The 70,379-nt window shown below is 51.6% G+C and overlaps 1 protein-coding gene across 1 annotated transcript; it reads left to right on the top strand.

Annotated features, from left to right (window-relative positions):
- The first annotated feature begins 26,689 nt into the window (after window positions 1-26,689).
- LRRC20 (leucine rich repeat containing 20) lies at window positions 26,690-69,425 on the top strand. Its single transcript, XM_047072883.1, has 3 exons — window positions 26,690-26,832; window positions 46,698-46,865; window positions 69,182-69,425. The coding sequence occupies exons 1-3, from the start codon at window positions 26,808-26,810 to the stop codon at window positions 69,334-69,336; spliced, it is 348 nt and encodes a 115-aa protein (XP_046928839.1). The 5' UTR covers window positions 26,690-26,807; the 3' UTR covers window positions 69,337-69,425.
- Window positions 69,426-70,379: the final 954 nt, after the last annotated feature.

Raw genomic sequence — 70,379 nt, 5'->3', positions numbered from 1 at the left:
GTGTCACCTAAAGTAGTTTCTACAGTGGAGTCCTGTTGAGGCAAAATGAACAAACCTTTAGAAACTCTAAAAATAAGAGAGAGGGGGCGCCTAGGTGGCTCAGTCGGTTGAGCGTTGAGTGTCCGACTTCGGCTCAGGTCATGATCTCGCAGCTCGTGGGTTCAAGCCCTGCGTCGGGCTCTGTGCTGACAGCTCGGAGCCTGGAGCCTGCCTGCCTCAGATTCTGTCTCCCTCTCTCTCTGCCCCTCCCTGCTCATGCTCTCTCTCTCTCTCTCTCAAAAATAAGTAAACATTCAAAAAAAAATGATGCGGGGCTCGAACTTACAAACCATGAGATAATGACCTGAGCCAAAGTCGGACGCTTAACACCCAGGCATTCCAATAAGAATGTGACTCTTGATCTCGGGCTTATGAGTTCAAGCTCCATATTGGGCATAGAGATTACTTAAAAATAAAATCTGAAAAGAAAACTGTCTTAAGCCTAGTTGTCCGTAAGTTTGGGCACTGAGACAGTAGTTGAACGTTTATATAAGTTACAGGAATCTTTGGTAATTTTCCACAGATTGGGAGAGCTGTACATTCTGGGTTTCTGCAGTTAGTAAAGAAGACCATTGATTCATAGTTACCTCAGAATCTTCTGGATTATATGGCAAAGTTAGATTTGGGAGGTGGCTAAATCCACCAAGTCACTCCTAAATTAGAGTCACTGGTATATAACCCCCCCCCCTTTTTTTTTTTTTATTTTGTCTTGAGCCATTCCATCCACTAAAATGTGGTTTGTGAGCACGTTGGATGTTTTGGCATGTTGGACAAGCTAACCTAAGTTCCTCCTGTTGTATGTAGCCGGGAGCTTTCATTGGCAATTGATAAATTGCCACCTAAGTTTATAGAAATGCAAGGGTCTATCCATTGAGTGTTATATATAATGCAGGTTACATTTGAGTCAGATGGTACTTCTGGAGAGGTTTTTCCTAATGGAGGCCCCTCATAATGTATAAACACCAGAAAGAAAAAGAATATTAGAACCTGTCCAAGAGGTCGTGAACATTTTAGCCAAGTTCCCGTCGGAATGAGGTACCAGGGACGTATTTGACATTATGTTAGTTACATTAGCGAGTAACCAGGATGTAATAAAGGCAGAGATGAAAGCCAACAAGTGGGTTTACTCTCTTCTAATACTACAGTGTAAAAGGAAAGAAGCATAGAAACACAGGCCTGGTCCTGAATCTTGGGAGAGCAGTCTACCCTGATGCCATCTACTTCTGATCCTGGCTTGTGGTTCGGACGGCTCTGATGATCTTTGCGTGGCCCACTGGGCAATGGGCACAATGATTGCCTACGCATGAGCTATTGTAGCAATCTTTACCTCCGGTTCAGTTTGCAGGGCTTCAGGAAAAAAGGGCAGTTTTAGTTCTCAAATGATTCCGGGTCAGAAAGACCCGTGGGAGAAAAATCAAAATGTTAGCTTGGAGAGGAGGATGTTAGCCAGGCATTGGAGGACACTAGAAGAAATCAGGATCTAGTGTAGTTTATAACGAGTAGTATTGAAATCTAATATCTAACACAAAGATGTGTTACTGAAACGTCTTTTTTCTACAGTCACCCTGATTTTTACCAAAAATAGCCTTAAGACGAATTTGTTTGTAAAGCAAGTCTAGTTTTAACACATTTGGCCTCATTATGTTCATAAGCACTATTGATTAGTCATATAAGTTTTTTTAAAGTTTGTTTAGAGAGAAAGAGAGAGTGTGTGCACGAGGGAGGGGCAGAGAGAGAGGAAGAGTAAAAGAATCCCAAGCGCTGATAGCGCCCGATCCCATGAACCGTAAGGTCATGACCTGGGCCGAAATCAAGAGTCAGACACTTAACCTACTGAGCCACCCACTTGCCTCGGTCATATAAGTTCACTGTAATCCGCTTTGTGCAACTTTTTCTAAGGAATTTTAGATTGGACTTTTAATAGCGTCTCAAGGCCAGAAGCCAAATCAAATACTTGCTGTCAGATTTTCCTGCAGTACCTATAGATTTGAGTATATTCCTCTTCTCAAGGTCCCCCAAATCTTCTGAGGTTCCTGCACCTGCCAGGAAGTGACATTCTTTACTTACCTGGTAAGGCTGCTGGGAACACTGTAAGCAAGTATCAGGCCAACATTTCCAAGGGGCTCCATTGGCTTCATAAAGTCCACCTTAGTTCCTTCAAGCTGTCCTTTTTGTTCATATTTTGTTCTAAGCCTTCTCTCTAAATAGCCAGTCTCATTTTAGGACAGATTTTTTTTTTTCCTTCATGAAAATGTATTCCCATTCCTCACACCTTTCTTATCAACAACACATCTCACGTTCCTTGCATTCCGAGTTGCTTTCCTTATCATTTCCCAGCAGTCCTAATTGCATTTATCAGAACTTTCACCTTTAGAAACCTCAGACTCCAGTGAAAGCTAAGTGGTGACTGATGGTGAACTGTCTGTTCCACCAGAAGTCTTCAGATTGGAAATCTGTGGACACATTTCATAATTTCTAGAAACGTGTGTTGTTTTTCTCAGAGGGCAACTTTCAGTAAAGCACAGAGCACATTTACCAACAGATCCAAGTATCTTGAGTTTCTCTGCAGTCAGAAGCCCAAAGCAGGCAAACCTACATTCAGGAATCAGTGCTTTAGTGTTCTGTCTTATTTGGAAAAGACTTAGATATCCAGTGAATTCAACCCAGCTTATCATTTAACTTAGCAACACTTCGAAGTTTCAGGTTACCAAAGATTTTGAAAGCTATAAGCCTTTTTATTTATGCAACTTATTTTTAAAATTAATTAATTTATTTGTCAGTGCTCTCTATACCCAACGCGTGGCTCAAACTCATGACCCTGAGCTCAAGAGCTCAAGAGTCATATGCTCTTCCAACTGAGCCAGCCAGGCACCCCTCAACCTGTTTATTTTTAACAGTTACCCATGAAAACTTCATGAGACAGACGAAATTAACCATCATTTTAAGTCATTTTTGCTGACTGATTGCAACAGATAAAACATGAAGGTAACCAGTAAACTCAGCTAGAATAGGAGTTGATTATCTGTATTGTATTCGATGTTGGTAACTCCAAAAGACATATGTATTTTAGTTGAACCTACAAACTGAAGCTAGTTTTAATACTGAATCTTTTTCCAGATACGATGAATTTGAAAAACATTTGCATCAGTCTCCATCTTTCTGAGTTTTAGAATGCCCCGTTCTTATAAGCGCTTGCCTTTTAACCAATTAGATAGAGCCCTTTTACCAATTAATTTTAGCAATGCCATCTGAAGGTAGAAAAAAATCTCTCACTTTATAACACACACGCACAAACAAGATGCGAACAAAATGTAGCCTTTGTTTCATTAATATTTGTGGAGAGGACATCAAAGGCCCGATTTCCAGATTCCTCCCTTTTATGAAAACAAATCTCATTGCAAGATAGCATTATCATTTATATAGATCCATTAGTTAGTTATTTCTCTTTTTTCAGTGAGAACACGACCAGTTCTGTCCAAAGATGCCAAGAGCTGCACCAACAAACAGCCAGATGAAGCCCAGAGGGCCTCAATGGGCATTGGTTCCCCCCCCAAAAGCCAGGAGCTTCACCGAGTGACCTGAACGCCTTTCGTTTTGGGTTGCTTAGTCTTAACAGCCGGCTCCCTCTAATTGTGCTTGCTAGAAAACTAGTTTAGACATGTCAGAAGAACCTTGTTTGGACCATCTGAACCTCAGGTTATCCAAAGTTACATTTTCCCATTTAAGTAAGCACTTGCATGTGGAGGCTCCCTAAGTGTTGTACCTACAGCCTGCTGGGGTTCCTGTGAGTGGTGGTTGGTTTTCCGGGAGCTGTTCCGCTTTTGAAGCGTGACTCCCCCATTCACTTTAGTTTCAGTTTGGGAATAAGGCTTGAGAAAAATCTAAGGATATTAAGTGTGGTGGATGGAGAGGGTGGTGCTTGTGAACGTCACTTTCAAAGGGGCATGATACTCTCTATTATGTGTCTCAGTCTCTCCCAGCAAGGCCTAAGACCACCGAGGGGGCTCAAAGCGTTGGATGATCAATCCTTATGTGTGTGTCCCCGGACAAGCCAATTGTTAATTACTTTATGCGATGGGGAATTCCTATAGAACTGCTACACATCTCAAAGAATATCCTCAGACACTTTCCCCTAGGCTTTCAGTCACTGGAAAGCAGCATTTGGCCAGAAGGAGCAAGGGTCCCGTCTCTTCAGAGCTGAGTGGTTCAGTCTCTCGTATTTCTAGCCAGAAAATTGACTCAAGCCTTACATTAATAACATCAATTAGAACAATGGCAATTTAAAACAACCACCCCATCCACTCCAGCCACTCTAGGTTATTCCCACCTAAAGAACATTACCAGTAACCCTCAACAGCTCAAATGAAAGTCAGGACCATTAACGTGAGGAGGTCTGGATACCAGGAGAACTCACAGATTCCCCTGTGAGGTGCCCTGAAGTCAGAGGGGCGCAAGGGGCCCTTGCTGGCGCTGAGCGCACAATTCCACGGCACCCCCAGGTGACCTTGGGCACCTCGCTCTGCTATCCCGCCGTCTACGCCAGGAAATGTGGACACAAAATGAACAAGCCTTTAGAATCTCTAAAAGTAAGAGAGAGGGTTTTATTCCAGCCAAGTTAGGACAGCTGCCCGGGAAACATGCTCTTTACAGGGAAGAAAGTGCTCTGGAGAATGAACAGTTTCTACGGGGTCATGTAGTTTTTACATCTTGGAAAAGCTCCAAAGATTACAGATTAGCATATAGGCAGGGATTACGAGTTTTAAAGGAATGCAGGGAGTAGAGGTACTGATCACTATCTCAAGGTCAGGGTGGTTTTTCTTTTTAGGCTACTCATTTACAAAGCAGATGTACAGTGCACGCGTGGTGGGCAATGAATCAAGCTTTTCAACAAAGTTTATATACAGTCGTGTTGACTGAGAAAGAAAGCTAAAGTGGCTTCCCTTGTACATCAGACCTTTAGACCGTTTTTCCCTCATCACTAGCTATGCAGGGGTTAGGTTCTCAAGACAGCCTAAGAATGAAAGTCACCTAGAGTCAAAATGATGCACGAATAACGATGAGCCCACACTCACTTAATGCCCACGGTGTGCTAGACTGTCTCTGATGTATGTCTTGTCCAGTCCTCCCTGTGAGCCTGTGATCTGTTCACCACTCAGCCTTGTGAGGTGGCTGCTGTTATCCCCGATATTCAGAGAAAGAAACTGGCACAGAAGGGCTAAGCAGCAGCTCCACGGGAGGGGATTTGAACCCAAGCTCTCCAACTGCCGAGTTCACGTTCTTACCCCTGTGTTAACCAACAGCATGGGATAGACTGTTTTGACGGCTGGGAATCCGGGGAAGTCACCGGCTGTGGACAGCAGACCCATGTTGTACGGAGACACGTGCCTTCAGATGCGAGAGTCACGCTCGGCATCTGCGGTCAGTACGTTAAATGGGACCTGAGTGCCTCTGCTGTACTTGATCTGGTAGTCTCTGAGCAGGGAGTCACATGGTCCAGGTAAGGTTCGGGAGGGTCACCGCTGGGTCCAAGACAGATGTGTGAGCAGCAGGAGGGAAACCAGGGAACGGCACCTTCCGTGTGCCGGGCCTGTGCTGGTGTGGCTTTGTCCTGAGTGGGACCGGGGGGCAGGAGACCTGCACGGAAGGCTGTGGAAGGGGGGGTGCGCAGCTGATTGGTTGTGGGAGCGTGCAGTTTGAGGCCTGGTCATGCCTTAACAGAAATAGGGAGGTCTAGGCTGTTTGGAGGTGGATAAAGGGTTTCTGATGAGTTTGGGGGTCCCCCACCCCTGAAGAGGTGCACAGCAAGGGGACTGGAAATATTAGCACGACCATCTAGAAATGGAGATTTCTGTGGAGCCTGGGAGCAACCCTGTCTGTCTCAGCCCCCACCCTAATTCTGGGGTCCCTCGCAGCCCTCAGAGCATCCTTCACCTCTCCCTCCAGCGTAGAGCCACCCACACCTGACTGCCCTAGTGTCACTGGTGCTTGAAGTAGGCCTTTTTTTTGAAGGTGAAGAGAAATATCAAAGTCACTTGGATAATATGCGACTTCAAAAAATACCTGTTGGCAGAAGACTTAAAAAGTTCTGCTTCGGGGCACCTGGGTGGCTCAGTCGGTTGAGCGTCCGACTTCAGCTCAGGTCACGATCTCACGGTCCGGGAGTTCGAGCCCCGCGTCGGGCTCTGGGCTGATGGCTCAGAGCCTGGAGCCTGCTTCCGATTCTGTGTCTCCCTCTCTCTCTGCCCTTCCCCCGTTCATGATCTGTCTCTCTGTCTCAAAAATAAATAAACGTTAAAAAAAAAAAAAAGAAAGCTCTGCCTCAGAGAGATAACCAGATAGAACCTTCTGTGGCATCAAGAGCTTGTGTCGCTCAAGTAGGAAAGCGTTAGCGCCCTGGTAGTTCAGCGAGACTGAGGAGTTTATGGAAATCAAATGTTTCCAGAAACGCGGCCGTGGCTCTGGCTGATGAGGCAGCCAGGGACACAGCATACCCTGGAGGGGCCTGGCCCTGGAGCTCCGACAAACCCCGGGCTGCAAATGTGGTGACTGGCTGAAACGAGTGATCTCTGCCTTCCTTTACAGGTTAGGAAATTGTGGTTTATTCCGAGAGACCAGTGTGGCAGAAGGTCATTATCTTTGGGGGTGAGGTTGAATTCAATAGCCTTTTCACCGGCATCCGCCTCATCCTGGTTGAATGTGTTTTGCTAAGACACACGTTTTTGTCGTGCGCCAATTTATCCCCAGGATTCCTTATTCTGTCAGGTCGGTTTCGGCACACCTTTACTCACTGTGTGCTGTGCCTGTCTATGTAACACGCTGCAGAGGAGGGAAGGTGAGGGAGGAGGAGGGAGCTAATGACTGAGCTCTGGCAGGTGTCCCATCAGACCGTGCCCCTGCCTGTGTTTCTGCCAGGCTGTCCTTTGCCCAGATCTTTGCATCATGCCCTGCTCCTTCTTATTCTCGTCTCCGCTGAGCGCCGCCTCCTCTGAGAAGCCCTCCCTGACCACCCTAGGAAGTGGTCTTTGCCTCAATTACCTGGTCTGCCATTACACCATTTTCTTTTCCTGAGAGCAGTATACCTGCTTGACATGGTCGCAGGTATCTGTATTTACTGCTCCTCTCCCCACACAAGAGTGTAAGCTCGGCGCAGTCAGGGACTCCGTCTTGCTCACCACCATATCCTCAGACCGTGTGAGCGTGTACCAGATACTGAGGAGGTATTTGTCAAATGACTGACTGCATCTGATCTCCTCAACGGCTCTGGCCAGGCTGTGTTTTCACGTCACTCATAGAAGGGGAAAGTGAGGCTCTGTGAGCAGCACTGGTTTGCCTGGAGTTTCACAGCCAGCAAGTCTTGTCCTGGAGTGTGCACTTGAGTCTGTTGGCCTCCCAGGCCCTCTGTAATATGCCACCCCGCCTCTGTGGGACCCGATCCCTGCCCTCAGGGAGCTCTCCGCCTCGCCAGAAAGGGTGAGACAAATGGGTTACTAACTCTCACGTAAGACACAGACACGCAGAGCAGGCATTTGGACGGAGGGGCAGACACGTGATGGACAGGGGCTGGGGTGGGCTCGAGGCCAGAAGCTGAAGCTCACTTGAAGACATGAGCAGAGGTTTCGTGGAAAGGCAGCCTGCAAACAAAGCCTTGTAATAGGGTATTAGTGAGAGAGGTTTTTGAGGCTAAGGGAATAGGGCCAGGAAAAACACAGAGGTGGGAAAGTAAAGAGAGTTTGTAGGGAACAGTGAGCAGTCTGGCTTGGCTAGAGGGTGGGAACTTCGAGGAGTTGTATGAGGAGCTTCTGGAAAGGGAGGTCGGACCCAGATCCTTCGGTGGGAACGCCAGGTGGCAGAGGGTGGGTTCCACTTGTGGGGCATGGGGGTCCTGAAGGTTCTTGACTGGGAAGAGGTATTTGGGTGATGGGGATGGAAGCCTGGGGCAGGGCGCAGAGCCAGGGAAAGGGGCTCCTTAGCAAAGGAACAGCCGTGGTCATCGTCAAGGTGGATTCCAGGGTTCAAGGCTGATTTCAGGTAACAGTAAGACCTTATTAGTTGGACTCATTACATATTGGCCGCAGAGGGCATGGTTCTTGCTGTGAACTCAAATATTAGGACAGATACTAGCTCACCATTTACTGCATTCCCCAAAAGGGCCTCGGACCCCCATTTTACAAAGGGAGAATCCCAAGGCAAAGCTTTCTCGGTGGTGAAGGTATAGTTAAGTTCGGAAGTGTTTGCCCAGCTCAGTGCCAGGCCCGAGGGGTTGTCAACATACCTCTCCTGTCAAGTTCACCTCACATGGGTCCCAGATGCAAGTCTGCAGATGTTTACCAGTTGGGAGAGGATGATCCAGGACAAGCACTAAGGCAGGTGTCCTAAAGTTAGAGGTGAGGCATCCTTCCTGGGGGAGGTAGGGCTGGCCAGCCCAAGGATTTGTGGGGGCGGAGGAGAGAGGGAAGGGTGTTCCGGACTGTGGGAATGGCACGAATGAAGCCCAGGTAGTGAGCGAGCTCCACGACTGGCAGGTGGGTGAGGCAGGGTGTGCAGGCTGGAGGTCAGGCACTGGTGTTTGACGGAGTCAGATGCTGAGCACAGATGCTGTTTCGAGGTGTTTGCTGCCCTTCCCTGAGTCCATTCATCCAGCCTGTGACTTCAAGAAGCCCAGTTACCGCTCAGAGAACTCATTCCTTACAGGGTGGATTCCTCATCGTCTCAAACCCTGAGCGATTGTTTGGGGAGGAAAGGTGAAAACTCAAGTTAGTCAGTAACCATGCAGCTCTATTGTCGTGCAGTCCTATTGTGCCCTGGGCCCTGCCTTTGTGGGTAAGTGCAGTCTCCCCACTGTCCACCACAGCCCCCTCACCATCTGCCCTGCTCAGAAGTGGGCTCCAGGCGAGCCGAGTTGTCTGGAGTCTCACCACCCCCAGAGATGTCCACCTGTACGTGTGTGCTCCTGCCCCGTGGCCAGCGCCTCAGCTGTGGCAGGGGTACCACTGTGTCGGATCCAAGGCTTCTGTGCCCAGCAAGTCAGACCAGGGAAATGTCTTCTGGGACGTGCACTGGCCCCTACTGTGGATGAGGCACTGGGCTGGGCGCTGCGGGTGTTGGGGATGATGGGAGGGCGCTAAGGACACTATTTTTGCCAGCAAGAAACAAGCGTGCACCTCCCTTCGACCATGTTGCAGGTGACCTTCACAGTTCTTGCCATGTCGGAGGGCCAGCTGTCCTCTTCCGTAGGTGGAATAACGTGGTCGACTCTGAAGTTGGGCTGCCCTGATTGGAAACCTCGCTCTGCCACTTGTGTGACCTTGGGCAAGTTACTTGATCTCTGTGATCAAGTTAAGTCTGATCTCAGTTAAGTTTCAGTGTTCTCGTCTCTAAAAGGTCCTCACTTTGTAGAGTTGTAAGGATGAAAATTATGTCATCCCGGTACACGTTGGAATGGAGGCCAGCATATACTCAGTGCTATAAAAGTATTAGTCATGATTATATTACTTAACGTTTTCCTTTAAAGGAAATTAGCTTAATACAATTTAAAAAGGCCTTTATATCATTACTACAAATGGAAAATCAATATAATTTTTCATAAATAGTTGATAACCATAAAAATAAATATGAAAACAAAATGCCATTACGAAATCTTAGGTATATGTGTTGGCTCACATCTGCTCCTTCGTTGAAAAGGGGGTAAAGCAGGGCTGCCTGGGTGGCTCAGTCGGTTGGATCCGCGTCTGACTCGATTTCGGCTCAGGTCGTGATCTCACAGTTCGTGAGATCAAGCCCCACGTCGGGTTCTACGCTGACAGTGTGGAGCCTGCTTGGGATTCTCTCCCTCTCTCCCTGCCCCTCCCCCCCCAATAAAATTTTAAATAAGTTCTAAATAAAGTTAAAAAAAATAAATAAATAAAAACAAATAAAATGAAAAAGGGGGAAAGCAAAGATGAAAGGGGTGATGAGCAGCTCTGGACTGAGAGTTTGAAATAGGAAATTTCACCACCTGGCTCATTGTCATTTGTATTGTGATTACCATCCAAGTCCTGGTTCTCAAAGAAACAATATCAGCATCGCCAAGAAGTTCATTAGAAATGCAGATTCCTAGGGCCCACCCCAGACCCACAGATTCAGGACAAGACCTCCAGGTGATTCATGGGTACACTGTGTTCAGAAGTCTGGTCTGTTGTCACCAATTTTATGTGTTCCACACATGGAGAGAAACGAGCCAAGTTCATTCTTTGTATTTTACACGTGAGGAGCTTAAGGTTTGAGTGACCTGCCCGAGGTGACTTGATAAGTTAAGGGCAGGGGCATATCAGAATCCAGGTCTCCAGACTCACTCTGCAGGGCAACATCCTCAGAAGAAGTCAAGCTCCACCCCATCTTTACTTACTGTGTGACCTTGAACAAATTCTTAACCTCTCTGAGCCTTAGTTTCCTTATCTGCAAAAGGAAACTGATAACAACGCCCTCCCTCAGAGGTGGTTCTCGGGATTGTCCAGAGAGGGTGCTCAGTAGGTGTTGGCCGCTGCTATCTTTGCAGAAGACTTCAGGGCCTGTCCAGCCTTCTCCAGGGCCTGGCTCAGCGTGTGGCCTCTGCTTGGGCCGGGTATGGTTGCTTCAGAGGTGTTGGTGACCACACCGTAGGCATCATTGTGACTGCTGTTTCTATTCCCTTTTGTCCCAACATGTTGGCAGTGAGTTATCTATTAAATTAAAACACAATTTAATATCTCAGACGGTTACTGTGTGTCATTTGGTTGTATTCTGCGTGGGATTTATTTGCTTCTGATTTTAATTAAATATAGGTCTTTGTTGATTGGCTCGCTTGCCAGGAAGACGAGGGGTTGTTTTGGCAAGTCCCAGGCCCTGCAGCACCGTGCACGGTTGTCTCCTTGTTGTGAGGCTGTTCCAGCAGGGGACGGCCAGGCCCCCCTCCTGCGGCCAGGCACGGGGCTGAAGCCCATGCTTGTAACGGATTCCCACATAGAAGCGGTGTCTGCATGCCCGCGGCAGCGCCTCCTGTCCCTTGAGCGAGGCCACCTGCCGCCCTCCGCGCTGAGCCCCTCGAGGACATTTTATTTCCTGCTCAGAACAACCCTATTAGTTGGGTTGTCTTGTTCTCATTTTTTCTTAACTAGGAATAATTCGTATTCGTCAAACCCTCCATTTTAAAGTGCAACATTCTGTGGTTTTGATCAGATTCACCATCACCACCGTCAATTTCAGAACGTTGTCATCACCCCCGAAAGAAACCCTGTACCCGTTAAGTGGTCATTCCCTGTTTTTCCCCTCTCCCCGCCAGCCCCTGACGGTCTACTTCCTGTCTCGATGGATTTGCATATTCTCGACATTTTACAGCAATGGAATGATACAGTATGTGGCCTTTTGTGACTGGTTTCTTTTACGCAGCCTGCCGTTTTCAAGGTTCATCTGTGTCCTATCAGTACTTTGTGCCTTTTTAGGGCCAAGTGATGTTGCGTTGTATGGAGATAGCACATCTTGTCCATCCTTTGCTCCATTGATAGACGTTTGAGCTATTTCTGCTTTCTGGCTACTGCGAATAATGCTGCTGTGAATGTGCACATACAGGTTTTTGCATGAATTTTGTTCTCATTTTATTGAAGGGGAAACTGAGGCAGGGGTTAAGTAACTTGCCTGAGATCTCATGGCAGAAAAGACCCAGTAGCGGAAAGCCTCATTTTGGATCCTGAGGAAGAGTGAGCTCTCAGGCCTCCCCTGTGGCCACCTCTTCCTTTTTAGGCTCTCGTGGGGCTAGAGCGTGTTGTGACGGTTGGTGTGATGGCTTCTGGCGGCGGGGGGGGGGGGGGGGGGAACCAGAGGTTCAAACTAGTTCTCCGAGGTGGACACCCTGCACTCGTGTTATTTCCCACTGGGGAAAGGCTGGGGCTTCTGCAGTCGTCGGTGAGGAAGTACCTCTGAGATCCGGGTTCCCGTGTGTGCAGCGTCTTGCAGCCCCCGTCCCCTGGTCCCCCTCAGGACCATCTCCACTGACCCAGCATTCTTAGTACTTGAGGGAAAACGTTCCCATGGGTAGCTGGATGCTAAGGATGTCACTCTCTTTAAATTGAGGATATTAGTAAGAAGTAATGAGTGCTTGCTATAAAAATATCACGCAACGTGGAGATCTATAAAGTAGGAAATAAAAGAAACAACTCCCCCAAACCCATAGCCACGTTCAAATTAAATGGTTTGCCCACGTCCCAGAAGATGCCATGCCTGCTTCCCCCTTATCCTGAAGTGCCTTTCTGCTCTTCTCTGGCTACCGGCCAGGGCCCAGCATAAATGCTGTTGTGCTGGAACTTTCTGGACTTCTGCGGTCCTCTGTGGTCTCCTCCTCCTGTGACCTTTTCTCTCCAAGGGACATGACACAGGGAAAGACTAGAGATCAGGAGTTGAACAGCAGCAGAATCCCTGCACCTGAGAGTAGTCTGTGGAGAAGGGGGTTTGTGAAGAGAGAGTAGTGCCAGGCCTCCTTTCTCAAACCTTCCAGAGCTAGTTAGCTCGGTAAACACCATGCACAGGTAACTGTTAAAATCCCGGCAGATTGTGTGCAGTGGGGCGTCGGTGCCTGTCCTTGATGACTGGTGTGTTTTGCTGGCCCTTGGTGTCCCGCATCTCCCAGCTCTGGAGACCAAGTGGCATTTCAGGGACCGGCAGCCGAGTCACGGAGGCCCGGCCGTCTGTGGTTTTGCTTCTTGTTCCAGTATGCCGGCCCCACCCCTGGCTCCTGAGCATACCTGGAGGTGCTGAGAGTTGGGTCTTCTGGAAGGGGTGCAGGCACCGGTCTACTTTTTCATTTTCATGTTCCAGAAAAATCTTTTTTTCTCCATCAGCCTCTTGGACGAGAGCCCCATGCCGCACCGGGCCTCTGTTCTGATGCCCTCACACGATCCCACGTCTTGTGCTGTTAAACTGAACTCTCTCAGGGCAGGGGAGCTGGACAGCCTGGCTTTGAGCTGTGGTTCTTCTCTTTATGCATTGTGCGTCAGTTTCCATGATGATAAAATGGGGATGAGCATAAGAATACCTATCTCGCGGGTTTTTAAATTAGAGTATGTCAGGTGCTTAGAAAAGTCTCAGGCTTAGGTGCACGGGTACATATGGTACATGGGAAGTACCATATAAGACAAGCTGTGATTAATAGGGCTCTTTGTTTCCAGGACTGTCTTCTGACCATGGTAGGGAGAGTAAGCATAATATCGTAGTATAGCGTATAGTAATGTGTCGTGGAAAGACCGTGAGCTTCGGGGTTGGGTTACTCTGGATTCTAATTCCGGCTCTGTACTCGTGGGCATGGGTAACCAACTTCAGCAAGCCTCAGTTCTCCCCACTGCAGTGCACATTCTAGCATGTTCTAAGGCAGACAGTTCAGAAACATTTGATTGCAGCTTGCAGCCTGTCCTTTTTGACAGGAGCATTGGCCCAAGAGCCACTGTTTAGTAAAATCGTGGAGCCACAGAATGTCCAGCCTGGCTGAAATGCCCCAAATCTCATAGTTCCAACTCTCCTTTTACAGAGAGGAGACAGGGCCCTTGGAGAAGCTGTTTCTCTCAGACTCCGTGGCTGAAAGCAGAGGGGCTGGGGCGAGAACGGGGGCCTCCTGAGTCTAGCCCATGACTTCTTCCTCACCAAGGGTTGCCTGTGCCTCTTTCAGAGCTGGAAACATGAACAAGGCCAGAGAGAAGAATGAAGACAGTGGCTGTGTTTTGAAATAGCCTGGTCTAGGGGAAGCAGGAGGCACACAGGGCAAACCTCAGCTCCCTACACAAGCCCCGGACCGGCCAGCTCTCACTAACCGTGAGTGACTGTCACTATTGCTACCACATTGTCCTTAGTCAGGGCCAGTAACCGCTGCTGGTGGGAGGCCTAGGCCCTCTGTGCCAGCAATTCTCGGACAGGAGCGGGCATCGGAGTTGGAGGGCTTGTTCAACCACAGGTAGCTGGGACCTGCTCCTAGAGCTTCTGATTCTATAGGTCTGGGCTGGGATTTGAGAATGTGCCTTTCTAACAAGTTCTGGGGTGATGCTGTTTCCATAGGTCCAGGGATCCCACTCTGAGAACCACTGTGTTGACCTGGCCCTTGCTACTGAGAGTGGTCCTTGGACATGCCTGGTAGAAATGCAGAATTCCAGGCCCCATCCCAGACCCGCAGCAACAGCAGCCTTGCCTTAGCAGGTGCCCAGTAGTCTGTGGGCACATTGTGGTTTGAGAGGCAGTGGTATAGTGTGGAGTTCCCCACTGTGGCTGCAGAGTGGAATCACCAGGAGAGCTTTGGAACCCGCGGATTCCCAAGCCCCAGCTCATACGAATTAGGTCAGAGTCTCTGGGAGTGAGACTCGCACATCAAGAGTCTATAAAGCTCCCCAGGTGACTCCTGTATCGCCACGTCTGAAAACCACCAGCTAGAATCCACAGTGGCAGCCACGAGGGGTCTCAGGGATGATGGGTTCCAAAGGTGGCATTGGATGCAAACCAAAGGCGTGAGAGCGAGCCAGAGCAGCCTGCCTGCGGTCCCACGGCCGATAGTGACACATCCAGGCTCTGGATGTCAGATAATTCTTCTACTAGCTCTTTCAATTCTAAGTCCCCTTAGCACAGTTCATGTAGCTGCAGTGTACCAGTGTCCACAGGAATCCACCAGACCTTGGAAGATCGGTGTGCTCATTGGAAATACAGCCTCCGGTTGTATTTCAGAGCAGCCTTCTGTACTGAGAGTTCTCTGTTCTAGGCAGGCAGTGTGCGCGGTGGTCAGGGTCACGCACTGAAAGCCGGCTCTGCCACTTACTAGCCAAGACCTGTGGCTCTGCGCCCCAGACTCTTCCCCTAAAAACAGGGATGGTAATGATAGTGGCCACCATGGAGCTGATTTGGAGATTAAGGGTTAATGTGACAATGCTGAGGTCAATGATTTGCACACAGGAAGCACTTTATAAATGTTAATTATTATCTCAGTAACTGGGTGACCTTGGGTAAATCACATGACCTTGACCAATCCAGGCTTTTAACTTCTCTGTGACTCGGTGTCCTCCTCTGTTAAATAGAGGTAAGCAGAGAACTGACCTTACAGGGTGATTATGAGGAGTAGATGAAATTGTGAATCTAAAGCCGCAAGCACAGTTTCCTGCACACGGTTGGCATCAATGAATAGTGGCTCCAGTCGTGTGTTACAGACTAAAACGCTGCGCAGGAGTAAGTAAGTTCTGGTTGGGGCAGGCTCTGAGTTGGGCCAGTCCTGACTCTCTAGAGGGAGCATCTAAGGCCATAGGGATTGAAGGCTTCTGGGATATTTTTGCCTGGAGAAAAGCTTATAATGCCCTTTATCCTCCTTGATGTAAAGGATTGTCATGCCAAGGCAGATCGACTATGTGTGATCCAAGAGGACAGAGTAGCAGTTATCATGTAGTTCATGAGAGAACTTTCTGATAGTTAAAACTATTCTGTAGAAGGGAGAGTGAGCTCTCCATCACCAGAGGTATTCAAGGAGAACTTTAAGTCCTCTGGTGGAAACATAATGAGAATTTCAAGTCTGTGATTAGAAGCTACATTAGTGTTTCCCAGGTTTGCTTATTGGTAAGAATCATCTGGGAGCATTTATTAAAAACACAGATTCCCTGGGGCACCTGGGTGGTTCAGTCGGTTGAGTGTCCAACTTTGGCTCAGGTCATGAACTTGCAGTTCGTGAGTTTAAGCCCCACATCGGGTTCTGTGCTGACAGCTCGGAGCCTGGAGCCTGCTTCGGATTCTGTGTCTCCCTCTGTTCCTCCCCGGCTTGCACTCTGTCTCTCTGTCTCTCTGCCTCTCAAAAATAAATAAAGATTTAAAAATACACACACACACACACACACACACACACACACACACACACACACACACACAGATTCCCTGCTGGTCATCCCAGACGAATTAAGCAGGCTAGTCCAGGACTAGCCCCTCCACATGATTCCTACTGGGAAGTTTGGAAAACATGGGCTAAATGACCTCCAGTCTCCTTCCAACTCTGAGATTCTTTGCAAAAGATTATGGGGAAACACATTCTGGGCGGGAATAGGTCACACTGGCCCCAGGTCTCCTCCTGTAGCTTTGGGAGTCCTGCTTCTTGGCCAGGCCACGGAGCCCATGGGCACACCAGCTTGAGTCCCTGACACTTGTTCCTTTGGGCCTGTACCTGGGTTGGCAGGGAGCGCCACCACCCTCTCTGCTCCCGCCCCCCTCCCACCCCCCCCCCACCCCCCCCCACCCCTGCAGAGACCTGTCACCAGGCCCTGCTCTCAGCCCAGACTGAGCAGCAGACTCAGCCCAGACTGAGCAGCCCAGTCAGAATCCTGTGTTTCTGAGAAACAACACGAATTTGTCCCAGCCCCCCTGGCTTCCTGCAGTAGGTTTTGTTTACTTGGATTTTGCTTCTTTTGCCCTGCTTCTGCCTACAGTTACTTTTCATAGGCATTCATTAGAATTAACAAGATAACCATTAAAGGTTAAACCACAGAAAGACCTGTGCCTTGTGACTGAAAGTTGCTTTATTAACACAAAGCACTGTCCTAATTAGAAGTTTAGGGAGATGCAGTTTGGCCTCTTTGCAATAATAATTACAATTATGAAGATAATTTTGTCTCGTGTTTATTACAGTGCCTTTCTGCAAGCTTCCCTATTCTCTGCTGCAGCTCAGGTATCAGCACTGGGGGAGGGCACTGGGGAAAGGCATGCTTGAACCCAGCTGCTGTCCAGATGCTGGTGTTGTCTTCTGTTGTTAGTCCCCCTGAGCTCCCGGTTGAGGTCTGTGGGCATGCACTCACCACCAAGTAGCATGAAGTGCTCCTATGCCAGAGCCTTCCCCTCTGAGGACTCGCTGAGCAAGAGTGAGGCTCCAGGAAGGTATAGAACAAGGCAGGGCTCAAAGATGGAGTCCCAGAGAATAAAAGGCCTCTGGGCCTTTGCTCATGCCTTGGCCCACACCTGGGTTGCCTTCCCTCTTTCCTCTCTGGCTCTCATAATCTCTCATCCATTAGCATCCAGCCTGAATCAAGGGTGACCAACTCTCCTGAATGGCCCGGACTGCAGAACGATCCCCCAGCATGCAGGGCTTTCAGTGCCAACATTGGAAATGTTCTGGGCAAACCAGGACAAGTTGGTCACCCTACTGGAATCTTCGCATTCACATTCTTTGTCCTTCAGTACCTTGCCAAAATGACCTTGGGCAATTTACTGTCAACACGGGCCTCAATTTCCACCTGTGAGGATAGCTCATGGTTGTTACGAGAATTTAATGAGTTCATATATGAAAAGTGCCTATTACGTTTCTGGCACATACTAAACACTCAGTGATGTTAGCTATGTTTGTTTGGTTGAGTTGAGTGAAAATGAGATCTGTGAGATCCCCTGGCCTCCATGTGGTTCACGAATCCTCTGTGCGGTGAGTGCTTGATCATACCCCAGCATGTGGCACTCACTTCCTCACGTGGGAGCCTTTTCTTTACGACTGGTGCACTATTCCTGTACTGTCAGCTCTGAGGATTCATAGAGGATGGGACCCCCTTCTTGAAGACATCCCATGGCTTCCTGAGGATTACTCACCTGTCTCTAGTCTGGGTCTTCCCTTTCCTGGGTGGGGTACCCCCTCCCTTAGGTGAGACCTGACTCCTAGCCGTATGCTTGCTGTGTCCTCTGGGCCAGCTAAGGACGCTATTCTCTACTGTAGACATGTGTAACGGGGATAGATGGTGCCCATCCTCTGAATTAGACCTGAGATGAATTTCCTGAGAACAAAAGACGACTGGCCTCTGTCCCCAGAATCACAGGCTCTGAACTACAAAGATCTGTAGGATTTCTTTTAGGGAAGGCCCCGGTTTCCCTTTGAGATGCTCTGCATAGACTCCCCTTTCTTTGGCTCGGCCTACAGGCAGGTACCTAGATACTTCTTAACTCAAGGGGGTAGGATAGTAGATTGGTTAGGACCCAGGGCTTCTGGAACAGCCTAACTATCCAAATCTTACTCCCCTGGGGTTCCTGGGTGGCTCAGTAGGTTGAACATCCAAGTCTTGATTTAGGCTCAGGTCATGATCTCACGGTTCATGAGATCGAGCCCCGTATCGGGCCCTGCACTGACAGCATGGAGTCTGCGTGGGATTCTCTCTCTCCTCTCCCTCTGCCCCTCCCCACTCGCTCTCTCTGTCTCTCTCAAAATAAATAAATAAACTTAAATCTTACTTCCCTTTTAGCTGTATGACCTTGGCCAAGTCACTTAATTGCAGTTTCCTCATGTGTATAGAGAGGAGATAGTTCTTAGAGCCTAGCATGTGTGAAATAGTAAGCGGTACTATCTATGGTTATTGTTAGCCCCACCCCCAAGGAACGAACATGAAGTATATTGCTCCTTGTGCACAGATAGGAAGATGACTGGGCAAGGCTGAGATCTGCTTCAGCATGTCTGGGACCTGGATCTCCGTATGTTTTCCCCAGGGACCACAAAGAACTGTTCCCGAGATCGTGGACCTGTCCTCTCAGCAGGGATTAGAGTCCCCATGCAGTGTTAGTGGCTGGTGATGTGGCCTGGATGGGCGGGCATGTTTGCACCAGCCACTGGTGGGCAGTTCTGCGGTCAGAGGATGGATGGAACATCTCTGAGAACGAAAAAGATCCTAGGGAAGTCACTAGGTACAGTGCAGAGCACTGCCTGGCACACAGTAGGGCTATTTGGGAGAGTAAATGAAAGCAGCAGGTGTGGATATATTCCAGGCCCCCTTGGCACCCTTAAGATGTGGTGGCCATATGCTTCTGTGACTTTGGCTGGTTGTCCAGAGGAGGCTGCACAGGCCCGTGTTACTTGAATTGGAGACTGGAAAGGGGGTGTGAGGTTGGAATGGTGTGTGGGTAGCCCAGGTGGGAGGAAGGAGGTTGTGGGACTGGACATTTCTGGGCTGATGTACTTGGGGAAGACAACTGCTATGAGGACCCTTGGAAGTAACTTGAATGACCTTGTGGCTTTATGTTTCTTCCGCATGCATCGTAAACACTCTCTCACCACTGTGGGGAGCGGGGGTGCATTGCACAATTGATTCTCGGTGCCTGAGACCCGAAAGTTCCATCTCATATCCAGTACAGTTCCATCTCCAATCCAGTAAAATCCAGTACAGAATTTCTTTCTTTTATGGAGCTTTCTTGTTTCTCTTACTGATGAGGAGCTGGCTGCCCTCAGTTTATACTTGAATTTGCCAAGTTTTTTTTTTTTCCAATAAAAGGTATTTTTATAATAAATAAATTTTCTGTTTTAAAAGTAAATTATCACTATATATACTTGAAAAATATTTCTATTTAAATATATAGTGGTACTTTGCTTATTTTAGCTAAAATAAGCAGCAGGACTATAAGTAGTAATAAATTGCTCCAATCCTTTGTCATTGCTGTTGAACATTCTGGTTATTTTCCTTTTGATCTTATTTCCCAGGCATATGTACCTTTTTTTTTTTTTTTTACCTAGTTTTACACGTATTACAGTGCACATATAATTTTTTTTATTCTGCTTTTGAAAATGGTATAACTTGAGGGGCACCTAGGTGGCTCAGTCGGTTGAGTGTCTGACTTCGGCTCAGGTCATGATCTCATGATTTGTGAGATCAAGCCCACATCTGGCTCTGTGCTGACAGTGCGGAGCCTTTTTGGGATTCTCTCTCTCTCCCCACCCCTCCCCCACTCATGCTCTAAATAAATAAATAAATAAATAGCTGTTTTTTTATATGCCATAACTTGAACCATTAAACAAGAAAAACCATGAATGAACATAGGTTGATAATACTCTTTAAGAAGCGTGGGGCGCCTGGGTGGCTCAGTCGGTTAGGCGTCTGACTTCGGCTCAGGTTATGATCTCACGGTGTGTGAGTTTGAGCCCTGCGCCGGGCTCTGTGCTGACAGCTCAGAGCCTGGAACCTGCTTCCGATTCTGTGCCTCCTTCTCTCTGCCCCTCCCCCACTTGTGCTCCGTCTCTATCAAAAATAAATAAATGTAAAAAAAAAAATTTTTTTTTTTTTTAAAAACTCTAGCAACATTTTGGGAGGTAGGGGTTGGAATGCAAGAACTCCAAATAGAAAAATAGCAAGAGACGTGAGCAAGCCTTGCCACAAGGGAGATAGGAATGGTTAATTAACCATGAATGATAATCAGTCTCATTATTGAAAGAGTTGATTAAAGCAAGGGATGTCATGTCCCCTGTTAATATTAGCAAAGATTTTTTTTTAATGATCCATTTACTTATTGGGCAGAATGTGTATTAATTGGCGTAAATACTCTGGAAAGCAGTTTGGCAATACATTTCAAAAGCCATAGGTTTATCCATTTACTAATTATATTCCCCTCGCCCCCCTCACCCCTTGTTAACATCTTATATTCTTTTCTTATCTCTCTCTTTGGTGGTCTTAATTTTTTAAATTGAATTACATTGAGAATTTTAAATAATATAACTTTTTTTTTAAAAGAAATAATTTATAGATAGATCATTATCTTTTTAATAAAGATAAATTTATTTAAATAAAGATAAATTTTTTTTGAGAGAGAGAAATGGCGTGAGCGGGGAAGGACAGAGACAGAGAGAGACACAGGATCCGAAGCAGGCTCCAGGCTCTGAGCTGTCAGCACAGAGCCCAACGAGGGGCTCGAACCCACGAACCATGAGATTATGCATGGCCTGAGTTGAAGTCAGACACTTAACCTAACCGCTCAACCGGCTGAGCTGGCTGAGCCACCCAGGCTTCTCTAAAGTTTTTTTTATTTATTTACATAATCTCTACACCCAGCGTGGTGGGGCTTGAACTCATGACCTTAAGATCAAGAGTCATGTTCTCTTTCAACTGAGCCACCCAGACGCCCCTAAAGATAAATCTTTATTCTACTTATAGATCCTTTTCACAGTCTGTCTTATTTTTTTAAGTATCCGGCCGTTCTGTATGTTTTATACAGTTAGATTTGTTGATCTTTGTGACTCTTTTATGGCTCCTAGGTTTAGAAAATCATCTCCACTTCAGAGGTTGTATAAATATTAAGTTCTGTTTACTTCTGATTGTTTTTGTTGTTTGATTTCAAAAAATATTTCAAGTGTAATTCTCTGTAGAGTTTACTTTGATTCTTAGGTTAATCGAGAGTCTCTATTTTGTTTTCCCAGAACTATTTTTTTTGTAAGTTTTTTTTTTTTTTTTACTTTTTAAATTTTTAAATAAATTATTTTTGAGAGAGAGACAGAGTCTGAGTGGGGGAGGAGGCAGAGTGAGAGAGGGAGACACAGAATCCGAAGCAGGCTCCAAGCTCTGAGCTGTCAGCACAGAGCTGGACTCAGGGCTCGAACTCATGAACCGTGAGATCATGACCTGAACTGAAGTCGGACGCTTAACCAACTGAGCCACCCAGGTGCCCCTTCCCAGAACTATTAACTGGTTATTCTGATATCAGTTATTAATCCTCCCATTCCCCAATTTATTTGTGAGGCCTTCTTTGGCACTTATTAAATCATGACATATTATTTATGGACTACATTTTCTGGACTATTTTCTTTCTATAATCTATTTTTCTTTGTGCTTTATAATTTTATTTAAATTCAAGTTAGTTAACATATAGTGTAATAGTGGTTTCAGGAGTAGAATTTAGTGATTCATCACTTACATAGAACACCCAGTGCTCATCCCAACAAGTATCCTCATCAGTGCCCATCACCCTAAATTTAGCCCATGCCCCCAGCCACCTCCCCTCCAGCAACCCTCAGTTTGTCCTCTGTATTTAAGAGTCTCTTATGGTTTGCCTCCCTCTCTGTTTTTATCTAATTTTTCCTTCCTTTCCCCTCTGTTCATCTGTTTGTTGTGTTTCTTAAATTCCACATATGAGTGAAATCATATGGTATTTTGTCTTTCTCTGACTAACTTATTTCACTTAGCATAATACATTCTAGTTCCATCCACATTGTTGGGAATGGCAAGATTTCATTTAAAAAAATTTTTTTAATGTTTACTTATTTTTGAGAGAAAGAGAGCACAATCTGGGGAGGGACAGAGAGAGAGGGAGACACAGAATCCGAAACAGGCTTCAGGCTCTGAGCTGTCAACACAGAGCCTGATGTGGGGTCCAAACCCACGAACCACAAGGTCATGACCTGAGCTGAAGTTGAATGCTTAACTGACTGAGCCACCCAGGCACCCCTCATTCTTTTTCTTTTTTAATGTTTATTTTTTGAGAGAGAGAGAGACAGAGAGACAGAGAGACAGAGAGAGAGAAAAGCAGAGGGAGAGGGGAACAGAGGATTCAAAACCGGCTCTGTGCTGACAGCAGTAGGCCCGATGTGGGACTCAAACTCATGAACTGTGAGATCATGACCTGAGCCGAAGTTGGACTCTCAACAAACTGAGCCACCCAGACACCCCAAGATTTCATTCTTTTTCATCAAATATTCCATTGTGTGTGTGTGTGTGTGTATACACACACATATATATGTATACACATGTATATATGTATATGTATGTGTGTGTATACACACACACACATACATACATACATACCACCTTTTCTTTATTCATCATTCGATGGATATTTGGGCTCTTTTCATATTTGGCTATTGTCGATAGCACTCCTATAAACATTGGGGTATATGTGTCTCTTCGAATCAGCATTTTTGTATCCTTTGGTTAAATACCTAGCAGTGCAATTGCTGGGTCATAGGGTAGTCTATTTTTAACCTTTTGAGGAACCTCCATACGGTTTCCCAGAGTGGCTGCACCAGTTTGCATTCCCACCCGCAGTGCAAAAGAGATCCTCTTTCTCCGCATCCTCGCCAACATCTGTTGTTGCCTGAGTTGTTCATGTTAGCCATTCTGACAGGTGTGAGGTGGTATCTCATTGTGGTTTTGATTTGTATTTGCCTGATGGTGAGTGATGTTGAGCATCTTTTCATGCGTCTGCTAGCCATCTGGATATCTTCTTTGGAAAAGTGTCTATTCGTGTCTTCTGCCCATTTCTTCACTGGGTTGTTTGTTTTTGGAGTGTGATAAGTTCTTTATAGATTTTGGATATTAACCCTTTATCTGATATGTTATTTGCAAGTATCATCTTCCCATTTTGGTTGCCTTTTAGTTTTGTTGATTGTTTCCTTTGCTTTTTATCTTGATGAAGTCCCAATCGTTAATTTTTGCTTTTGTTTCCCTTGCCTCTGGAGACAAGTGTAAGAAGTTTCTGCAATCGAGGTCACAGAAGTTGTTGCCTGTTTTCTCCTCGAGGATTTTGATGGCTTTCTGTCTTATGTTTAGGTCTTTTGCCCATTTTGAGTTTATTTTTGTGTATGGTGTAGGGAGGTTGTTGTCCTCTGTTTAATTATGGTAGCCTTATAATACTGGTTATGCTCTATCTTCTTCTTTTTTAGGGAGAACTTGCTTGCTTATTCCCCTAGATGAAATTTAAACCATTTCAAAAAACGGTTTTGGATTAAAAAAATTTTTTTTGATGTTTATTTATTCTTGAGAGAGAGAGAGAAAGAACATGAGTGAGGGAGGGGCAGAGAGAGAGAGGGAGACACAGAATCCGAAGCAGGCTCTAGGCTCCGAGCTGTCAACACAGAGCCCAATGCGGGTCTCGAACTCACAAGCCATGAGATCATGACCTGAGCTGATGTCAGATGCTTAACCAACTGAGCCACCCAGGCACCCCAAAAAGTGGTTTTGGATTTTAAAGTTAAAAAAAATTTATGACTTTTGAGCAGGAATTACATGAAACAATCTATAAACTGATTTCTGGAAAAAAAAAAATCTCATTTCAGTTGTTGGTCGTTAACGAGCATGTTCTGTATCTTCACATACAAATCTATTTTTAAAGATACCTTTGTGAACTTTTATACTTTTATTAATATTGGTCAGGTACATTTTCCATTCTGATTATCTCTATATATTCTATATTATTATTGCTATTTGAAATAGGATCCTTAAAAATTATATTTTATTGCTGGCATATGGGAATATTACTGAATCTTGTGCTTTTATTTTGATGAGCCATTTCGCTGAGACTTTTTTTCATTTGCATAGTTTGTCAGATGCCTACTTTGGTTTTTGGAGGTTATGCGGCCATTTCATGTGCACATAATAATCCTTCTGTTTCCAGTGTTTGTTTTCTGTTTCTTTGGCCAGAACTTCCAAGACCATATTCAGGGATACTGGTGTGGGAAGGCGTCCTTACTTTGCTCTTCGTTTTAAAGGGAAAGCCTCTGACGTTTTCCTTGATGTTGCTTCTAGCTTGAATGAGATCTGTCGCTTTTACCCAAAGGGGCTGTTGGATTTACAGGCACAACAAAGACTCCTTTCTAGCCCTTTGCGCATCTGGCACGAAGCACTAGGGTACTCCTTGTTTGGAAGTGTTTGCCCTTTCTAGAATCCCCAGCTTGCCCTAAACTTTGAGCCTACAGAGCCAGTCCATTTCCAGACCTTGGTCTCCCTGGACGGAAAGCCTGACTCGTGGGGATTCATTCCTCCCTGCCAGGACCTCTCACTCTCTTCTGCCAGCCCTACCAGCTGACGTAAGGGCCGGCACCTGACACTGGATGGCGGCAGGGCTAGAGGCACCTGGCACAGCCCTGGACCAGGGGAAGCAGTAAAGGCACTTCTTACCAGGATGCCCTGCAGAGGACTCCTGCAGATCCTCAGCCATCTGGACTTCTGCCCTTACCCCACCTGTCCCCTTTCTTTTCTCAGACCAGCTCAGTGAGGTCACCAGTACCCCTGCCTTGCCCTCCGAGCCTGCTGGGCACTGCTGGCCCTGTGCTCTGGAGGTCTTCCTGGTCCAGTGGGAAAGCAGACACAAAGAGAGAGGTGAACACAATCAGGATGAAGAGGTCCCATTCGTGCTCTGTGAGACTCAGAGGCTGGAGCAACTAACTGCTTAGAGCAGCCAGAGAAGGCTTCTTGGAGGAGGTGACATTTGAGCTGCTCTTAGAGCGAGAGTAGAGAGTCTGTGAGGCAGATGAGGGAGAAGGGCTTCAATTATGATTATTTTGATAGACTTCGCATTATTGTTGCTGTTCAGAATGGGCTCTTTAAAAACTATATTTTATTGCTGGCATGTAGGAATATTAGTTGAATTTTGCATATTTATTTTGGAGCAATCTTTAGAGCCTTAGGGGCCTGGGGGTGTCTGGCCTCTTTGGGGACAAGACAAGAGTTTGCAGAGACATGGGACAGTGCTGTCTGAGTTGGGTGTTGCTCCTGGGGTTCAGAGGTGGGAGGGCGATCCCCAGTCACGGGGGTGATCCGGGCAGATTTCCGAAGAGGTGGGATGGGGCTGGCCTTGAAGCCTAGAGAGGATTTGGCTAGAGGAAGGGGAGGGTAGACTGGAGGAGGTGCAGAGAAGCAGCATCCTCACTGTGCACCTGCCTGGTACTATGTCACCACACTTAGTACTTTTTATACTTAATTTTCCTGACAGCTCTGCCAGGTGGATGACAAGACCCCTGTTCCACAGATGAGGAAACTGGGGCTCAGGGAATTTGAGTGACTTAGGTGAGCTGGAGAGCCTAATTTCTGAGCTTCCATGCTTTCAGTGCCTCCCTTTTTAAAATGTAGGTACCTAAAAAATTGCTTTATTGGGAAAGAACTCACACACCATGAGTTTAAAGGGTACAATTCAACGGCTTTTGTATATCCACAGAGTTGTGCAGCTGTCATTACAATCCAGTTTTAGAACCCCCAGCCCTAGGTTGCCCCCCACCCCCCAGGACCCCCAGCCTTGGGCAACCACTGCCCTCCTTTCCGTGTCTATACACTAGCCTGTTCCAGACAGTTCATGTAAATGGCCTCATCAAGCGTGTGATCGTTTGTGACTGCTTCTTTCACTTAATGTAACGTTTTCAAGGTTTACCCACGCCGTAGCATATATTGGTACTTCGCGACTTTTTATTGCCAAACAATATTCTTGTTTCTGGATAATACCACATTTTGCTTATCCATTCATCTGTTGATGGACATTTGGGTTGTGTGCACTTCGGGGCTGTTGTGAATAATGCTGCCGCGAGTGTTCCCGTGCGACGTGTTTTGTGTGGACATATGTTTTCATTTCTCTCCGGTGTAGACCTAGGAGCGGAATGGCTGGCCGGGTCGTGTGGTGACTGCAGGTTTTACCATTTGGGAAACTGCCAGACTGTTCTCCACAGCGACTTCCCGGCTGCCTCTTGCGCATGCTTGCCTTCAGAGTGACAGGGCTGGGGAGAAGGTCAGACCACAAAGTCTGTGTGAATCGCCTGTTTTCAAAGAAGATGGTGGGAAAGTAGTGTGAAGACTGCAGCTTCACTGTGGAGTCTTTGGTGATTCCAGGAGGATTCTACAGGAGCTCAAGGACGCTGCCACAAGTGCTGGTCGTGAGCTGCTCCTTCTGCTCATAGGCCATGCCACTAGACAAGGTGTTAAATAGACCCAAAGGTTCGGGGTGCCGGAGAGGGACAAGTGTGACCCGTGGTGATGAAGGCTCTCGGAAGAGGGAGGGCAGGGTTCCGAGGCTGGCACAGGGGAGACGAGTGAGAGGAAAGGACTTGGGGAGGAGAGGCAGGGTTGGGGCCTTGTGGTTCAGGGCAAGTCCCTGAGCAGCTGTGGCCAACTGTCCTCTGTCTTTGTTCTTTGGCTGCAGATCTGGCCGAGTGCAAGCTGGTTGCTTTCCCCATTGGCCTCTACAAGGTCCTGCGGAATGTCACCGACCAGATCCAGCTCATCACGCTGGCCAACAACGAGCTCAAGTCCCTCACCAGCAAGTTTATGACCACGTTCTGTCAGCTCCGAGGTAGGCCCCGGTCCGCCAGACAGGAAATCATTCCCCAGGGGAGGCTTCGAGGATGGACCTGTGTCCTGCCTGCAGCCTGGAAGTCTCTAAGTGTCACTCCTCCCTCTCGCTGGCTGTGAATCAGACTGACTGATGGTCAAGGGTGTGGGCCCACTGGGGTGTTTGGGGTCCTGAGACCCACAAGTAGTCATTTCTCAGTAGACTTGAACGAGCCCCCGTCCTCCTCCCCAGCCTAGCACTGCTTTCCCGGTTCAGGAGTGACAGATGCCGGGCATGTTGGTGTTTCCTCTGCTGGGCCCACACAGGGCCGTGGACAAGGGTGCCTGGCAGGATGACGGGCAGGAGGCCAGCAGGTGGGCATAGTAGAGTCTCTTGAAACGGCTCCCCTGGGTGGGCCCACAGGATGCAGTGGCCAGTGCAGTGCCGCACCCCCCCCCCATCCTTCTGTGAGAGTCTGCTTCTGCTCAGTGAGCCGAGGGGTGGGAGAACCAGGGAGGGCACAGGAGGCATAGGAGAGGTGATTCCCACCTTCTGGAATTCTATCTGACAGGGGCATGAAAAAGGTCCAAGGGCCCGGTTAGAGAAATCCATATGTCAGATGCTGGTGGAGCGGGAGGGACATGAGCAAAAGCGTACCTCCCACGGCTGATTTCAGGCCTCCTAGAAGAGGTGGGGGCATCGGGCAGAGGCAAGAAGGAGGCGTGAACTGGCAAACAGGTCCCAGGGACAGAAGGCAGCTTGTAGAATGCTCAGCAGCCAGCTATAGGCAGGACATGGATAGGCTACCAGCTGGGTGGGAGGGGGGCGTCCTGGGGCAGGACTCGGTTCCCCGGAGGCACTGTGGGTGCTTTTCACCAGGCTGTCCCATCCTTCATTTTCTGGGGGCCACTTCTCTGCGCAGATGAGACGGGCCCTCACGGCCAGCAGGCCCCATCGGCCGCAGTGGTCAGCCCTGGCAGAAATTAGACTCATCTGAGGAACTTTTCTACAAACACAGTTGCCTTGGCTCTACCCCCAGCCCAGTTGAATCAGAATGTCTGAGTATGGGCCTGGGCCTTGTACGCATCTTTTAAAACCTACATCAGTCATTCTGAAGTGGCAGCAGCCAAGGTTGAGGCCATGGGTCAGGGGTTATACATGCCAGTGCCTGAGAGACTAGCGTGCGAGTACTAAATGTCGCGGTTTGAGTGGTGGGGACCGTGGGAGACGTACCCCTCTCCACTCTGCCAGGTATGCCATGAGGATGTTGGGGTTTTGTCAGTAGAAGCTAGAAATACGGGTTTTGTGTGAATTTTTACCAGGTGTTCTATAACACGGAAGCCAATAAAACACCCTTGCACAGTAGTTTTAGCCCATGGGCCATCAGTTGGAAGAATCTCCCATAATATATGAGGTCTGTCTCTGCCATCTCATTTCATGGATAGAAAAGGAAGGCCAGGGAGACTCAGGCTTATCGGGAATCTCGGAGCAGCACCCCCACGTCGTCCACCTTGCAGGCCAGGGCTGCCTCTCCAGGCCTCCCGCATTAGCCCAAGGGTCCCCTGGAGATGTTGCTTTGCGGAGGAGGGTGGAAAGATCGAAAATGGGTGGTGGGGGTTGGCTGGGACCTCCAGGAAGGGCAATCAGGAAGGGTGCTTCCTTTGGGTAAGAGGAGAGTTCGTTTGTGCTTTCCTTCCTTGAACCTTCCCCGGAGCACCTGCCATATTCCAGACCTGTGTCTGGAGGCTGGGAGACAAAGACTGGCAGACCAGCTCCCTCCCGGAAGGAGCCCAGGGTCACAGAACAGACTTGTCAACCACACCAAGTCCTATGATGCCGGCGTGGACAACACGCTGGGAACAATGGGAAGAAAACTTAATTCTTCCGGCGAGTGGTGTGGGCAGTGGGTGGGCCGGGAAGCAAGGGCTTTCAAAGGACTTGACACTGGGCATTGCCTTGTGAGATGAATAAATAAGCCCTCTCCAGGGGGCACAGCGACACATGCCAGAGAAATGCGCTAGAACCCATTGTGTTTGTGGCTTAGCTGCGGAAATATATTTATCATAAAATACCCTTCTGGTCAGAAGTCTGTGGAAGGATGCAGTTTGAACCCTCTCTGTGCGGCTGGCAGCTGCTGACTCCCCCACACCACCCTGGATTACAAAGGAAAAGCTGCGATGTGCCCAGTAATTGGGTTTCACAAAGGCGGTGGCGCTGGTGACCAGGGGCGGGGAGGGGCTGGAGTCGAGAGTGGCTCCTGGCTCCTGGCTCCTGAAGAGATGCTCCCAGCCCCAGCCTTTATTATATATAGTTTCTCTTTTAAATAGAAAAGTTCCCTCCTTTTATGTGTGAAGAGGAAACTTGAATAGGCTCTGCTGAACTTCCCCCAGGCCTGCCGGCTTCCCCTTCCCTGTTCGTGGCTCTTGACTGAGAAGGCAGGCTGCCTTGGTGTCAGGGAGAAAGGCATCCGCTTCCTCCCTCCCTGCCACACTGTCTCCTGTGGGAGCCCCGGGGAGTGTCTTCTGCTGGGCTCGTGGCCCCCTCGGGTTTGCGTCCCCTTGACACCCTTCACCCATTTTATAGAAGGAAGAAGCCAAACCCGAGAAAGCCAGTGGCACAGATGGAATCCGCGCAAAGGGCAGGTGCGCCCTGTGGAGTGGCGGGTTTCATTGTCGGACTCTGGCTCTTCGGTTGTTCCCTCTTCTCCTGCGTGCCTGTCTCCCCACTTCCTCCTCTCATTCAAGTCATTCTGCTCCCGGACTGTACCCGGGGTCTTCCAGGCCCCGGGTGTGCGAGAGACACCTGTGGAAATCCACAAAGAGCCCCCGGATGAGAAGCACAGGCTGTTTATTCAGAGCCGGCTCCCGCAGGGGAGTGAGCAGCTGGCGGGCGGCATCGAGGAGAGACTCAAAGGCAGCGGAGGGGCGGGAAAGCTTTGTAGAGGATAAAAGGCGAAGCTGGAGGCAGGCCAGCTTGCAGGGGGCATCCTACATGGCTGGTTAGGGTGCATTTTGGCTTTCCGGAGTTAGCCCTAAGTTGGAAATTGGAATAAAAATCAGAGACGTTGTCAGTAGTCAAGTCCCGGCTGTTTGGGGCCAGTTGTTATGGGAGTGTTACAGGGCCTCCTGGACTGTCAGAAGAGATGGCAGTCTGACTCCCTGCAAGTGGGACCTGGAGCAGACTGGCCTCCTCAGCTGGTTACCATGGCTAGTGGGTTGGCTCTCTGGGCAGGGTGCTGCAGGCTGTGGGCCACGGTTCTGTTTTTATGTTCGGTCTGGCCGTTGTCTGCGTGTATATTCAGTTGCTCACAGCCCGTCTTTCAACCCAGCTCAGCAGTTCCTCAGGAGCACCTGTCGTGGCCCGGCTGGGGGCATGAGCAGGTGAGCGGTGGCCCGGGGGTCCAGACGCACTGGGCGCTGAGCCCTCGCGGCTCCACACGGAGGGCTTTACACGTGTCATCTCAGTTACCCCCTCCTGACACCCGCCATTTAGGATGGGGTGAGACAACAGAGACCTAGACGTGGTTCTTGGGGAGCTCCCAGGCTCTCGGGGCAGGTGGGCGTGTGAGTGGACAGCCACCTCAACGTGTGGGGGGTGACACAGCAGACATTTCCTTGAAGCCTGGCGTGCCAGGGGGCACGAGTCTATTCTGCTTTGGGTGGGTGGGTGGGTGGGTGTGTCGGTCTGCTAGGGTCACCACAACAGAGCACTGCGGCATGGGTCGGGGAGGGGGGCTTACATTTACTTCTCACAGTTCTGGGAGCTGCATGTCAGACACCAAGGTGTTGGAAGGTTTGGCTTCTTCTGCGGCCTGTCTCCTCAGCTTGCCAGTGGCTGATTTCTCACTATGTCCCCACGTGGCCTTCCTGTGGACACGTATTCCTGGGGTCTTTCTGTGTGTCCTGACTTCCTCTTCTAAGGACACCAAGCAGATTGGATTAGGGGCACCCTAACGGCCTCATTTGAACTTGGGCACCTCTTTAAAGACCTCACCTGCAAACACAGCCACACTGGGAGGTACTGGGAACTGGGACTTCCACATGGGAATTTGGGAGGCGGGGGGAGACATCACTCAGCCCAAAATACTGGGGAGTCGGAGCCTCCAGAGGAAATGGCTTGGAGGGGTCATTGGACAGAAGGAAAAGGGGGAGTTCCCAAGGCCTCCTTTAGGAAGATGGGAGGTGTGTTTGGGAAATAGACTAAAATAAAAACGGTACCACATGGGACATTACAGAGCAGAGGATATGACGTGTCATCGGCAACTGGTCTGAGCAAGTGAGTGGTCCTCAGAGAGTCCGTCAAGGAGGAGCCAGGGCAAGTGACCCCAAAGCAGGGGGAGACGGGGGCTGGGGGGGGGGTGTCTCCCTCTGTTTCCTGCTTTGCCTCAGCCCACTGGCTTACTTTTCTTTTTGCTAATGGCACTGAGTGGATGAAGGAGGAGAGAAGAAGGCATCCAGAACTATTTGGGGAGAGCAGGGCAGACACTGAAGCCTTGCAGTGGTCAGTTAGGCACTTTGGTTTTAGCCTGGGATCAGGCAGATCTCCTCTGTTGGGCACACATCTGGTTCCCCCTGCACAGCCCACCACCGGGATAGCGGGGCCTGGGAGGGTCCATCTCACCTGAGTCATTCACAGGGGGCAGCTCCCCGTTGCTGACGATCAAGAGTTCCTACCTGATACCAAGGTGGTGATTAGTTTGTGGCCTTTTACATCAGTTTTCGCCATCAGTCTTCAAGGATGTCTGTCCCCTGGGGTTTCCTGGCCGAGCTCAGTGGGGCAAAGGCCAAGACTGTGTGCACGCTGTGGGCAGTGGGTCAGCCCTCCCTAGCAGAGAATTAAGAGAATCCCAAGTATTATGGGCTGTAGCATTCCTTAGGCTAGAATCCCAGAGATAGGATTACCAAGGCCAGTGTTTCCAGGCTGTTGGTCTATACTATGAGGTCATCAAGCCCTGATGTCACCCTGAGCCTGGGGCCTGCCAGGTGAGGAGCCTTGTGGTCAGGCTGAACCAGGACCCGTAAGATGAGAGGCTGGGCTGTTGGATGTTCAAAGCATATGCGCCTAGTTCTGGGGCGTGATGTTTTCTGTTTCCCTCTGGGTCCACTCTCCATGCTGATCCTACCCTCTCTCACCCTCTGGCTGTGGTCAGGTGGGGCCAGTGGGGAGCCCCCGAGGAGGTCAGGGGAAGAGAGAGAAGAAGCTCAGTGAATTTATTCCCCTGGCACCGTGAGGTCCATCTCGGGCTGGCTGTGCCCCTCGTCCCAAGGTCACTTCTTTCGAGCCAGTGTTTACGTGATGGTCCTCCCAGGTTTCCCATGGCTGGTGACAGCTCCCTGCTTCTAACCCGGGGTTCCTGCACAACCCCTTGAGGTTTCCCTACCGCTTCCTATACCTTTGTAAACAGTTCATTGCAAATAAAGCCTCCTTGATTATCCTGAGTTGAGTGTTTCATCTGTTTCTGGTTGGGGCCCTGATGGATGCTCTTTGCCACTTATTAGCTCTGTCACCACAGGCAGGTTGTCTAACTGTTCTTTGCCTCAGTTTCCCCCGTGGTATTGCAGACTCATACTGGTAAAGCCTTCACCTCGTAGGGATCCGGTGAAGATTGAATGAGTTAGCGCATGCACAGCCCTGGGAGCCGCTGCGTCCCCAGCACTATCCAACACCGTCTTTGTACACGGCCGTAGGTGTTCAAAACTACCCACGGAATGGGCGAATGAATGACTTCTCACCGCACGGTCGGTCGGCAGAAGAGTGACCCCCCCACAGATGTCCACGTCCTAGTTCTTGCCACCTGCGATTATATTACCTCACACGGCAAAAGAGTCTTTGCAGATGTGAATAAGTTGAGATCCTTGACATGGATTAAGTGGGAGGTGGGTGGATGTCCTCGTAGGGTCTTCATGAGAAGGCAGGAGGGCTAGAAAAGATGTGATGGTAGACACGGCAACTGGAGTGATGTGGCCACAAGCTTCTAGAAGCCGTTTCCGGCTTCGGTCAAGGCACGGACTCTCCCCCTAGACCCTGCAGACGGTACATACCTCCCCGGCTTGGTTTTAGTCCTCTGAGACCATCTTGGCCTTCTGACCTCCAGCGCCGTAAGATGATACGCTCGTGTTGTTTAAAGCCACCAAGTTGGGGGCAATTTGTCACAGCAGCAGTAGGAAACTGATACACAGCCGGAAGAGTTGGGAGGGGGGCTTCTGCCTCAGTGTCCCCACTTTGCTCGCTTACTCTGCTCTCCTGCTTGACCTCACTGTGGAGCCAGGGCTGGTGCCCCAGAGGGGAAACCTTCTCCAAAGAGCCACCATGCCCGCCTTCCTCGGCTGCCCTGTTTCCCTCGGCGCCTCCAGCTTTTGGTCCCTCCTATGGCACGCAGGCTAAAGGCGGGCGGGGCTCAAAACGACGCTCCGTGGGTCTTGTTCAGACCCCGAGTGGGAGCCACTACCCCCACCGCTGTGAAAGAGGAGGCTGAACGGTCCCGGTGGGGTGGAACCTGAGGCCTGCTTCCCTGTCCAGCGCAGCCCGGGCCTGGGACACTGGTGGGACGTGGCCGGCTCTCCTTGGAACATCCAGGCAAGCGTGTGCTGCTCCAAGGGTATTGCTGGCGGCAGAAGAGCTGTTTCTTGGCTCTGTTAACTGCACGTCAAACCACCCTACCATCTATTGGTTTAAAACAACAGCGTGCTATTTCCTCCAGCTCTGTGGGTCGGCTGGTCTCTGCTGGCGGTTCTGCTGGGGTCCCTCATCCTCCAGGGCCTCGCTTCCCGGGGCCTCTAACCTGCTTGGACTTCTTCACAGTGGCTGGGCTCCCAAGAGGAAGTGGCTGGTGCCGAGCTTGATGCCTGAACTTGGACGTCTCCTGAACGTCATTTCTGCTGTATTCTGTTCATCAGAGCGGTCGCAGGGCCAGCCCAGAATCCAGAGGTGGGAACGAGTCTCTGCCTTGTGACGGGAGTTGCCCCAGAGTCTCAGCCCAAAAGGCCTACGGCCCTCTGTGGATGGCTTTTGTGGTTTATTAGCCAGACCTCTGATGGATGGCACTTCTGTCATTCTTTATGCGCTCAGCTATTTGTGGCCGCTCTTTGGCAGCCACTTTGCTAAGAGCTGTGAGGAACTACCAGACCCTGGCATTTCCAAGCTGTGTGACCTTAGGAAAATTATCGAACCACTTTGAGCTTTCATTGTCTCATCCTAAAATGGACATAATAGTAGTACATCGTGGAAAGTGTGTAAATCTCATAGGCTGTTATTTGTTCACTTCATTTATAAACCCTTATAAATCAAACTGTGTCCTTTTTCCTGGAAGGTGACAATAAATAAATAAAATAAGTTACCTTTGGAGGGGTCTTAGAGGCACCCTGGAGAGCTGTTCCTGCCACACAAGCAGGAGAACGTCTCTATCCTGCACCTCGCCAACCCCCGGAAGCCAGCAGACCCAGGACTCGTGTACGTACCTGGGGTCCTGGGACATCTGCAGCTTAGCATAGGCTCTGATGCCTCAGTCCCGCAGGGCCCCAGCAAACATGTCCCACTCCCCGTGTGACAGGGGGCTTTGTCATTCCCCTTCATTTCCCTGTTCCGAGCCCTCATTCGCTCCTGGCTCTGAGATTTAAGAGTTTCCATCCCTCCTCTGCCCTTCTTACCCACTTCTCGTACGTTTCTCTAGTTGGTATAAAACTCCAAGGCTTCATTTGAGGTTCCTGCTATTTGTTTTGAACGAGCAACAGATGCACACAGTATGGTATTCCAAGGCTCAGAGAGGGAAGTAGCGAAACAGAAGTCTGCCTGTTCCTCCCATCCCCAGATATCCACTTCCTGTACCCAGAGGTACCTGCTCTTACCAGTTCTAGAGAGGTTCTGTGCCAGTGTGAACACGCCAGTGTGAACACACGTGTACTTAATGTCGGTAGCACTTACAGGATGAGGTCAGTAGTGTTATCAGCTCTTTGTTTCAGATGAGGAACCCTGAGGCAAGAAAGGGTTTACTTAAATAACTTGCCCGAGGCCACGCCACGAGGACAAAGGGTCAGATCTGCGGGTCCACCTCCAGAGCTCCTCTGTGAAGCTCCTTTGTAGGGCGTGTGAACTGTTTTGCGATTTGTGTTTATCTCCTAGCAACGTATGTTAGAAAGTGGTTCGTGTCAGTACAATGAGAGTCCCCTTATTCTTTTCACGAGGCAGATGGTTAGCACTTCGTTTTAGTTATTTCCAGACCTGGTTAGATGAGTTTTCTCATCCCTTCCTTCCTTCCATCCACGTAGATGTGGCTTTTGGAAACTTGGCTCTTGTCTCTTCGCCCCTCTGCCCACTGTGGACAGCAGCTGTCTGTGCTGAGCATGGACCAATTGAAGGTCACCTACTGCCTCACTCCAGGAGCTGACTGCCCTACAGGGGGGCCCTCATAGGCAGCAAGCTACATGATTGCTCACTGAGACAGGGTCACAGCCACGGTGCTGGCTGATCCTCAGTGGGCAGGTATTTTTGGAGCTGGCACCTTCCCTCACTGCCCGGCTACATAATTACTACAGGCCAGCCTCATCTGTCCTTTCATGGAACCAGCAGGCTTCCTCTGTCTGCTGGGGTCAGTCCTAGGCCTCTGAGTCACACTTGGCAACTGTCCAAGATACGGATGATACGGAAGTAATAAGAAGAACTTGGGGAAGGAGAGGTCCATTAAACAGACACCGGAAACCACAATTTACTAAGGATAACAAACAAGGGAATGCCACGATGGGCTGTTCTCAGGCTGTGGACAGTCTTGGGAGCCGGATAGAATAAGGTCTTCTCCCAGGGCCCCTGTCCATTCTGGGAGCCCAGGTTGTTTGACTCTGAACCCTGATGTAAGAGAGCAGAAAGAAGCATGTGGGGTCCCATTAACGCAGCCCCCTGGGACCAGAGGACCTCCGCCCTCTCTGTCCAAGAGAGAGGCTGGCGGGGCCTGGGCATTGTTGTGACACCACCACGAAAAAGAGTATATCGTGGCCCCAGGGCTGAGAAGCAAAGCCAGCTTGGCTGCAGGTACGATTTCTTTTTGAAGCTTAGCCTACCAGGCGATCAGGCGGCTAGGGCTCTCGTCCACACTTCTGTTCTCCCTTTGAAGTGGAGATGGCAGAGAAAACCTCAAGTGCCAAGGTTAGGGTGACATAAAGTCCCGGGAGTTCAACAGGACTGGGACTTTAGGTGTGGTGGATTCGATCCCAAGAAACCTGTTTTCTTAGTCCTCCCATGGTGACGGGGGCCTGGAAGCTGTTCCACGGTTTGGTCTCCACTCAAAAGCTACCGAGTCTATTATGAACAGCACTGCACTCATAAATTTGACATAAATTCTCTAGGCCCAGATGATTTCACAGGAGAATTCTATCAAACTTTTAAACAAGAATTAACATCAGTTTTACATAGTCTCTGCCAGAAAATAGAAGAGAGGGGCATGCTCTCCAACCCATGCTATGAAGCCAGCAGTGCCTTGATGCCAAATTTAGATAAAGACGGTACGAAAAGAAAACTATAGGCCAACGTCTCTCATGAGCTAAGACACAAAAATTTTTAGCAAACAATTAGTGTTTGCTAAATACAGCAAAATACAACAAATACAGCAGTATACAAAAGAATTGTATGCCGTGACCAAGTGGGGTTTACTCATTTTTCCAGAGGTGCAAGTTTGGCTCAACATTTGAAAACCCAGTCAGTGTTCCCCGTCCTATCAAAAGCTAACAAAGAAGAATCCTGTGGTTCTCTCTGTTGACAAAAAGGAAGCACTTGACCAACTAGGCAAACAAGAGAAGTACCTCAAGGTGGTAAAGAACATCTGTAAACATCCTATAGCTGACATCAGACTTACCGATGAAGCGTTTGTTTTCCCTGTAAATTTGAGAACAAGGCAAGGATGTCTGCCCTCATCCTGAAAGTTTCAACTACTGCAGCAAGACGGGAAAAAGAAATAAAAGTATAGATTGGAAGCGAAGAAATAAAACTGCCCCTGTTTGCAGACGACATGATTGTCGTGTAGAAAACGCCATGAAATCTACAAAAACAAAACCCTCCTAGGACTCATAAACGCGTTCAGCAAGTTCCCAGGGATACAAAGTCCACACAAAATGCACACACGTTTTCCCAAAATGCTTTCCTTGGCTTCCTGTCTCACGAAGAGTCAACCCACGATCTTCCCGGGGTCTCAGACCCTGCCTAACCTGGTTCCAGCTTCATGTCTACCACTTTTCTCCTTGCAGTCCGCACTCTGGGCACACTGACCCCTTTTCTGTTCCTCAGATGTGTCAAGTTCTTTCCTACCTCGGGGCCTTTGTACTTGTTATTCCTGATAGCTTTCCCCTGGACTCTTCACACACTAGTTCCTTCTCATTCTTCATTCTGGTCACAAATGCCTTCCTAGCAATCTGAAATAATCTTATTTCGTTATTTGTCTTTGTTCCTTACCCACCGCAGCCCCCCCCCCCCGGCCCCACCGTTGGTGTGTAAATTGTTAAGGGAAGGAACTGGTGTTCTCCATGACTTCCCCCACAATCACGCAGGAGCTGCCATATGGGAGGTGCTGAGTGAGAGAGTGAAGGCTGTTTTGGTATCACTGTGTCTCAGTGACTTTCCCGTAAGTCATGTGTCCCAGCTCCATCCACCTTCTTCGTGATTTTCCCTTTCTGTTTCTGCTTTAAAGTTAGCTTTCAATTTTGGTTCCCATAAGGCTCCAGAATCCAGGAACTAAGCCCCATGGGTATTGTACCTCCCTCACAGAAATTCCATTTATTGCATGCTTTTACTTTCCAAAGATTATCCTTTTTTCATGTTCAAGTGCTGGGCTGAGCGCCTAGGGGGTGCTTAATGACTATCACACGTCACACAGCACCTCTGCCATTCACAGCCCCCTCAGGGCATCCTCTCAGCCCTGCTGTAAATGGGCAGGGAAGACCTCCTCATAGGGCTGTCTGGGGGAGAGGGAAGGCCCCCGGACACAGGAGGAGGTAGACTAGAACCAGCCCCTCCGGCTTCTGCCCCCTTCCCTCATTCAGCACGACATTAACAGGTTTGCTGAGTACCCTGAAAACAGATGTCGCAGAGATTCAGGATGCCACCCTGGAAAAAGCTGGGTACGCGAATGGCCCACTTCCTTTGGGGAGTGTGGCTGGGGTTCAAACCCTGGTATTGGGAGTTGGGAGAGGAAAGTCAAATATCTGCGGGGAGAGGTTGGGGTTCAACCTTGAACAAGTCATTTCCTCTCTCTGCAAACTGGGGGTAATAGGTTATGATAAAATGAAAATGCTACTTGGCTGTAAACCCTTAGAACAAGTACCCGGAACATACTAGCGTCCATAGGCGTTAGCTACCATTATTCATTTTTGTTAGAAGCCCCATACCCAGGGAGCTACACTTCTGGCGTCCAGCAGAAGAGCTCTTCCCTAGAATCCCTCCCCCACGAGCCGAGCGCTTTAGCACGTGCCGAATGCAGCAGGTTCCCAGGAGTGGGCCGACACTGCCACACCAGAGCACCTCTGGGTCCCCTTTGAAGCTCCGTAATGGAGAGTCTCCCCTTCCCTGCCAAGGTTCAGTCCAGCCTCGTTGATGACCTTGCTGCAGTTAAGGACCTGAACGCCAAGGGCCTGAGCCCTGCCCACCCAGCTGCTACTCCCTCTGCAACTTTTGCTCTTCAGAAAAGCTTCTGAACTGTGAGAGAGGCCGCCTTTCAGACAGATCCAGCCCCTCCTCCTCGCAGCTGAGTCTTTTCTCGGAGCCTGTTGCTGAAGAGACAGACTTCAGAGAGCAGCCTTCCCTGGGGAACATGAAGCCGGGACTAGGGGGTGATTTTGTATCCACAAGTCTGAATCTTTAGAGCAGCGATCTCCAGAGGATGCACCAAGCAATGACTTGGAAAGCTGCCTAAGTTCTCTTGAAGGAAAAAGGCAGGTCTCAAAAGAGTACATAGTCTATGATTGCATTTTTGTTTTTTGATGTTTTATTTATTTTTGAGAGAGCATGAGCAGGGGAGGGGCAGAGAGAGAGGGAGACAGAATCCGAAGCAGGCTCCAGGCTCTGAGCTTGTCGGCACAGAACCTGATGCAGGGATTGAACTCGTGAAATGATGACCTGAGCTATAGAGAGACGCTAAACCGACTGGGCCACCCAGGCGCCCCTGCCTTTCTGTTTTTTTAAACAATGCTGGTCCATCCATTAGTCTACCCATCTGTCCATCCATCTGTTAGTACGTACACAGAAAAATATGGGAGATTGAATACCAAACGACTCTGGTACTCCCTAGGGGTGGAAACACGTACAATTTTCATTTTTCTGTGTTCCATATTTTTGTGATGTCTGTATTTCTACGGTGAGCATGCACTGCCTTTGTAAGCAGAAAATACATTTCAAGGTAAACCAGCCGTACCGGTCAAGGTAGGCCAGTCTCGCATGAGGAACAAATAATCCCAAATCTCAGTGGCTGGAACAAGAATTGGAGTTACAGTTGGCACAGCGTCTGGTTTCTGCGAAAGCTGTCGGCACCACCCAGGGCTAGGCTTCCTGCCACCTTCAGTAGCGATTGAGGACTGGGCCGTGACTTTCCTCCAGCGTGTAGCTCCACAGTAGCACATACAGGGTCTGTGCACAGATGCCCCCTGTGTCCGGGACATTCACAGATAAGGGAACGGGGAGATCCCACGACTGTCCCCTTTCCTCAGGGAATGGCAGGGTGGGGGGCATCCAGACACCAAGGTTGGGGCAAGGCTAGGTGGGGCCGCGGGGGAGCGGAATCTGAGGAAGGCTGAAGACACTTCCGTGTGAAGCTTCAGGACGGAAGAGCAACGAGAGCCACTCTGCTGGGGAGACGTACCAGCATCAGCCCGGGGCTTCTCCACCACCAGGTGGGGGAAGCTTTTCATCAGACTGATGTCATTTTCACCACTGCTCAGTGCGTCCCGCCGGGTCTCTTTCTTGCTATTCAGTAGCTTTTCTCTGCATCTCTTTATCTTGCTCCAGCTGTGAGTCAAGAGCTCTGCCTACCCCCTTCCCTTGCGTGCTGTTAGTGTGAACATCACCCAGAGGCTTTTGTGAGATCACAGCCACTCCTCTTAGGGCTGGGGGAGGAGCAGGACAGGAACCCCCTCTGCCCGAGGCGGAGCCCAGAACTGCTGAACAGAACTTCCAGGTCCAGTAGATGCAAAGACCTGCCCCTAATCAAACCTCTGCTCGCTCCAGTTCCCAGGCACCGTGGGCAGGCCGCCACGCTTCTATAAAATGATTTATGTCCTTTCTCTTTCCTTCACCTTAGGAAAGGACAGAGTTAGTGTTTATTGAACACCCACCACATGCCAAGTGCTATACACATTTCCCCTCCTTCAGTGTTCCTGGCAACACAGAGGTTAAGTTTTATCATCTCATTTTTTTTGAGATGAAGCGACTCAGAGAGGTTTGGTGATATGCCCACCATCACACAGCTAGTAAGTGGGGCAGCTAAAATCTGATACTGGATCTAGCTCCAAAAACATCATGGGCTGCCTCCAAAAGGGTAGGCAGAAGACTTTATAAGCAGTGTTGAATGGAGAGAATGATGGCTCAGATGGGAGAGGCTCAGACCGTGACAGATCCATGAAAGGCTCATTCGTCCAAGCTTTACAAAATGTCAAGTCCCTACATTTTGATGCCCCAGGTATCAGAAGGCCAGGACTGCTTCATCACCCAGCATGGTTAATTAAAAAGTACAAGCCCAACAAGGCATTCCTGCCTCCGGAAAGGTTTGCTCAAGAACCACTCTGAACGGAGGGCTCTTCTTCCTAAGCTCTTTGACCCTCGTAACTTTCCATTTTGCCTCTGTTTGGTTGTTCTGGAAAAGGGCAACACTCACTCCTGTCAAATTACACCTGACTGCTCACATTCATGCACACCGTGCTGCGGGGTTAGCCCTGTGCTAGGCTGGGAGCAGCGGGAAGCATTTGAAGAGTTTCTGGCCTAATCAGCCTGCGGCAGTTCCTTTGTTTCTTGTCAAGTCTTTCCCTAGTGCCCTCTCTGTGTCAGGCCTTGTGCTGGGCACACAGGATACGAGGATGCACCTCACGGGTCCTGGCCCTCGAGGGGCCTCTGGCCTGGCCTTGGGTCCTGGTTTGGTAACTCACTTGTCTTTTTCCTTGGAGTTCAACTTTAACGCTTGTTCTAACACCTTCCGTGTCCTCTTTGGTGGACCACGCCACCACCACCCGCCTGCCTGCCTGGGGTTCTTGCACCTCAGCCGGCTCTGCCTGCTTCCCCGTTTGCTGGGTTCCTCTGGCCCCTTCCTTCTCTCCCTGGCCCAGCAGTACCTGGTTACCCACCGCAGAGGAGCATTGCCTCTTCGGCCTGGGCTGTATCGATGAGACACTGGAGCCGGGCCACACACATACCTACTTGCCATCCTCAGCATGATCTCCTCAAACCTGGACGTAAGCAGCAGGTACCCACCAGCCTACGAAGCAAACCTGTCTGAGGTGCAGGAAAGAAAGCCCCTCTGGTCATTCTGGATACCTCCGTTCAAGGATGTCGTGGCCCCTAAACTAGCCTCAGTAATGATGTCCACGTTGCTACCTTGAAAAGGGGTGAACGACGGCTGAGGGCTTCCTAGACCGGCCGTACCCCTCAGTTTTTGTGTTGGGGGCATTGGGCGGAGCCTTCATGCAGCTCACCTTCCCAGACTAGATGGCCCATCTCTACCATACCCAACTGACTGATGGCAGGGTGTTTTCATGCTGAGCAGCAGAGACAGCCGGCAAGTGAGGCTTCTGCTAGTCAGGGATGCTCCCTCGGGGTCCCTGCAGTGGGAGCAGGCTGTGGGGGTGGGGTGCCAGGTGAGGCCGCTGAGACCCCCAGGGAGCACCCCACCCACGGGCCCTGACTGTGCAGGCTGCACAGGGAGGCAGGCTCCTGCAAGGCTCTCGGAAGCTGTCTGTAGCGATGGATGCTTCCCGCGGTACCCAGCCATCTTGGGGCTGTCGTTAGACTCACGCCCCGCAGGGTTTGATAAAAGGCTTTTTTTAAATAGCAGTTCTGAACATGTCAAAGACTCAGGATTACAAAGCCAAGAAGGGGAAGATTCTCTTTCCCACCCGCCGCAGCAGTTGTCCCGGTTGCCCCCCCTTCCCCCCCGCTGTGGGGTCTGGCCCTGGGGTGTAAAGGGACAGGGCCAGCAGGTGGTGGGTCCCCTGAAGGCTCGTGTGCTGTGCGGCTGTGATGCTGGGACTGTACTTGTCAGCTCCCCACTGGTCGGTGCTCCAGACACCTGCTCCCCAGAGGCCTCGGGACCCTGAGAGGCTGCCTGAAGCAGGAGAGGATGGTCTTGTGTTCACTATAGCTTCAGGCGAAGAGCGTTCTCTTCTCTTCCAAGCCCACGTTTGGGCAGTTAGGAATACGAGCTTAGGAGGCAACTCATTACTGATTGGATTACTGCATTCACCAGGTACCCGGCATGGTGTGCCTAGCTGTCTGCCTACCCGTCTGTCTCACATACTTACATAGCACTTGCTGTGTGCCTAGCACTGTTCAGAGCCTTTTTCGTGCCTTCACTCACTAAATTCACAGCAGCCCTGTAGAAGAGTCTGGTACTGTCCTCATCCTACAGACGAAGAGACTGAGGCAGAGATAGATAAACAATTTGCCCAAGGTCACATAGTCTGGAAGGGGCGGAGTCCAACTCCGAACCCACAAACACCAGGCCCCAGAGCCTGGCTTTGTCACACCCCCGTGCCGTATGGCCACTTCGCCACGGGAGGGGGCGGGGCTGTACCCCGATCTCACCTGTGTGGCCCAGGCAGTGAGGTCTGCCAGAGGAATGCGGCGGTTCCAGCAAGGCAGGGTCCAGTGCCCGGGTGTGAGGAAGCCTTCCCAGAGTTGGCATTCCCTGCCATGGCAATGAAACAAACCTGGGGACAGTTGAGAACGTCGGCCACCTCCCCATGCATAACACCGACTGGCACCTGCCAGCGAGCTCGGCAAATGGAGCAGTGCCCTCAAAACTGCCCTCTTCGTCGCCAGCAGCGGCCCCGTGGAGGCCAGACCGGCTCCCTGAGTGGCCCACTGCAGGCCCCACCCGCACTTGGACTGTGAGTGGGGGATATGGGGGTGCGCTGGCAGCCAGACTGCCCAGAGTGTAGCAGGCACGTTCTTAGAAAAGGGGGGCTTAGGGAAACACGCCCAACAGGAACTGAACAGCCGGGAAAACTGGGCCAGTTCTCGTCTGAGAACAAATGTCCGTTGCAGGCAGGTGGCTTCGGAGACACTTCATGAGGCAGCCACCCCCCCTGCCTGGGATGCTCTCCCCACGCACCCCTCCGCCAGTGTAAGTGCGCCTGGGGCCCAGATCCCTCATTTGACAACAGCCTCCAGGGAGAAGTGAATAACACTGTTCTTCTGGAAAGTAATAAGTTTTTTTTTTTTCCATTTTTATGTAATAACAAAGAACAACTCAGTTTGAGAAAAAACAATGTATAAGTGGAACGGAAGTTTGGCAGAATCGTGAGGCTGATACTCAGATTCGTTTATTTATTCATTCGTGCACTGGTCAGATACTGAGTACTCAGCATGTACCGGGCGCCGTGCTGTGGACACTTCTCTACGGCAGAGCAAAGCCCCGCTGTCGTGCGGCTCCCATTCTTGTGGACAGGTGGCCAGTGTACAAATAGGTCAGCAGAGTTAGGTGATGATGGTTGCTGTGGAGGTAAACACTGCAGGGGGAGAGGACCCTGCTTTAGACAGGGTGACATTTGAGCAAGGACACACATGAAATGGTGCACAAGCACTGCGAATATACTGGTCAAGAACATTCTGGAAAGAGAAGACTACAAGTGCAAAGCAGCATGCTCGACGTGGCCGGCAGAGGCAAGCCCGGGAAGCACTGGACTGGACGCTTTCCCGCCTCTCTTCCAACACAGCGGCCTTATAACTGTGATCTGAATAGGGACATTTTCTGGTTTAAGGTGTGGCTATCTAACAGCCTGGCCGCTAGGGGGGTGCTGAGTTTGTGGGGGGCAAGCAGTGGTTCTCTGGAGGTGGGAAAATGAGAGGCAGGCCAGCCAGGCCCCCTGCATTATCTGTTTGCTCCCTGGGTGAGGGGTGGGAAGAGTCATTGTGCATCAAGTATTTTCTGAGCGACCACAGGGTGCCCCTCAGAGGGCTGGATGTAGGGAACAAGATGAACCAGATACAGTTCTTGCCGGCCTGAGGCCCAGCGTGGCAGAGCAGGGGCCTGCGGGTGGCGTGGGTGCAGAGAGCCCATGGGCCCGGGCTCTGCTCTCACTGCCAAACCTTGGGAGGGGGCGTTGGCACCTGAGGGCAGCTCATCCCCCACAGCTCAGGGCTCCATCCTGGAGGGTCAGAGGGAGGAGCGTGGAGCACGGAGGGAGGAGCAGGGCCAGCCTGGTGGGGCCCAGTGCAAAATGAAAATGCAGGATCCTCGTTCAGAAAGCAGTGCCATTAAAGGAACCATTAAAGGAACATAAGCTTTTTCTTTTTTCCGAGGTCTCTCTCAGGGTGTCGTGGTACTTGTTATTTGCTATTTAATGTCCTTCTAATTAAAGAGCAGTCAAAACTCTAAATTGTTAGCGTGGATTTTAACCATCTTTTTATTTATGTTCATTTATTTTTGAGAGAGAGAGAGAGACCGAGACAGAGCACGAGCTGGGCAGGGCCAGAGAGAGACGGAGACACAGAATCCGAAGCAGGCTGCAGGCTCTGAGCTGTCAGCGCAGAGCCCGACGCAGGGCTTGAACTCCCCAGCCGTGAGATCATGACCTGAGCCAAAGTCGGTCGCTTAACCGACTGAGCCACGCAGGCGCCCCTTATCATTCATCTTTATGCAGTACAAGGCCAGTTTTAGATGTGCGTATCAGAGCATTTAACTTGTGTGTAATAAGATTACACAATTCATATTTTGTGACTCGTTTCTAGAGGGGGCCTTTTGTGGGCCAGGAGGACGAATTCAAGCCAGACTCAGGAGGGTTGTCCGGAGGAAGGCAGGAAGTGCAGCCTCTCGTCAGCGTCTAGGGTGTCCCTGCCCCCATGATGCAGGGCACGTGCACATGAACCTTCAGGCCTGACAGCCCCCACAGCACGCTGGACCTCCACGCTTTGTCCTGGCCAGGGACAGGATGTAGGGAGCTGCAGCCAGGCAGCTCAAGGATCTTTAAACCTCAGCCTCAGGATGTGTTCGAACCTGGGTCGGGGTGGGTGAGAGGCTCCCTCCTGCCTAGACTCATCCTCCAGCTGCCACCCACTGGACATACTTTGGTGATGCCAGCCAGGGGGCAGGGAGTGTGGGGGACAGCTGGCACCGTGCTCCAGCCGAGATGCCGTGGGCACACGTGCCCAGCTGATGTTCCTTGTGCCCAGGCCCCTGCCGGGGACAGAGAGCTCACGCAGTTGCAGAGCAGGGGTGAAGAGGGGAAGACCAGCCTGCCTTGGGGCACCGGAGGCGGAAGAGCAGGCTGCTGAGAGGACCAGGCATGACCTGACACCCCATGACTCTGGCTCTTTGTAAGACACAGATTCCGGGATAAATTTATTAGGACTTGGAAGGTAGTCCAATCTCCGGTGTGGGACCCTCCTGAACCTAGGACCCCATGCGATTGCACTGGTCACAGACCCACGAAGCTGGCCCTGGGAAGAAGAGCTGAGGTCATTCCTCAGGTCACTTGGCATTTCTGGGCATCGGTTTCCTCTAGGTGAGACAAGATGACAGGGTTCACCTGAGTCATGTAGCAGAGGAGGGGCTCACCCAAGGTCACGTGTGGACAGGGGCTGGGAAAGCCCCGGAAACCAAGGCCTCCGCTGGCCCAGCCTCTTTACCTTGGGCTCACGGCAGTTCTGCTTCTCTGTCTCCCCCACACTCCAGCCGCCAGCCGGCTTCCGCTGCTCCCTTAGGTCCTTCCCTAATGTTAATTGAGCACCTACATGTGCCAGCCATGTGCTGGCGTATGCCTGGTCTTCACACAGCCCTGTGCTGTGATGGTAATAGCAGGGCACGTGAATGCGAACTTTGTGGTGGCCACCATGCCAGGTGCTTTACCCATGCTCCCGGATTCAACCCTCCAACAACGCTGTGAGGCACTTACTATTCTTAGTCCCTTCCTGCACATGAGCAAACTGAGACCTAATGTGGTTAGATAACTGAGTGAACAGCTCTCAGGCAAGGTTTGAACCAGGCAGTGGGGACCCCCGATCCCCCCCACTCTTAAGCCCTGCGTTATGCTACCTCCCCGTTGACGCTTGGTTTCTGCCCCTCGTGCCTATCCTTGCTCAGGGCCCCCCAGGACCTCCCAAGGCTTCTCTCTGTAGAACACATTTCAGCTTCGGCTTCTGCCATGGCCAGCCCTGGCCAGATCCCCAAGGGAGGGACTCCCATAGGCCCAGCTCGCCTTCTTCCCGGGTTCCTGCATGGGTCACTGGCTGGCTCTCGGAGCAGCCGCTGTCGGGTGGGAACCCACGCTCATCTGGCCAGTTGGGGCTGAATAGGGGAGTGGGGTCACGTGACATAGAAAGACCCTGGCTGCCCCTGGCTGCTCCTTGAGCAGGGAGGGTGATAGAAAGTGGTGTCCCTCAGCTGGGCTGTGGGTGTGGGGAGTCCAGGGACCTGTCCTCTCGACGCCTAGAGCTGAGGCCTTATCTGAGGAAGTGAGGAGCCAGCCCGTCCTGACGCTTTGTCTAAGCCACGCTTTGGTTGGGAGAGCCTTCCATTCTAGAGCCCAAAGCGGGGAGCCCAGCTGGCATGGTGGGGCGGGCCCTCCTCCTGTGCACACATGCGGCAAGCCCCTTGAGGGGTCTGCCTCCATGGCTGGGGTTGCCTCTCTGCTTTCCTGGCCCAGGTGCCGCTGTCCCTGTCATCTGCCCCCATTCACCCGTCCTTCTCTTCCTTCCTCACATGGCAGAGCTCCACCTGGAAGGGAACTTCCTGCACCGGCTCCCCAACGAGGTCAGTACCCTGCAGCACCTCAAGGCCATCGACCTCTCCCGGAACCAGTTCCGTGACTTCCCCGAGCAGCTCACTACCCTGCCAGCTCTAGAGACCATCAACCTGGAGGAGAACGACATCGTGGGTGAGCGGCCCCGGCCGTGTGGGCCCCGCGCCTCCCACTGTCTGCAGTTCCTCCCTCTGCCCTCCCTTTCCTCAGGGGCTCACGGGGTCACGGGGCACAGACATGGGGCTCCGGGGTCAGACTTGCACAGACATAAAGGCCAGGGTGAGCCTTCCGGTCTGAGACACCTGAGCCCGGGGCACTGAGCCCGGGAAGGGAACCATTTTGAGGCCCTGCCACCTGCTGGGGCTGGGTTGCACACCTGGCAGGTAGAAGGCCTGGGCTTCCTCACAGCCTGCCCTGAACCAGCGGGCCACCCCGGTCTACGAGCTCTCTCTCGCATCTCCGTCTGCTGGTCTGGGCTGCCTCCCAGGCCCTCCGGCTTGAACCTTATATACATCTCCTTCCACCTAAGTTCCCCATCTCCCTCCCTGGACTCCACAGTGAGCTCTTCACTGGTAGTGAGCAGGGGCCGCCAGGCAAATGTGTTCAGAGCAGGGCCTCTGTGCCTAACGTTGCACGCCTACACTCCCCCCAGGGAACCCGAGGGTCTCCGCTCTGGGTTCAGAGTGCCTTCTGCACACAGCAGGCCCAGCGGGTGGTCCTTTCCTCCTTGTGGGCAGCTCCCCCGGGCGTCCTCTCCAGCTGCTCACCAGGGCCCCTCTGCCCTCCTCCTCGGCTCCCTCGTCTGGCTGCCTTGGCTCCCTCAGAAGCCCCTCTTCAGCCCCGTTTCTCGGGCCCTCTCATGTCACGTCTGATGTTGGCAGTGTCAGTAATAACCCCCTCTGGTTCTGCTTTTACTTTTGTAATTGCTTTCACAGCCATTATGCCATTTGACTAAAAGCAAGAGCTTTCTAGTGGTTTGGAGCTGGATGGAGAGCGCCTGCCTCCCGCACGTGCTGAGTATCCCCTCTGTTGGGGATGCTGCCTGCAGGACCCTGGCCGGGGTGGGGGGTCAGGACCAGGTAACCTCTGAGGTTTAGAATCCGTTCTTTTACAGATGAGTAAACTGAGGCTCAGAGAAGTCATGAGAGCCCATCAGGTTGCACAGTGAGACTCCAGAAGTGCCAGGTCGAGTATCCAAGACTTGGCTCCGTGTCTAGGATGGGGTTCCTTGTCTGGTCCCTGGGAAGGCCCTGGGGATGCGCTCTGGTTTGGACTTTTCCCTCCCAAGACCAGGATCCCTGAGTGCCTTTGGCCCCGAGGTGGCTCCCCAGTCCCTAAAGCCCTTGTGCTGTCTTTAGGTGGAAGGAACGTGCCCAGAAGTGCTCTCCCTCCTGCGCTGGCGTGACTGACTGTGGTCTCGCCCTAAGCCCTTCCTTCTGAGCAGGCTTTCCTCACTGGGCCTTTCCTCCCCTGCCTCCTGTTCTTCGAGGCCATTCCTAATGCCTCTGTTTCCTTCTGCCACTTACTGAATGGAGCAGTTACCAAAGAGGGGCTCCTACGAGCTGATGCGGAGACCAGAACTGGGTTCATAGCTGCAGGCAGGCAGGCCAGGACAGGCCCTGGCCATTGGCTTCCCCCCTTCCTGACCGCAGCCTTGGAAGACTCCCGTCACCTCTCTGTGCCTCAGCTTCTTCCCAGCTTTTAAACGGAGGTTCTCCCTCCACCCCCACTCCAGAAGGTAGCTTTGCCCTCAGCAGGGGAGCAGGGTGTGGGGGCCTCTGTCTGGCTGTAGTATGAAGTGAGCAGTCCAGGGTGGTACAGATCCCCCACTCCTTCCCCTCCCACCAGGCCACCCAGATCCCTCAGCAGCGACCGTTCCCGAAACAAAGATCGGCTGTTTTGACTCATTCTCCTGTATTGATATCTCTTCCTGTTTGTAAAGTGACAGTAATAACTACATGTGGGAGCTCCTTCCAGTTTTCCAAGAATGCTCATGCACAGGCTCAAGGCTTATTTGATAGATGGAGAAACGCAGGTCTAAGAGATCTCCCCTAGCCTTCAGGGCCAGGGGTATGTGGTATATCTGGCCAAGGGAAAGAGACATCAACCCCTGGGCTATTTCCCAGCCAGTTCCACCTGTACAGAGCATCCTGCTGCCCAGCCTGGGTCCAGGCCCGGGGAATATGGACATGCTGGGGACTGCCCCTGTTCGGCAGAGGCCCCTGCTTTCCCCCAAGTGCGCAACAGCTCCCAGAGGTGCTCGACTGGGCCACGGCCTGCTCCACTGCGGGAGGCCTCGGGGGTTCTCCCACATGCCCCCCAGATGGAGAGAAGGGGCACATGGAGGCAACTGCTGTTCCCTTGCTGGAGTCTCCTCGCTTCCTTTTTTCTCTCTCTGATCTATCCTAGTTACTTAGATTGCTTCTAACTCCCCAAAACAGCGGGAGGGCCAGGCCACAGTCTTCAGAGCGCGGCGGGATGGAGGAGGGCTTTAATCAGTGAGGAAGGTGAGGGCTACACAGTCCTTCATTACGGAAATGGCTTTGTACTTTTTGCCAGCTGTAGCTCGTCTGCAGGATCTCATTGGGATAATTGTAGTAGGAGCTTAGGATGCCTTAAGAGTGACAGACTTTTCCCCTTCAGGGCCCACAGAGGGTGTTAGAAACTGTTTTTCCCTGAGAAATAAATTTGAGATGCGTGAGTTGCCTTTAGGCTTTAGTTCAGCAAGCAGAGAGCAGGCAGCTCTGAAGCAAGCCCCCAGTGCAGCACAAGGAGACTCGGTGTGAAGGGGCTGCCCCTGAGGATACCTCCAGCCTGGCCCTTGGAAGACCTGGAGGCTTGCGGCACCCTGGGAGGGGTCGAGGTCGACTCCTTTCATCCCCTGCTTTCTGGATAACGCCGCTGCCCGATATTCCTCCACTCTGGGCCAGAACCGGGGGAGAGGAGAGAGGGCTGCAGTTCGCAGAGGGGGAAGGGATGGGCTAGGAAGGACAGGGATACTCGTGTCTGCTTTCTGATGCCAGCTGCCAGCAGGTCACGGTGCTGCTCCTTGGTGCCCAGCTGGAGCTGAGTGCGCTCAGGTCGTGTATCTGGGTAGCACTGGTGGCCCCGTTGCCGCCCGCTGTACTGAGAGTCGTCTGGTCTGTGTGTATGATGTCTCCATACCCTCCTCTCGGAGCTGCCCTGCTCCCCATCCCCACCCAGCATCGAGCAACGTGTCTGCCATTCAGCAGGTGCTTGGGTGGTTGAGAGCACTGAACTAGGCAGGAATTCCTAAGCCCCAAAGGCCCTCTGGAATTCCCGAGGCACGGCAGGGCAGATTGTTTCGAGTTGCCGGCTGTGACCCACTAACGAGCCCTGAAGCAGATCAGATCCGAAGGTTGAGGCCAGAGCGTGATGGGGTGCGTCACCTGTAGCATGGTAATGCTGCTTTGTGACTTCTATTCTATTTCAGTTTCACGTACACACACAGACACGTGTACTGGGTTGTGATGTAAAAATGTATTTCTCACCGTGGGTCATGATGAGGAAATGCCGGAAGCCACTCCCTTGAGTTGTCCTGCAGAGATCTGGGCTCTGTCCTCAGCCAGCCTAGCTACTTGTCCCCCGCAGCTCACACAATACAGCCCTCCCTTCGCTCTTCTCCACCCATGTCTCTGTCCATCACGGTCACCACCGTCTGCATCCTCCTGCTCACTAGTGGGGCTGGAGTGAGGACAGGCAGGGAAGCTTGGCTGAGGAGACGAGCTCACCACCCAAGTACGGAGTCAGGTAGATGACGGGTTCAGGGCCACCTGTTTATCCCCACCCATCCCCCCTCACCACCCTACTGGCCTGCACTCTCAGTCTGAAAGTCCCTCCTCATGTCTTACCATTTTCTCTGCCTGGCCACCCCCCACCCCGAGGCTGCAGGTCTGGGCCAGGTTCAGGGGAACGTGAGGTCATGCAGATCAAGGGGCCTCGACCCTCCCCGCTGGCTGCCAGGCACACACACAGCAGCAGATGCCCCCGTCCAATGGGTGGCTGCCTGGGTCCTGGAGACAAGCCTACCAGGACATAGTTGTTTTCTCTAGGTGCTCCCGAGAGGAAGAAGAGGATTTGTAGCTCAGAGTATTTATTCAGACAGCAATGAGTTAACAGGTTTCTGGGATACGGGATGGCCCCTCTATTTTCCAAACCAGAAAGTGGCGGATGGGCGCTTCTAAGTTTTTATAGACAAGACTCCCTGGGGCAAAGTGGTCTCTGGAGAAGAAATAAAAGCTGCCAAGATGAATGAGGTGCAGGCCATGACCTCAGGCCGCTTACAGGCCGTGAGGGAGGTGTGAGTGCAGGCAGGTGGTAAACCACCACACCAGAGAGAAGTCACGGTCAGGATGCCGAGCGTGCCAGGGGGAGGATCCGGGCAGAGGGTGGCCGGCCACGTGTCCTTGGAAGGTGGGGCTCCCAGGAGAGGCCGGGGAGGGTTTCAGAGGAGGTGGAGACGCTTAGTCACCGTGGGCGGTGACATGAGGATGGGACGGATCACTCCTCCTGTGAAAACCCGGGAACCAGCTCCCTCACCCTGGCAGCTGCCACCCGTGACTCGAAGGTGGAGGCAGGAACCACAAAAAGGCCACAGGAGAACCTGCTCCCGCACGGCAGTTGGTTGTACTCCTGGAACATGTGGGGGTGCGGACAAAATCAAGTAGTTAGGAGACTTCAATTTGCTAAGCAGGGGGCTTTTTCAGTTAAGCTGGAATCAATTTTCCATAACCCTCAGTTCACTGGGGTTTTTCCCAGCGTTCCAGAGAGAGCCGGAGATCAGAGGAAGACAAGCTCCTGCTAAGAATTTAACAGGGCAGTAACACTATGGAGGCAAAAGCCAAGTGTCTGTATCACGCAGAGCAGCTTTGGGCCTCATCTGCTTCATCCTCCCCTCAGGCTGTTTCACTTCTTACCATCGAAGCCAGTAGTTCTCAGAGTGGGGTCTCTGGGCAGCACCCGAGAACCTGTTAGAAATGCACAGCCTCCAGCCCCAGACCTCCTCAATCAGAAATGGGGAGGGGAGGGGGCAATTTGTGTTCACCGGCCCCCACCCACAGGCGATAGGGATGTGTGCTGAATTTTGAGAACCCCTGCTCAAGGCTCCGGCTTCGCAAAATGTCATCTACTGACCCGAAGTGGGGGCATCACCTGGGAGCTCGTTAGAAGCGCAGACCCTCGGGCTCCACCTCGCTCCTCCGGGGTCAGAATCTGCACCTGAGCAAGGTCCCCAAGTGGTTTCTGTGCACAACGCAGGCTGGTCCAGGGCCATTCCCTAAAGCACCAGGTGCCATCTCAGGGCCGCTCTCTGTGCTGTTGGGCCCCCCAGTCCCCCCAAGCACGATTGGCTCTCCAAGCCTCACAGAATCCCACAGGGCGCACGCCACAGACCCCACATCTGAACCCCCCTGGAGTGTTGGCGAAAGAGGAAGGCTCCCAGGTCCGCTGTCAGACCTACTGAATCACAGTTTCTGTGGACGGGCCAGGGGTCTCCACTTCTAACAAGTGACCTAGGCCGGGGCAGCAGCGTGTTCATTGAGAATCTGTGCCCCTGCCCCCCACCTCTGGACTTCAGTCTCTTGTTGTAGTTTATCAGGGCCATGCGCCAGCCCTCAGACGTAAGGTTTCCACAAGTACAGGACGCTCGTCCTGCAGTACAAGGATGGGAGTGGGGGCGCCGTGGGGATTTGGAGGGAGCACGCCTGACCTAAGGGGTCACCAGCACCCCTGCTGTGGCCCGGTGTGTCACAGGGGTCCTGGGCCCTGTATCATAACATCCTCCCCCTTCTCTGACAGGCAGGGCAGACAGATCCTTCCAGAGAGCCACAGCTGCACTCTGGCCTTCATCAAGAGAAGTCCTCCAGAACGCAGCGTCTGCTGTCCTCCTAGGCTGGGGGCACAGATGCCGCCAAGACCTCAGGATCGCCCTCCCTTGATGTTCACACAGCTGTTCCAGGCTCACCCTGTTGCACAGAATAAACTGGTCAATGTCACAGGGGCAGAGGGAACACAACTTTGTTTCACCTGGGGGGCTCTAGCAGGCTGCCCAGCTGTGAGCGGTTCTGCAGGCTCCGGTTGCTGTGTGGGGGTGGGGTGGAAACGCTGAGGGAGTGGTGGGCGTGGAGGTGGGCATAGGAGGACTTCCTGGAGGAGGGGACCCAGTGGGACTGGTCCTTCTCTACCGCACGGCCCCCTGTCCCTCTAGTGGGAAGAGAGGGAAGTCTCACTAGTTCTTCCCCTAGAACCCAGAAAAAAAATTTTTTTTTAAGTGTATTTATTTATTTTGGGAGAGAGAGAATGAGCAGGGGAGGGACAGAGGGAGGGAGACAAAATCCCAAGCAGGCTCCGTGCTATCAGCACAGAGCCTGACACTTGGCCTGAACTAAAACCAAGAGTCTGACACTCAACCGACTGAGCCACCCAGGCGCCCCCAGAAAATGTTTTTATTTTTTTTATTTTTTAACGTTTATTTAGTTTTGAGAGAGAAAAAGAGAGCGCACGAGCCGGGGAGGGATAGAGAGAGGGGGAGACACGGAAACTGAAGCAGGCTCCAGGCTCTGAGCTGTCAACACAGAACCCAACGCGGGGCTTGAACCCACAAACCATGAGATCATGACCAGAGCCAAAGTCGGACCCTTAACCAGCTGAGCCACCCAGGCGCCCTTGCCCCCCGCCCCCCGAAAATGTTCTTTAAGCAGAGAAAACCCTGGAAGAGCAGAAGTGATCTAAAGAGACAAAAGTAGACAAACTTCTCATAACCTCATAGCTAGCACGCCTAGCACAGCTCCTCTGTAATTTACCTCGTTTAATTTGCTCAAGCCTGTCTTCTGGAAAGGAGGTGTTATCACCACTTGACAGCTGAGAAGAGAGGCTCACAGAGGGGACGCAGCCTGCACAAGGACGTGGTGGAGTTGGGATTTTAAGCCAGGTGTTTGGTCATCCCCGCCCATGTGTCTTTGGTGTTCCAGAGCCTGTCCAGTCTTCGTTTGATGGGGGGGGGGGGGTGGGTCGCTGTGTGAAGAAACAGGTGCCGGATGCCACGTGGCTGGTAGGCACCCGTAAACAAGTTGGCAGGTTGCAGAGGGATGGCTGTCCCCCACTGGCCTCACTCAGCCCTGAAAAGAGGGCCGGAGCTGTAGAGAAAGCTCGCCTTGGGAGAGGGCACACCGCAAGGCCTCATTAGCTGGTGGTTTGCAAGAGGCTGGTCAGCAAACGTACTTCCTGTGGACCTGAAGGGCCTGTCAGCCCCTGAGACAGGTCAAAGCTGAGAAGTTGGCCTCCCGGCCTCCTCCCCCATGAAGCTGCCAGGCTCTGTTGGGGGCGGGGGCTGGTCTAATCTGAATAGGGATGAGTTGCCCAGAGCTGCCAAAGTAACTCGTGAAATCAGCAGGTTGTATCTTGTGAGCGCCTCCATTTTCCACCTGGTACCACTTGGGGTTTCGCCAGGCCACGGTCCTGGTTGATCGGAACTGCCAGGCCAGGGAGAGACTGTGCCAAGGCCACAAGGGCTTTGAGAGGTCAGGCGTGCCGCCCACCCTGCAGGCCCACCGGCGCTCAATACGATGAGGAGGCGGCAAGTGGGGAATCTCGGCCAAAGCAAATGCGTCCGGACACCAGGCGCTGCCTGCCGGCAGACCAGGCAGTGGCATAAGTGGGGGGCTTGGCTCTCAGCTTTCCAGGGCAGGTGCTTGATCTGTCAGTGCCGGCTGCCCTCCGAACTCCCCCTGGGCCCAAGACGCAGCTTGAACCACAAGCAGGGAAGGCTTCTTAGAGTTTCCCCAGGCCTGCCTGCCTGTCTTCGCTCCGGAGAGAAGGGTGATATCACCCCATGGTGATAACAAAAGCAGAAGTCAGGGCAGACTCCTCTTCACCTCCTTCTGCCCCTCTCCTGGTGGGCTGGGGCCCCCTCCAAGGTAAAGAGCCTCTGAATTGGACTCCGCTCAACCCTGACCGTGCTCCCATCGTCCCTCCTCTCCTTTGGCCTCTCAGAGTTTCGTAGCAGAAGTCCAAAGCCCCACTTACATCATTGGCATGAACACGTCCCCTCCCCTCTGCACGGCTCTGTTTCATCCCTGCTGCACAGTGGGGAGGATGGTTCCACCCTTTGGAGCTGGTGTCAGGGTCCACCGTGGTCACTTCCCACCAGCTGCTTGTCCTGCCATTCAGCCAGCCTGGAGTCCTGGCTGCGTGCTGCCTGCTCAGCCTCCTCCCCTACTCCTTGCCCTCCAGCCTGCTGGGCCTCCTGCACTTACCCAGGGACCAGGACAGAGGGGGCAGGGGATATTGCTAGAAGGTTGGATAGAGGCTAATTAGTGGGCCACAGCAGCCAGGGCAGGGCTCAGCTGGCCAAGAAAGGTTTGCCAAAGTTGTCCTTGCAGAGGATTCTGAGAATTGCGGCACTTACCCAGGTCCCCAGGAACCCACCTCGCCTACCCTACCAGACACACACACACACACACACACACACACCCTGAAGCAGGCTGCTGTGCCATTTCTGGTCCCACTCTTGCTTCCGGGCAGGAAGGGATTTGAGACAGGCATGTAGTAGCTGAGAAGAGGGAATGACCACTGTGTGCAGGCTTTAAGGCTGGCAGGACCCTTTTCTCCTGAGCCTGGATCTAGGGCTCCAAACCTGTCTGGGGGAAAATGTAGCCAGTCCCCTCCCTGAGCACTGGGTTCGGACTTCTCTTGAGCATAGCTAGCTGAGAGCAGTCGGAGCCTTACCCTGTCCCCTCCCCTCCAAGCACTGTCAGAGGTCATGGAGGAGAATGACTTGCCCTCAAGGTGGCAGCTTGCCTGAGCGCCACCGCAGACTCATGCTGTCTCCCAGAATGCCCTTGTCCAGCGTGACAGTACCAGGCTGTGCCCGTGGGCAGCGAGCGGTGGTGCAGGCATCCCTCGAGCTGGCGAACAGCTTGGGGAGATAATCATCACACAGCGCAGGGAGTGCTGGCCGCCCGTGGAGCCAGGAGGTGGGACAGGCTGGGAGTAAACAGGCTTCAGCAGCAATTAGTGCAAGTTAGACAAGGCCCCCAGATGTGATGGGGGGAGCTCCTGTTTGCAACCCCTGCTCACGCGTCTGCCCACAGGGAACGAGCAAGTGGAGCTCTGAGCAAAAGACCTCTCACACACTTGGTCTCTGCCCAAATGGAATAGGATTCTCTGTGCCAGACACGGTGGTAAAGCCTTGGTTACTTGAAACCTCCAATTACCCGAGATGCTCTTGGCATTCTGTTCGTGGCACACAGGCGAACAGCAAGAAAAGAGTTATTTGACGTTTGTTTAAAACAAAACACTTGCACGCTCCGCTAGGCAGCCAGCCAGTCTTCTGTCCCTGTCCAGAGTGCTGGAGAGTAGCTCCTGTGCTCCAAACCTCAGAGCTCAGGGAACAAGGCTTGCAGGAGCATAGGCATGAATTTAGGCAGTGGACCTGGTCATTCATTCACCAGCGGTCATTTTTTGGTTGAACGGCTTGCTGTGTGGCAGGCACTATGCTAGAGACAGATGGGATGCACAAGCCATGTTCCCCGGTCTCCTGGGGCTTGTGGCACGGCCAGTTACACTAGCTGATAACTCACTGACCATTAACTTCACATCTGATCCTCTCTAACGACTTTTTGAGTATGCTCTTGGCTAATCCTCATGACAACCTTATAAGGCAGACAGTTATTCTCCCCAGGGGAGGAAACCAAGGCATAGGGAAGTTAAGTACCTTGGCCATGGTCATGCTGCCTAGGCAGAGAGCCAGGGTTCCAACCCAAGCAGTCTTGCTCCAGAACTTCAGCTGTTCAGGACAGTGCTCGGCATAGGGAGAGATTTTTGCTGCAGGGAGATAGAAAGCCACAACAGAGTTACAGCGGAAGCACGTAACTTTGGTTGGAAGGAAGCTCCCTTGGGGTGCATAGTAGGGTCTAAGATGATGAGGCAGGATTCCCCAGACCATGTAGGCTGTCAGCCCCGCTCCTGAAAGCTCTGCCTCACAGAGCAGAACAGCTGGCAGCATCCCAGGACGGAAGGGCTGTATGCGTACTTTCACTGGATTCTCCCGTCAAGCCTCATTCGTACGTCCAGCAGCGCTCGAGCCAGCTGCCCATTCACACCATCTGGGGAGCTTTTAAAAACCCTCATGTCCGGACCACACTCCATGCCAGTTAAAACAGAATCTCTCGCGGTGGGCTTGGGCCTTGACGATTTTCTCAAACTCCCCAGATGGTTCCAGTGTGCAGGCGTGATAGAACTGCTGAGCCAGAACCTTCCATCAGTACCCACATCGCGTCATGAGGAAGCCGCAACCTCCCTCCTCCTCCCGGTGTCTGTCTCTGTGTGTGTCTATAGCTACATCAGGATGAGAAAATCGACAGCCTGGCCCTGACCGCTGGGCTTGGCTGGGAGAGTGGCAGGGGTGAGCCCTGTGGACTTGCATCTTTCCCTTGGGGTTCTCCTTTCACACTGACCCTACTGTCCCCTGGACCCTGAGCATGGGGCCCCACTGCCCCAGTGCCCCTGAACCCTCTCTCCTCCCTGTAGCACAGCACGCATATCTAGCATTTTCAGAGGGAACTCTATCAACTGAGGATGCACGGATAACAAAACAGTGGGCCCGTTCCCAAGGTACAAGTTTATGCCAGAGAATCCTAGTTGAAATGGGGACTTGGCCCGAGCTCCGGCACCTTTCACTCAGGGGCCTGCGGTCCTGCTGGGGCAGGCTGCTCAACACGGCTCTCCAGCAGGGTGCTGGCGGTGCATGGTCAGATTCAGTGGCCTCACCTTAGTAGCTTGGAATTGGCCATGGTGGGAGTATTTGCACCACAAAAAAACAAACAAAAAAAAAAACCAGTAAATGTTACAAATCGGATTTTTCCCACCTCAGGGAGTAGATTGTTAAACATTAGCCAGCACACCGCTGGCTCACATCTCCCCACTTCCTTGCTATTGTTAGCGTCTTGACCACTCTCTCCCACTACCAACTTCAGCTTGTTTTGTTTTTCTAGAAGCTGGTTTCCCTGGGGGTTGGGAGGTGGGGGCGGGGGCTACCTAGCTGCTTCTTACCTGGTTATCTTAGGAGCTTTTCTTCTTTTTCCAATAGTAAGGGAGGACTTAATTCTCTGACAGTGGCCCTAAATCTGAGCAGAAGAGTTTGTAAAGTTAACATTAGCAACATGTTTCCAAGCATGGAGGAGAATTTTCAAAGGAGCCATTTTCACATCTGCCCCCGCCCCTGGGAGAAGAACCTTTAGGGGAGGTGATTATACTCCTATCTGCATATCCGGTCACCCCTGCCCTGCCTGACACTTGCCATACACACAGCAGGTTCAACAATTCTGGTCCCCCAAGCCCGTTATAGATACAGGAACACAGCCAGCTGGAGGGAGGGAGGGAGAGTCCACAACAGAATTGTCATTCTTTAGGCAGTTGGAAGAAAACTAAAAGAGACCAGCCTGGGGTTGTGGGTGCGGCGGGGGTGGTGGCTCTGGAGGTGGAGGGGGGGCCTTCCAGTGGCCCACATGAGGGGGGTTGTGGGGGGAGAACAGAGACTTCGGCAGGGAGGAACAATAGGCACAGTAGAGCAAAGACCGGAAGTCTGACCGGAAAGATAAATGCCAAGCAAGGGCCAGGCAATTTGATTTACTTATTAGCTGTCTCCAGAGCAGCCAGTAAGACTGTGTTATTTATTTATGAGAATTGTTATGATCCGTCTTTGATCGCCTATCAGAGCCGGGCCAAGGAGTGTGCGGGAGGAGAAGCTCGTCAGCCCTCCTTTGCTGGCCAACCTGGGGACGTGGAGGAGGGAATCACAGCAGGGACTTTTCTCCTCCTTTGTTTCTCTTTCTCTGAAGCTTGTTGTGAAGGAGAAAAAAAAGCGTGTCTAGGTTCATTAATGGATTCTTTCTTTCTTTTTTTTTTTCGTACAGTTGACACTATTACGTTAGTTTTAGGTGTACGTTATTATAGTGATTAACAAGTCTACATGTTACCCTCTGCTCTGCTCACCACCAGAGAATCTACTGTCTGGCACCACAGTAGTGGATTCTTCTTTTTTTTTTTTTTAATGTTTATTTATTTTTGAGAGAGAGACAGCGCGAACAGGGGAGGGGCAGAGAGAGAGGGAGACACAGAATCCGAAGCAGGCTCCAGGCTCTGAGCTGTCAGCACAGAGCCTGATGTGGGGCTCGAGCTCATGAACCTTGAGATCATGACCTGAGGCCCAAGTCGGATGCTTAATCGACTGAGCCAACCTGGGCGCCCCACAGTAGTAGATTCTTAAAACACTCCGTGCTCCCCATCCTCTCCCTGAGGTGCCTACTACATTCTCCACAGCTTGGTAACCTTATCCTTGGGGAGTGGGGGTAACCTTGGGGAGTGAGGAGCACGTTATGGTCCCCTCCATAATGGCCCCTGTGAACCTGTGAAGCTGAGGACCATTTTATAGATGAGAGGTTGAGGTTCAGGGAGGTTAAGGGGCCTGCCTGAGGTTGCACAAATTTATTTTTTTTTTAAGTGTATTTATACTGGGGGGATGCAGAGGGCAGAGAGAGAAAGAATCCCAAGCAGGCTGACAGCCCAGAGACTGACAAGGGGCCCGAACCCACAAACTATGAGATCATGACCTGAACCGAAACTGAGTTGGATGCTAAACCAACTGAGCCACCCAGGCACCCCGAGGTTGGAGCCACCCAGATGCCCCCGAGGTTGCACAATTTTAAATGGCAGGTCCGAGGTTAAGGACTGGGGGTCCCTGCCCTGTCCACTCCCCCAGATGGCCTGTCTTTCAGCAGGGGGCTCAGAACCCCCGATCCACACAGTGTTCCCTGAGGGCTGTGGAGCTCAGCTTGCAGGATCACCAGGGGCCTGCACTGTCCTCTGTGCCTCCTGAGGACAGGGGCTGCTTCTGTGTTCTTCCTGTACCCCTCTCCCTGCCTCCCACCCTGCTAGGATGCTCGGTCCAAGGTTCTGTGGGAAGGGATAGGCTCAGACACTGTCCCCGTCTGGCTCCTTCCAAGCCTTCCGGAGGGACAGACCCAGCCGTGAGTGAGGGATGCACATGTGAATGTGCTTTCTTGTTACGGACGTAATTCCCTGTCTTGCCAGGTTACCATAGTTTGCCTCGTTGTCTCTTGTGGCATTTTGAGTGGGGACTCGAAGCTCTGCCGAGCTTAGCACGACATCCTTGATCTTAGTCGATTAAGTTTCCAGGCACCAAGGGTTGCATCAAGGCTGAGGAATGGGGACAGACCCGGCTGAGCCTGGATTCTCGAGCACGAATGTGGCCACAGTCACCTGGAGAGGCTAAGATGACTTCCCGGTCGCTGCCAATAGGCCTAAGGTGCCTGGCCTGGGGTGCTGCCCCTGCATCTTGACCCAGCACCTCCAAGGCCATTGTGAGGAGGTGTCCCAAAGGTGCAGACTCCACACTCCTCAGAGTCTTGGAAAATCAGGAATTCCGGCCAGAAGGAGATCATCCAGGTCAGAGGTGGGACAGCCAGCCATGTGTAAACTCTCCCGTGTCGTGTGCTCCAGCCCGCGGCAGGCAACGGGTGCCATGCTTAGTTTCTAAGCTGCCAGGGAAGCCAGAGAACTTGTACCCTGGGCCACCAGGATAGGGAGCTCCGGACCCTAATTCGAGAAGGGACCTTAGATGTCATGGGGCCCAGCCCCACCCAAAGCAAGAATCCGAGGCTGCTGGTCCCTGCTGGGTTCTCTCTGTGCTGGGCGGGTCGCTCAATACCTTTTGCCCCTTCTCTGGGCCCAGACCCCTTCTCCTCTCAGGGTCCTTTTAGACCGTGGGTGCCACATGTATGAAGAAGAGCCCTCCGGAGTGCTTGTGTTTATCATCCTGTCTCTAGCGGGTCCTTCTGGCACAGAACAAGTTTGCCAGTCGGTGGTGCTAATGATTAGCGAAGTAAGGTCAAGCCGACCTCAGGGAAGTAATTTCCTCTAAATACTGCCCACTCTGAGTCTGCTTTTATTGATTACTGCAAGCTGCCACAGACAGAGACAAGAGTCTGGGATGGCTGTCTGCAGCGGGAGGAGGAGGGTCAGACAGGGCCTGGAGGCACCACTGCAGCCCGGTGAGGTGACAGGAAGGTGCAGTGGACTGTGCCCCACCCACGCTGAGCACTCCCGGTGTTGAGGCCAGGGTGGGGTCCTCCTTCTCTACCACGGGCCTCCGTGTGGCTTTAGGCCTCACCGTGGAAGCTCATCACCATCACAGCCATGCACTGGGGGCCCTGGGAGAGTCAGAGGAGCGTTATTCGGGCTTCATAAAAGTACTCTAGGGGCCTCTGAGTGGCTGAGTCCGTTGGTTTCAGCTCAGGTCGTGATCTCGTGGTTCATGAGATCAAGCTCTCCGTGGGGCCCTGTGCTGACGGTGCAGTGCCTGCTTGGGATTCTCTTTCTCCCTCTCTCTCTGCCCCTCCCCTGCTTGCATGTTCTCTCTCTCTCTCAAAATAAAGAAATAAAACATTTTTTTTTTTTTTTTTTAAAAAAAGGATTCTGGAACTCCCATCCTACATTCTGCAGTCACAGGCTGAGAGGTGAGGTATCCCCAGAATGCCTTGCGGACTCTGCCTGTTCGTTATCTGTCATCCTGCAGGTCGAAAACAACTTGAGTGTCCCTCTGCATACCACGGGCGGCCATGTAGTCATAAAAATGTCGCTGACTGGCAACCTGGAAAGCTGTTTACAATCCGTCATCGAGAAAAGCGCGTTATGGCATAGTATCTAGGAGGCCATTTTTTTTTTTTAATTTTTTTTCAACGTTTATTTATTTTTGGGACAGAGAGAGACAGAGCATGAATGGGGGAGGGGCAGAGAGAGAGGGAGACACAGAATCGGAAACAGGCTCCAGGCTCTGAGCCATCAGCCCAGAGCCTGATGCGGGGCTCGAACTCACGCACCGCGAGATCGTGACCTGGCTGAAGTCGGACGCTTAACCGACTGCGCCACCCAGGCGCCCCTAGGAGGCCATTTTTGAGCTCTTGCTGCCCCTCACACGCACATGCAAAGCGAAGATGCCGTAAGGCCACGTACTAACACGCTAAAGGTGATTGGCTCTAGATGGTGGGACATGGGCGATTTTGGTTTTGCTCATCAGTGCTTTCTCATTTTCTAAATTGGATGGCTGGTGCTAAAGGGCCTGCGACCTGTAACAACCTGGGTCCACAGACGCCTGGTCCTGCCTGGAATATGTGCACAGAATGGGTCAGGCCAGGGGAAGGGCCCCAACTCTTGAATGTACTGCGGTCAGAGTTGCTTAAGCAAGTGGTGGTGACAGTGGAGCCCAGCGCGGTCCCAAGCCTGAAAGAACTTAGGAGCTAGTTTAGGAGGCAGAACATTCATTCATTCATTCATTCACCCAGCACATAGTTGTTGAGCACCCTGTGGGCACTGTGCTAGGTATCGCGTTTGCAGCGTGAACAAACATACCCATCGGTCTCAGAACAGGATCCACAGTACGTGTCTGGTGTGAAGTATTGTGGGAGTTCGGTTGTACACCGTAGAGAATGACAGGAGGTAGCCTGAGCTGGGATATGAGGGCCAGCAGGACCTCGCCAAATGGTAACGAGAGCATGGCCCACGGGAGAGGGGAGAGTCGAGGCCCTCTTCCTCTCCAGATGTGCCGAAGTCCAGAGAACGGCTTTTGTTACCTCCGTGATGCCGATGTGCCTTGGTGGCCTTGGGAAGCGTACTTAACCTCTCCAGGTTTCTGTTTCCCCATCCACGAAATGCAGATCACTTCAGATCCTGCTCCGCCCCGCAGCCGTCTCTGTCTCTCCTCAGGATGCTGTGAGCATACATTTTCCTCTTTAAGCCTTATCCGGAAACTTCTAGTTGGCCCCTGGGGCTTGCCGCTTCCTAGCTTGGCTGCTCCGGTTCGTCGGCTCTGCCGTTTTTGACACGGTGTGCTGGCCCCACTGCGCCTTCCTCCAAGCTGCTTATACGGCTTGAACGGTTGAGTCAAGGCAAGGAGCCACGCCTAATCCCGGCTCTGCACCTGAGGGGGCATCACTGTCTGTCAGCAGAGTGGCTTGGAGAGCACCGTGGACCCTGGAGAGGCCGGCCTCGTGGTGGACTTGGAAATGACAGCTGGGAACTCAGGCAGCACTGCTGTCTCTAGGCCAGGAGTTGTGGGGATTTGCTCCAAGGCTGGGCCGCAACTGGTCTTCATGTCATGCCCAGCAGACCTGTGGCAGGGACGTCGTCGGAAGACACCCCCTCCTCTGTCCCGCTCTCATGAGCGCCAGTCGTTCTTCAGGCCCCTGGCCTCCCAGGCCCAGGGATGGAGTCAAGAGGCCAGAGAGAGAGAAATCCTAGTCCAACCCCCTCTGGAGAAAGTGAGGCAGGACCAGTGGTCCCCAGTGGCAGGTGGGGAGAAGGGGTGACTTAGCAGCTTGGAGCCTCAGTCCCCATCTCTGAAGTGAGGCTGTATTGACAGTCGAGGCTACGTTGCCCTCAGCTCGGGGCCCGGCCCTTAGCGAGTTGCTCAGTGACACCTGCCTGCCATGATTCCCTTGCAGGGGCTGAAGGGCCGGCGGATGGAGACCAACTCTGGCCTTGGCCTTACCCCTCAGCGTTGTGGGACGAAACACAGGGATCTGGGGATTTAGGAATTGTCCTGCCTTCACCACTTACTGGGCCCTGTCAAAGAAAAATCAGAGCTGGTCAGTGATGAAAGCAGTAAAAACAGATTTTATTCGGGACTGTTACACTAGAGAAGAGACTGCAGTGCAGAACGGGCTTGATCCCAAGTGCAGCGTGGACACGTTGGAATTGATAGCCAAGGAGCAGGGGCGGGGAGGGGGGGATCAGTGGGCGGAAATTACAAAGAGGAGGTTATCAGGGGTGAGTGAGGCTGAACCGACCTCCCAGGATTCTTGCTGCAGGCAGGCCAGGGTGAGCAGACCCCACCTGGGGGTGGTGGAAAATGACGAATCCGATCAGATACCAAGGCTGGAGGATCCTGGCTAACCCAGTTTATCAGGATTCTAAACTAGACAGTGAGAGTCGAACACAGAAGCACAAAAGTCAGGCTCTTAATTTTAATTGAAGAATTCGGGGAAGCCGAAGTAGGGTCAGAGAATCTCTGTCATCACCAGGAATCTGAGGCTCAGCTTCCTTATCTGCAAAATGGGTTATTGTGAGAAACCAGCCAGCACAGGGCCTCCAATATCAGTTCCCAGAAGCAGCCTCCTTTGCTGAGCCCACTTCCACAAGGTGCTCAGCCTCCCTGAGCCTTGATGTCCTGTGTCACGTGGGGGTTACAATACCCTGGGAAATGACTTTAGCTCTGAAAAGCCCAATGCAAAGGGGTTTTCCGATCTGGGTGAGCGGGGGGCAGAGAGCATGGTGTCTGTCCCCCACCCACATTGCTGGCTGTGTTGGTGGCCATGACCATGACAAAGCTGCTGCTAATTAGTGAAGAAGGTAAGGTTTCCAAGTAAGTAGCCCTTTTCAAAAAAAAAATTTTTTAACATTTATTTTTGAGAGAGAGAGAGAGCACGAGTGGGACAGGGGCAGAGAGAGAGGGAGACACAGAATCCAAAGCAGGCTCCAGGCTCAGAGCTGTCAGCACAGAGCCCGACGTGGGGCTCAAACCCATAAACTGTGAGATCATGACCTGAGCTGAAGTTGGACACTTAACCGACTGAACCACCCAGGCGCCCCTAGTTCTCTGTTTCTGATTCTCTGTTTCTAAAGCTCTCTTTAGCATCTTAACCATCTCCCCCACCCTGCACTGTGACCCAGCACAGAACAAGGAGGCGTGGGAGATTCTGGAATGATTCAAGAAATCTCCAGGAAACCCTTGCTCTCAGGGCAGGTTAGCAAAGATGCCATGCCTGCCATGGGGGCCTTAGAGGGCTCAGAGATTCTGTGCCCCTGGCTTCCCTCAGAGGGGGAGTCCCTGGGCTCTGGAAGGGACTATTCCCGGCTGGGTGGCCCAGAGAGCTCTGAGTGCCCTGGTCAGAAAGCCACACGCTCCTGCTGAGTCCCGGGAAGCCCCGTCGGAGGACTGTTCTCTGTCTCCTCAGGGCACCGTGGACAGTTCTCATGGTTGGTGGGGAGTTGGAGGAATGGATGCCAGGCTGGAGGGCCGGATAGGAGGTGGCCTGAAAAGCATGAACTCGGGCCAGCCGGCCTGGCTTCATATCCCAGCACTTTGCAGCTGCGTGACCATGGCCAGGTTACCTCTCCGTGGCTTTCCTCACTATAAAGTGGAGGTAACAGTGGTACTCAGCCATGCGGCTGTTGTGGGGTTTGAGAAACTTAACACAAAGAGCCAAAATCACCAGCACTTGACACGGACGATCATTAGTTAAGCAAAAAAACTGCTGGGAATACAGGAATCCGTATCGATAATAAATAGATAAATGCGGGAGAGGGAAGGCTCTTGCCTATGGTAAAATGCTGAGGGCCTGCTGGATTTGGAAAGTCAATTTGCAACCATCATAAAGAACAGATGAGGCAAGAATTAGCAGGTGTTCAATCTAGAGGCGATGGATTTTAATTTTCATGAGTAGGATATTTGCGTGCTCTTCAGCTGTGTCCCCACAGACTTCTTCTACATTGCAAGGGAGGAAAAAAGACAAAACAGTAATTATACAGTGGGGAAATCAAGTAACACCTCGACTCAGTGATGACAGTTAACATCACTTATGAAGGACAGATGGGTGATACCCCAAGACCATACCACCTCTGCAGTCTTTCAGCTGAGAACCCATAAAGCACCGGATAAACACAAACTGTGGGACTCTTTCTTTTTAATGGTTTTTTTTTTTTTTTAAAAACAGGCTCCACACCCAACATCAGGCTTGAACTCATGACCCTGAGATCGAGGGTCACATGCTCTACTGACTGAACTAGCCAGGTACCCCAAAATGTGGGACTCTTTATCAAAAAGACAGATGATGGCCGTGATATTCTTCCAAAATGGTGGTGTCATAAAAATGACAAATGAGCCCAAAGAGGACAACTAAATGCAATACCTGACCCTATACTGGACCCTGCACTGGAGGGAGGGAGGGACTGCTACAAAGGACATGGTTAGGTCACCTAAGAAAACTGAAATATGGGCCGTTATGTTAGGTAACTGTTCTCTCAGTAGAAACTCATGAAATTGACAGCTATGTTTGCAACAGAGAATGTCTATTCTTAGGAAATACACAATGAAGTAGGGATAAAGGGCCATGATATATGTTACCCTCAAGTCAGAAAAAAGGTGTGTGTCTGTGTGTGTGTGTGTGTGTGTGTGTGTGTGCGCGTGCGCGCGCGTGTGCAGAGAGAGAGACAGCGAGCGGGCATTTGCACAAATGATAAAGCAAAGAGGGTAAAATGTTAATTGGTGAATCTTGGTGAAAGGTATGTGCTATTCTCCGTACTGTTTTTACCTTTACAACTTTTTATAAGTAAGAAATTATTTCCAGGTAAAAAAGAGTAAGCTGAGAAAATAATATTTAAAATGTCCCCAAGTAAAAATATTCTTACACTGAAGGTCTAAAGCTGGACACAGACTAGTAGGTTCCACTTGTCTTAAGCTTAGGGATAGGCAAATGAATCAATGGTGAAAAAAGTCAAGGTGGGTTGGGGCGCCTGGGTGGCTCAGTCGGTAGGCGTCTGACCTCGGCTCAGGTCATGATCTTGCGGTTTGTGAGTTCGAGCCCCGCGTCGGGCTCTGGGCTGACGGCTCAGAGCCTGGAGCCTGCTTCGGGTTCTGTGTCTCCCTCTCTCTCCGCTCCTCCCCCACTCACATTCTGTCTCTCTCTCACAAATAAATAAACATTAAAAAAAAATTTTTTTTTTTTAAGTCAGGGTGGGGATAAACTGGAAAGAAGCACAAGAGAACCCTATGTGTTATAGCTCGATCTGGATGGAGGTCACAGGAGTGCATACCTGATTGTACGCCTTCCTGTAACTGAGGCGTTTGCTTACATGTATATCAAAAACAAAGTGGTGGTGCTCTGGGAAAAAACATAAATAGACTGAGATCTAGAATACAGTACCGTTGACCCAAGTTAAAATTACGTGGGGGCTCCTGGGTGGCTCAGTTGATTAAGTGTCCGACTCTTAATCTCAGCTCAGGTCTGGATCTCAGGGTCGTGAATTCAAGCCCCACGCTGGAGCCCACCTAAAAAAATACCTATATCGCTATATTATAACGTGTCAAAGTGGTCTAAAATTAAAAACGAAACAACCACAGGAGCAGAAAACCCTCAATCTGCCCAACGCAAGGCACGCAAAAGAGGTAGGAGTTGATTTTTGTCATTACTAATGGCCTGGCCCCGTCCTGGCTGGAGTGGGAGGTCACACAGTGTGTGGGCTGCTTTGCAGAGTTGGATCAGGGCGGAGGGAATGTTTGCCTCCAGGGCGTCTGGGCCTGCGTGTCATGGCATTGGCTCCTGGTTGGTTGCCGGCTATGTGCAGCCACTGTTCTGAGTGCCTTGTATTAACTCCTCGGAGCCTTAGGACGACCTTATTGGATAGGTGGTATTATTCCCCCCATTTCACAGGTGAGGAAACTGAGTCACAGAAAGTTGGTTTAATTTGCCCAAGGATACACAGCTAGAAAAGGGCACAGCTGGGATTTGAACCCAGGTGGCTTGGAACATTCTCTAAACTACAACATGCCCTCTCCTAAGTAGACTGTCCCTTACAGTGCTCCAAAGTGGGGAACGGAAACACAGAGTGGTTGTCCCTCACGTCTCCCTGGGCCCCATGGGAGGGCCTGGCTCCCTGGCCTGAGAGGTCCTATAGGCCCTGGTGTTCCAAACTGCAGAGCTGTGCCCTCAGGATCTGGGCCTGAAAGATGTCCTCTAGATGCCACTGACACGACCTCCCAGTCCCCTCACTGCGCCCAGCTCTCACTCTGGCACCCTGGTCCCATTCTTTCGCCCCTCCCTCCCTCCCGCCACAAACGCTCCTTCCCCTCATTCAGATCCCACCTACCCTTCACGTCCTGGCTCGATTGCCATCTCTATGCCCGGCCTGGCCCCTTCCTCCCTGGACTCCTGCAGTCTTTTTGAGAACTCGGATTCCAACCTGGGCTCAGCTAATTAGGAGTTTGGGACCTTGGGTTGACTTGAGCAACTTCCTCAATTTCTCTGGGCGTCAGTTCCTTTTCATAGTAGTATCTGATGTTCATCAAGTACTGGGCGGAGTACATCTACTCTCCCGTTTGTCCTCAAGCCACCCGGCAAGGTATATCCTATAATATTATTAGGATTAGTCATTTGCTCACAGCTGTTAACGTGGCCTGCGGGATCTTGACCTGAAGACTGAGTGATCCTAAAGGTTAGATATGAGACTCTACTGATAGCAAGAGCAAATATAGCTGCTGCCTTGTTCTTTCTTTTTTTAAAATTGAGGTAAATTTCATGTATCATAAAATTAACCATTTTATTTACTGATTTTTTTAAAAAATTTTTAATGTTTATTTTTGAGAGACAGAGAAAGACCATGAATGGGGGAGGAGCAGAGAGAGAGGGAGACACAGAATCCGAAGCAGGCTCCAGGCTCTGAGCTGTCAGCACGGAGCCCGATGCGGGGCTCGAACCCACGAACCATGAGGTCATGATCTGAGCCAAAGTTGGATGCTCAACCGACTGAGCCACCCAGGTGCCCCGTATTGATTTATTTTTAAGTAGGCTTCATACCCAGCACAGAGCCCAACATGGGGCTTGAACTCACGACATGAGATCAAGACCTGAGCTGAGCTCAAGAGTCGGACACCTAACCGATGGAGCCACCCAGGCTCCCCATAAAATGAACCACTTTAAAGTGCCCAGTTCGGTGGTATTCGGTACATTCACGGTGTTCTGCAACCTTCACTTTACCTGGTTCCAAAGTATACTTTCCTCACCCCAAAGGAGGCCCTGCACCCACTCCCCCACCCCCGGCAACCACTAGTCTACTCTCTGTCTCCATGGAGTTGCCCATTCTGGGCCTTTCCTATAAATGGAATCCTACGCTATGTGACCTTTTGTGTCTGGCTTCTTTCATGGAGCGTGATGTTTCTGGGGCTCATCCCAGTCATGGCGTCTGTCAATGCTTCCTTCCTTTTCATGGCTGAATGGTATTCGGCTATTGGGATTTAACCACACCCAGTGTATCCTCCCCCCTGTCGGTGGGCATTGGCTGCTGTGACTAGTGTCGCCGTGGACATTCGTACACAAGTATTTGCTTGAGTTCCTGTTTTCAGTTCCAGTTCTACCCAGGAGAGGCTTTGCTGGGACAAATGACAATCCTAGCGCTGAACTGGGTTTGGGGGCATGTTTCCTGGAGTGTGGTTGTAATGGGGTGATGGGCCCCGAGGGCCCCCCACCCGGGGCTGGGAGCCAGCAGCTAAGCCCAAGTGCGGGGGCTGATGGAGAGCTGGATCGGCGTCTTCCTGTCCCTACCTACCTGGGTCCCCCTGACCTGTCCTCTCTTCTCAACAGACGTACCCGTGGAGAAGCTGGCCGCCATGTCCGCCTTGCGCCGCGTCAATCTCCGCTTCAACCCGCTGAACGCTGAGGTGCGCGCCATCGCTCCGCCACTCATCAAGTTTGACATGCTCGTGTCTCCTGAGGGCGCACGGCCCCCTCCACCTTAGGCCTCCCTCCTCGTGCCCACCCAGCAAGGGACAGAGGCCACCTGGCCTGGCACCCTGAGGGGAGGGAGTCCCACAGACCCATGGGAGGCCGAGCCTGGGGGGCTGGGGGCGGGTGGGCCAAAGAGCACGTGGTGGGAGGGGGTGCAGCCGGCCCCGGATAGATAGCTTAGAGCAGTAGCGGGCCCTGGAATGCCCAGACGGAGGAGGTGAGGTGGGGCTGGAGCCTGGCCGCTCACAGCTTCTGTGCACACTTGGGCAGGACCCCCACCCTCTCTGAGCCTTGTTACTTGGGGAAACGGGCAGTGGCGGAGAGGGCCTTTGCCTCCTCTGAGCTCCTTGGAGGCTTTTCGGGCAACAGATGCCTTCAAGTCACCTTCAAATCATCGGGCACCTTCTGAGCCCACAGATGGCCGTCGCCGAGCGCTTTCTGGGTCCCTGTGGGTTTGAGACCTTGTTTCTGGTGTTGAGAACCAGCCTCTGCCCTGAGAGGACTAGAAGACAACCTCCATCCGTTTATCATTTCCCGAGGACTGACCCACATGAGGCCCCCTCTGGGGCCCTATCCTCAGCCCTGTGGGTCTCTGGATCGGCAGGAGCCTGAACCGGGAGACACGGGAAAGCCGTGGCCAAAATGTGGTCGTGTGCTCTGGCCAGAGCTGAGAACGTGTATATAGGAGCCCAGTGGCCCATCGGGCCGGGAACCAGGAGGAGCAAATCAGGTCTGCTCTGTCCTCCCTCATGATTAAGCAATCAGTGGCGTAGGAAGTTCTGAGGACAGACCAGGTGAGCCTGGCATCACCCCTTGAGCCCCAGGAGAGGTGACTTGCGAGAAACAAAGCCAATTGTGCCTGTGGCTCTGGTACGAGGTAGTTGGCTCTGGCGTCTCCCTCTGGCAGCAGCCCCACTGCCTCACCATTGGTCCACTGGGGGGCAGAAGGCTCTATGGACCATTGGATTTGTGGCTGGCCAGCTCCCAAGCTCCCGCCCAAAGCCTGATGACCTAGTCATTCCTGGACCCTCCACCTGGAGTCTAGGATGTGGCC

Source organism: Lynx rufus, unplaced genomic scaffold (assembly GCF_022079265.1).
Source record: "Lynx rufus isolate CCGP_SWC_20201006 ecotype Redwood Valley unplaced genomic scaffold, mLynRuf1.p SCAF_11, whole genome shotgun sequence".
Lineage (NCBI taxonomy): Eukaryota > Metazoa > Chordata > Mammalia > Carnivora > Felidae > Lynx > Lynx rufus.
This window is presented reverse-complemented; position numbering and strand designations above follow the sequence as displayed.

Bases quoted from the DNA above. Each gene is read 5' to 3' on its own strand.
- LRRC20 (XM_047072883.1), top strand. From the start codon at position 26,808: ATGACCACGTTCTGTCAGCTCCGAG. The intron at 26,833-46,697 runs GTAGGCCCCGGT...CTCACATGGCAG, and splicing joins CACGTTCTGTCAGCTCCGAG to AGCTCCACCTGGAAGGGAAC. The intron at 46,866-69,181 runs GTGAGCGGCCCC...TCTTCTCAACAG, and splicing joins GGAGGAGAACGACATCGTGG to ACGTACCCGTGGAGAAGCTG.